At 38.9% G+C, this 72089-nt stretch overlaps 4 protein-coding genes and 2 pseudogenes across 4 annotated transcripts; 5 read left to right on the top strand and 1 right to left on the bottom strand.

Moving 5' to 3' along the window:
* Nucleotides 1–12167: 12167 nt before the first annotated feature.
* Nucleotides 12168–19609, top strand: LOC121986727 (serine/threonine-protein kinase UCN-like). The gene is made up of 3 exons (XM_042540672.1): nucleotides 12168–13515; nucleotides 15039–15097; nucleotides 19493–19609. Exons 1-3 carry the CDS (start codon nucleotides 12312–12314, stop codon nucleotides 19607–19609), a joined length of 1380 nt encoding a protein of 459 aa, XP_042396606.1. The 5' UTR covers nucleotides 12168–12311.
* Nucleotides 19610–37235: 17626 nt separating this feature from the next.
* Nucleotides 37236–41454, top strand: LOC121987488. The gene is made up of 5 exons (XM_042541256.1): nucleotides 37236–37369; nucleotides 38184–38270; nucleotides 40035–40147; nucleotides 40675–40773; nucleotides 41133–41454. Exons 2-4 carry the CDS (start codon nucleotides 38201–38203, stop codon nucleotides 40765–40767), a joined length of 276 nt encoding a protein of 91 aa, XP_042397190.1. The 5' UTR covers nucleotides 37236–37369; nucleotides 38184–38200; the 3' UTR covers nucleotides 40768–40773; nucleotides 41133–41454.
* Nucleotides 41455–42872: 1418 nt separating this feature from the next.
* Nucleotides 42873–49365, top strand: LOC121984531. Its single transcript, XM_042537500.1, has 7 exons — nucleotides 42873–44253; nucleotides 45021–45145; nucleotides 46215–46850; nucleotides 46939–47227; nucleotides 47572–47734; nucleotides 48682–48784; nucleotides 48866–49365. The coding sequence occupies exons 1-7, from the start codon at nucleotides 43147–43149 to the stop codon at nucleotides 48981–48983; spliced, it is 2541 nt and encodes an 846-aa protein (XP_042393434.1). The 5' UTR covers nucleotides 42873–43146; the 3' UTR covers nucleotides 48984–49365.
* Nucleotides 49366–50449: 1084 nt separating this feature from the next.
* Nucleotides 50450–50630, top strand: LOC121988004 (annotated as a pseudogene).
* Nucleotides 50631–52520: 1890 nt separating this feature from the next.
* LOC121986726 lies at nucleotides 52521–56037 on the top strand (annotated as a pseudogene).
* A 942-nt stretch (nucleotides 56038–56979) lies between these two features.
* LOC121984530 (NAC domain-containing protein 78-like) lies at nucleotides 56980–61077 on the bottom strand. Its single transcript, XM_042537499.1, has 5 exons — nucleotides 60496–61077; nucleotides 60185–60412; nucleotides 58096–58839; nucleotides 57844–57973; nucleotides 56980–57667 (listed from the first exon to the last, which is right to left on the bottom strand). The coding sequence occupies exons 1-5, from the start codon at nucleotides 60979–60981 to the stop codon at nucleotides 57255–57257; spliced, it is 2001 nt and encodes a 666-aa protein (XP_042393433.1). The 5' UTR covers nucleotides 60982–61077; the 3' UTR covers nucleotides 56980–57254.
* Nucleotides 61078–72089: the final 11012 nt, after the last annotated feature.

Here is a 72089-nt window from a genome sequence, read left to right as displayed (position 1 = left end):
CTTATGTCAATGCACAGACATAAGTATTCTTCAAGTCCAGGCAGTACCCTGTTAAACGTTGCATCAGTTGCAACGTCGGGAAGATGAAGGGGTGCCCATTCACCTTCATCTTCCTCCATTGAAAGCTAGCCATCAAAGCATCGGTTGGTAACCGATATTTTGCTTGCTATATAAGATGGCGTCCAAGAGCAATCGTGATGAATCAGAGGAGCGCAGCGAAGGTGATCAGAGAGCTTTGTGAGGTGATCAGCAAGCAGAGGAGAACACCCAGTGGTTGGGATTTGGCTCGTGAACTTTGGAGCACTTTCCGATTGCCCCGTGATTGTGCTTCCGACAACGGCTGCCCCTTCGTCGTCCAGCAGTTCTTCGGCGATATCTTCGGGAGATCACTGTGAGTGGTTACCGCATTGTTTTATTATTGTTATGTTACTGTTTCATGCTCTCAAAACTACCTACAATGGTATCATAGCGTAGATTTGAAAGCATGAAATTCGACGCGGAATTACTTTCTTCTTCTGCCGCGAAGAAGAAGATGAATAGTGCATACTGTTCATCAATTGAATCAATTAAACAATCGATTCAATTTAATTGAATCGATTGAATTTCCATTCCAATCGATTCAAAATCGCGACAGACTTCTTCGATCAATTCATGAATCGATTGAAGAGAAAAAAATCACGAATAGTGCACTGAGAGTTCACTGAATCGATTCTTCAATCGATTGAAGAGAAAAAAAAAATGGAATGAACAGTGTCGTTTTTGACGAAGCACAGTGTTGAATCGATTCAACACTATGCATGAATCGATTAAAGGTATGAACAGTAATTTTTTTTCTTCGAAGCACAGTGAATCATACGAAAAAAATGTGAATAGTTGTCCTGTGTTGAATCGATTCTTTAATCTATTGAGAAAAAAAACTGTTCGTTTCATGCATGAAGCACTGTTTAAGATTTAATTAAAATATTATTAATAATCTGATAAATAAATAGTGCATGAGTTAAACTTTAATTAAATATATTTATTTATTAATTAAATGCATATAGAAATATATTATTAATTAATAAATAAATATTTAATTAATTTATGGTTCAATTTACCAAAAACAGAATCAGCCCAACTTGTCCAATCAAACTCAGGTCTGGTTTAAATTATTAATTAATTTAAGTAGACCAAATTGATTCAATGATATCTAGATCTGGTTCAAATTATTTGTTGGTTTAACTAGTTCATTTATTATTGAATTAATTGGGGTGAGTTTGATTACAGAAGTTGGGCTGATCAAATATGAATGGATTAGTTCCATTGTGTCAGATTTGATCAAAAAGATTAGATTTGTTCTAATGGGTCAGACTTAATCCAATGAGCAATTGGATGAATCAAACGAACCTGAGTTTGATCAATAAGTCTGAGATTGACTCAAATGGGCTTAAATAATAATAGAACATAGGTCCAATTAGATTAGTTTTAATGAGGACAATAGACTAAGCTTAAGATTTAGATTCCTGATCGACCGATCCTATGTGTCAGTCACATGAGACTCCCCAAAATAAGGAAATTTATTTTTCTTAATTGTTTGTGTATTCTTTATATTTTGTTCTATATGTGGGAATTGAATTAGACCAGTTTTTGTTACTGGTCTATCGGTTTTGTACTAACATCATGATTTTCAATTCTAGATACAAAGAACGATATACACGATGACTAGTCGCTATGAACGACAACATGAGCTATGGGAGGAGATCAAGAAGCTGGAATATGACTCAGATCACGGAGTCGGTAGGCTTATTGGTCGGCTCGGTTGGTTGTTCTGAAATCTCGAGCAAGAAGGGTTTCCATTTTAGGAAATAAAAAGAATATGGTATCTGGTTTATTCATTATCGGAACATCAAGGCAGATAGCATTCCAACTTTATGATGAGTCTGATGGGCACATCTCATATTCAGAGATGTGCAGACAGTTACTTCATTTGGAATGGGGTCCTGATGAATCTGAAGAGAATCCAGACCTCGAAGATATGGACCTCGAAGAATCTGAGGAGGATCTAGAAATGGATTCTGAAGATTTAGAGGAGGATCCAAATCCCGAAGAATCTAAAGATGATCTGGAAATGAACTTCGAAGAATTTGAAGAGGATCCAGAAATGGATTCTGAAGATTTTGAGGAGGATCCAGAGATGGATCCCGAGGAGGATCTAGAAATGGATTCCGAAGAATCAGAGGAGGATCCTCAAGAGTGTGTAGAAGATCTAGAAATGGATCTGATGGATACATCTGAGGCTGAACCACCCATCATAGAATCTGGGACAAATGGGATGCAATTACCCACTGCTCTAGCATTTATCCTAGTGGAGTAGTGTTAGCTTATCTAGTTTATTAGTGTTCTATTTACTGTCGTTATGTACGAACAGTGTTAGCTCATCTAGTTTTTGAGTCATGTAATAATTTCTGTCGTTATGTACGAACAGAATTATATAATGAAAAGTTATGTTATATGTTAACAAACTTAGAAATGATTAGTTCATTTCATGATATAATTAGTTCATATATCCATATGATTAGTTCATATGAAAAATGATTAGTTCATTTTAATAATGATTCATTCATTAGATGGGATGTGTGTAATATGATTGATCAATATTGATTAGATTAGAACATACAAATGATGAGTGGAAACAATGTTGTCACTTGATTTTGTAAACTAACTCTAATTTACACTGAGTCAATAAATAATTGCACATATATGAATTACACTGAAATAATAAATAATTTATTTATTTATGTAGATCATGGTAACTAAATATATCATAGCTGAACTCAATAAGGGTGAGAAATTATATAGGGATAACTACAAAATCTGGCACCTCAAGATACAATACGTTCTTGAGGAACAAGAAGTTCTAGAGGCTATAAATCAAATCATGGAAGAACAGGTTGATGGTTCAACAGCACAGCACAGACGTGACCTTGATGCCTATAAGGCATGGAAAAGGAAGGACTCCATTGCTAAGGGTATATTGATTAGTTCAATGGTGGATGACCTGATATTTGAGTATGAGCCATTGTCATCTGCTCATGCTGTCTGGGTAGCCCTTAGAGAGAAGTACAGTGGAGTCAGTCTGAGTAAGCTCCGTCAGCTAACTATCAAGTTTGATAGCTGTAAAAAGTGCTCAAATGTTACCATGGCCCAACATCTTAGGGAGATGGGTAACATGATTCGAGAGCTTAAGACTGTTGGTCATGCGTTGACCGATGAACAACAGGTTCAAGCAATTATCCGTTTCCTTCCTGATTCTTGGGAAATGATGAAACAGAATCTGACCCATAGTGAGAGTATTAAGACTTTCACCGATGTCTCACGCCATGTTGAACTTGAGGCGGAGAGGATTGAATCCGCAAGGATTTCTGGTCAAGCTTTTGTAGCTAAAGGTTCTGGTTCCAAGAATAAGAAAAGATGGCTTAAGAAAGGAAAGGGAAAAAGAAAGGAGGCTAATGTTGTTGCTGCGAAAAACCAAATCAAGAAGAAAGGAAAGAAATATGGACAAAAACCTAGGAGCAAGTTGACTTGCTTCAACTGTGGCAAGAAGGGTCATTTTGCACAGGATTGTACTGAGCCTAAAAAGGTAGAGCCATTTTTATCTTCTTTCCATGAGCAATATGTTGCAAGTACAGTGTTGTTAACTGATTCGTATCCTTTGTGGATTATAGATTTAGGAGCAATGAATCACGTAGCTCGTGATCAAGCTACATATGTGGAGTACCGTCGAGTACCAGCTAGCAACAAATGGATATATGTAGGAAACAATGCAAGAATTGAAGTCAAAGAAATTGGCACTTGCAAGCTCAACCTACGTGGTGGAGGCACCTTGTTTCTACATGATGTCCTGTATGCTCCTGAGATTCGACGGAATCTGGTTTCCGTTATTTGTCTTCTTGATTTAGGTTACAATGTAATTTTTTATAGCCGTTGTGTGGAACTTCGAATTAACTCTGTGTTAATTGGGTATGGTTTTGTGACAAATGGTTTTATGGTTCTTGATATAGAACCAAATAATAATGATGGTTGTTTTTCAAACATTGCTCTTACTAGTAATGTTGATGTTAATGATGAAATTTGGCATGCTAGATTGGAGGAACAGTGTTAGCTCATCTAGTTTTTGAGTCATGTAATAATTTCTGTCGTTATGTACGAACAGAATTATATAATGAAAAGTTATGTTATATGTTAACAAACTTAGAAATGATTAGTTCATTTCATGATATAATTAGTTCATATATCCATATGATTAGTTCATATGAAAAATGATTAGTTCATTTTAATAATGATTCATTCATTAGATGGGATGTGTGTAATATGATTGATCAATATTGATTAGATTAGAACATACAAATGATGAGTGGAAACAATGTTGTCACTTGATTTTGTAAACTAACTCTAATTTACACTGAGTCAATAAATAATTGCACATATATGAATTACACTGAAATAATAAATAATTTATTTATTTATGTAGATCATCACTACAAGAAAAAAGCTAAACAACAACGCTTTTTTGGCGTTGTCGTATGTACTTAAAAAGTGATGTTGTAGATGGTGTTGTAGAAAGTCATATCAAAGACAACGCTTTAAAAGCGTTGTGGTTGGTCACAAAGACAACGTTTTTTAAGCGTTGTCTTTTCGTTCTTAAAAAGCGTTGTTATAGATGCTGTTGTAAAAATGCACATATCAAAGACAACGCTTTAAAAGCGTTGTGGTTGGTCACAAAGACAACGCTTTTTAAGCGTTGTCTATTCGTTCTTAAAAAGTGTTGTTAAAGATGCTGTTGTAAAAATGCACATATCAAAGACAACGCTTTAAAAGCGTTGTGGTTGGTCTCAAAGACATTGTTTTTTAAGCGTTGTCTTTTATTACTTAAAAACGTTGTCTTTTTAAATTTATAAAAAATAGTGTTTTTCTTAATTAAATAGCAAAAATTATAAAAAATACTCAAAATTTACATATAATTGAATATCCACAACCACAATCATTTTTATAATAAGACTATTTAACAAATAAATAAAACTTTATATTATACAAACAAAATGTATACATATTGATCCACAAATTAAATTTGTATCATACAAGTTATCCTTAACTTCATGACAATAATTTTTCAAACACACAAGTTTTACAAAACCTCATCATTGACTAACCGCTGTTGTTGGTGTCCATCGCATGGAATTGCTTCTTTAAGTCCAGCAATCTCTTCTTCTGAAAGGCTTTCAGCTATCACTCTTAGAGCCATCTTCTTCAACTTGTCATCAAGACACCTGGGGTTGTAGGCAATCAAGAAATTTTGTATGAAAACTTTCATACATGTAAATCTCGTACTAAATAATATGTCAATGTTATATATACATGTAATTCATACCGTAAGTGTGTTTATATCGTAACTGACAAGTTTTCTTTAGGGCCAACTTCTACTCAAGCTCTTTAAACACTGCATCAAAATAAAAAAATTGGCATTAGTTCTGTGCTAAATGAAAATCATATTTAGAGGAAAAAGCGGGAGTGTTGTAGATGGATATATTAACCAAGCATATTAATGTTTGACCTGTCTTTACAAGTTCTAAGCATATATATTAACCAAGCATATAACCTAAGAGGAATAAGTTACAAAATGCTACTTGATGTTTGACCTGTCTTTATTGGATTTTGCGGCCCCGGTCTTCTTGTAGCCAGGCACAATGTAATACTTGATGTTGACTCTACCTTTGTAGTTGTTTCGGCTTGAGGAGTGGCAAAGAATGGTGGAGTAGAGGATGGATTTCAGGTATTCATCCGTGCCATCGAGGAAATGACTCCAGTAGGTGACTAGCATGTTGACCAGGGCATGCTTGGAGAAGATGACTTGTTTCAGAAGCTTTTTAGATCAAAGATACGAAGTGCATTGTTATAAAACTAGATGCACGAACACTTGCTTATACGGTTCTTGAAATAAAATACATTCGTAACCGTCACTAGCCCAAGCTCAATAAGGAAAATTCACGGTAAATGTGCATAGTATACCTCAGAAACTGCAGATGATAGGGAAGGCCAGAAGACAGTTTGACGCAAATATTGAGATTGCCCAAGCCAATCCATGGTACTAATCCTGACAGCTCCTCCAAATCGCACTGACTTGATTGTGTCCACCCATCCTTGTTCATCAGCTTGGAACCTTTGAAATGAAAGCTGCATTGGGTACATGGAAAAAACAACAAAAAGGGAGGATAAATGATAGCCACCAACCTAATTGTTCACAAATATCTGTATAAGTTATTAAGGGTGTTCATAGAAGTTGATCCTTTAGCCGTGTCTGTTAGATGGTCAAATCTAGGCGCCAACTCAAAAATGTTGGCGTCCAAGTGTTAGTGTTCAACTACTTCTGATTTTCTTCATCTTTGAATTGTTAAATACATAGGGTATTTATAGGGAATACTCAAGATGTATCTAAATAAATACATGAACCAATATTAAATGACATACATTCATCGCCAAATCCCACCAAGACTCATTGTCACCACTCCTATTGAGCCTCGGCCATTGCCAAGTCATACCTCATCTTCTCCAGTTGTGTCTACTCAAACCTTGTCTACCCGACCTCAAAAACCTACACTTAGATGTAGCTTGTCTTGATCGCCTCAGAAGGGGTTTCTTCATCATTTCACCTCCCTCCCCTCTCTCCCTGCACTTGTCTGATCTTGGACAAACATGTTTTGGATGTTTTCAGCTTCCAAAAAGTCAGTTGTGGTGCCCTTCCATTACTAGATTTGCTGGAGTGAACACTAGAAATACTAGCCATGCCACCCCGTGCACATAGTTATTTTCCCTCTAAAGGGAGTACTAAAAGTTGAGATCCTCAAATTCGTCCATTCACAGGAATAATGCATCAAAGGGCAGGATCCACTCTTGAACCTTAGAAGACCATGGCTTCACAATCCGAGTCAAATCATCCTAATCTTTGAATCTACTGCAAGCCAAACTTGGTACATGGACGAACTTGCTACTTAACAAAAATGACTTGGACTTTAAAGCGCATATGCAGTGAAGAAAAGAATCAGCTAAAATCACACCATCAGCAAAAGGAGTATGCCGTGAAGAAGGAGAAGAAATCTAACCAAGACAAATACCAGATCTGAGGCAGCGAGCAATCTGCTTGAACAAGGTAATCATGCAGCGTTGGAACTCTGTCGTGAGCATCAAAGACCAAATATTAAGATCACTGACAAACCAAATAATACCTTATTTTTAACAGCTATCTAGAGGATCTGGCTTTTTGACTTGAAGCTGGTTCAAAGAAGACAAATCAAATATACAAATACTAAGATGAAAGCATAATGAAGTAGTTAACTTTTTCTACTTTACCTGATTATAAGATCTACAGCTTCTTGCTCAGTATTTTGCTGCACGAGTAATTATTAGAAAAACAAACCCAATAGTGGAACAAAAGCTAGATAATGAAACTAGATAATTTACACTGACAGAACTTTACAGAATAACATATAATACAGTGCTTTGTACTTGCATATTAATCCAGAAAACATCCTTTCACCTAAGTGACAATTTTTCCAAAACATCATCATTCACAAAACATCATCATTCACTAAAAATTTTCACAAGTTTTTAAACTTCAGTGACAACTTTTCTTTGGGGTCAATCGCTCAAGGTCGATCTGGTAACTATGCACTGCATCAAAAAATTGGCATTAACTATGATTCCACCAAAAAACCACCATTCCATGAACTTAAATCTAAATAGAATTATGGCAACTATCATTCCATACCTATTCATAAATATGATCTTGTATGCACTCCGCCAACTCGGACCGAACCTCATCAATTTGTTCACGAGAGTACCCTATTTTTGTGAACTGTGAGCATACACAATTTATGTTAATGGAAAAATAATCAACACTGATCACTTTGCAATTTTAAATAGTTTATGTCAAATAATTTGAGATAAGCTAAATAATGTTACTATTGATTGCAGTGAATCTCTCTCAATAGTCTCAACTTCTTCAATAATTTCTCTCATAAATCGCATCACAAAAAAACCACATTGTTTCGCATCCGGTTGTTGAGGAGCCTATATATAGTAATTAGAGTCAAATTGTTAATGAAAATTATACACATTACAATATATGTTAAACAAAAGTACACATACCTTAACTACTTCCCACTTAACATTTTTCCTACCTTTCCTTCCCTTGGTTGAATTAAACAATTTTAAGGCCCTTCATACGTTAAGAATATTTGTTAAATAAGATTTTTATTATAATAAATATTTACTAAAATAAATCTGAACTCACATTTCCATTACGTATTTTGAATCATCATCGCGAATGCGGCAACTTAGGGAATCCAGCAGGTAAATAGCATCCTTGTAAGGTTCAATAACACTAAGATTCCAATGGAAACTAGGCAAATACATAGGATTAGATCATAAAATTGAATAAATTATCGAAAGGAAGCAATTGAAAGTGATGTTTTACTTCTTGCTTACCCGACATTACATGGCACTAACACTAGTTGATCTGTTGATGCACTTGTCAGCTTATCTGCTAAAAGAGTTGCCCTTTGATTCAGGGTTTCAAGCTTAACTGATTTGTCTTGTGCCGTTTTTGCCAGATATGGGAGTTTGTGAGGATTCATAAATCTGAATTTCTTTGTCTTGGTATCTTTCACCATCTTTTTATACAGACACCTATCATTGCAAAGAAAAAAATATTTAGATACTAAATAATAAAATTTAGATACAAAACACTCATAATAAGTTGGAAAAATAATGATCACTCATAACACTAAGTTATGGCTGATGATAGTAACATCCATACATGAGAACTTACTATGAGCAGTCTTGCATATTAAACATACCGAAATGTATACATGCAAATTCTTTTATTTCTTGAGGACAAGCACATTTAAGATACTTAAAAATATACAAGAAAAAGATATGAGCAAAGTACTTCCTGTCTAGAAGAACAAATGGCAGAAGGCAAACATTAAGGGCCGGTTGAAAATGAATGAACTATATTTATGTAAAGTGTACCACATCAATTGATATTAGTAAACCTCTCAATAGAAATGATGAACTATTAACTTAATGAGAATAACATGGTATGAGAAAATTACTAGAAGTTGAATTTTCAAGAGTAAACTTGTTCACACAACAATATTAGTAAACTTCTTGCAGTTCAAATCGAGGATTTTCTGTCTTGCTAGATATTAGAATTTCCCAGCAAACATAAAGCAATGCAATAATTTCCCAGATAAGTAAAGCAATGCAGTTGCAATCGAGAAAATAATATTTAGATACTAAATAATAAAATTTAGATACAAAACAATCATGTGGATTAAAAAATAATGATCACTCATAATAAGTTGGTGAAATTGTAACAATAAACCATAATAAGTTGCTAAAATTGGGAAGCAAACATGTGATGAAAAAGTTGCTGAAATTGCTTAAATAAACTTACTTACCATATGTAGGCAACGATCAAATTTCATGAAATTGACTCCAAATGATACAAAGAATTGATGTCCTCAAGGTCAAGAAAAAGTTCACAATCTTCATCAAACACTTCATTATCTAAGCACATTGATATACATTTTCCTCCATCTAGAGCATGCTTACTGTAACAATATAACATATGTAATGCTCTTGGGACACTTGTTGACAAAGTAGGTTTTGATTTTTTTCGTTCAAACTTCTTCCTTCTAGGCTTCTAATAATTTCAAATATAAACAAGTTAGATAGCTAGGTTGAATAATAATAAAGTGGCAATATAATTAGAAATATAATAATAAAGTGACAATATAATTAGAAATATAATATCTCATATACCTCATCTTGCTTCACAATCTGCTGTTCAGGCCAAGCCACAACAGTTCCTATGGCATCACCAATTACTTCACATTCACTTGGAATTGGATATGGCAAAGGAGCGGATTTGTCCACTGCTTGATCAATGGAGACTCGAATGCAATTCTTGGGAAATGGAATACCATGAAGCATTTTTTCCATGCCATTGAAACAAACAATTGTACCATATGCAGCAATATTTGAGCAAGATTCCAATGTCAATGCAACTGATTGACCCTAAAATATTAAAAAAAGCATGTTGATTATATTTAGTTTATAATGCTATAATAATAATGAATATCACTATAACTTGTATTTTACCTGTAAAACTTCGTCTTTACCCACAATCTGTACGTCATCTTCTTCAATATTCTTCTGATGAAACTTCACCGAGCAACTGCCTTTGTCATCAATTGAATTGTCCCATGCACCCCTTTTATGCATTAATGCTTCAAGTTTTTGGATTCGTACATCTTGTTCTAAAATTTGCATCTTCGCCTCCTTCAGCTCCCTTTTATGCTCAGCGATTATATCTAGGGTAACATCATATTTCTTCCTTGTTCTACCAACATTGAAATAGATTGTTGGGTTGATATGACCTCCGATACCCCGGACACGCCCAGAATATTCCTGAGTTTCAAGTGCCTTGGTAAGAATATCCTCTTTTGCTCCTTCGCATTGCAGCTTACCCTCCCTCTTTTGCTGTATATATTCATCCTGTAATGCAACATTAAAAAGAATTATCAGTACTTTACCAAGGATAATTACCAAGGATATGCAATATTGGTTTAAAAAATACTGATGTCCAGGCCGGTTCTTCCCGTGATAGCTCAAGTCAAGTGCTTAGTAAGTCATATTGAACAAATATGAAGTTGACTTTGAAATATTTTTTCCTTTTTTGGCATTCAATCATATATTTACTTCTGCACAGTTCTAAAAAAGGCACATATTTGATTGAGCAATTGACTACAAGTTTAATAAAATGACAAAATTTAATAAATTTTCACTACACAAACCCATAAAGAGAGGACCACCACATAATTGAAGCTAATTGTCTGGAGTTGCAGGAAAGAATAATCAAAAGTAAAGTTGTTCCCAACCTCTCAAGTTCCGATTCATGAATCTTATGCTTTAATTCAAACTAAAACAGCACAAAGAGAATGCTCAAGGAGACAAGGAGCTTTATTTGTCACCAATCAAGTGGGAAAACATAATAGAAGCTTCAGAGCAGTGGTCTGGGGAACAACTTTACTGGCCCTTGGGTTACTGAAGCTTACAAATTGCTTACTGCCAAGAACGTTTCAAACCTGGTTGATTTATCTGCATCTGTTCTATAGAAACTCTAGCTATCACCTCTAAGTTCTCAATGCATTCACCATTAATTGATTGCACAAAAGGAAACCACTGCATGTAATAGACTTTTCGACTTGATCTCTTCTCCAAGTAAGAACATTTCAAACCTAGATACCTAGTAAATCCACATCTATTCTATATAAACCCGTCACCTCTAAGCTCTCAATGCATTCATTCACCATTTACTTCCTCAATACATGCTCTAGTACTGAGAATTCAAGCTATGCAAGGAATGGTTGTTAAACTCCTCATTGCACTGCTTGCCTTGGCTTCCTCACGCAAAGGGTATGCATGCATGCAACTTTACTCTCGAAAACTAGAAGATATATTGAAGTCATTATCAGAAGAACATGAAAATTTACTTACAATCTTGTGTACTGTGTCCACCAAATCTTCACCTTCAAACTCTCCTCCTTTGTTGGCGCGTCCTTTCTTCCACATAATAGCTCTATTGATGTCATTATCATCACATAATTCAGTCCCCTACAACAAAGAAAAATCAAATAACAAATGTGAAATAATTTAATGTGAATCAATTAGAGGGTTCTTAGAGGAAATATATTTTAAAAATACTTACAATTTCTTCAGCAAAGCGTGCATACCCTTTGCGTGAGAGTCGATGAGGATATCTATTTTTTTTCCTTCGCTCTTTTGTTGATCACTGAGTTTCTAGTTATTTCAAACAGGCGACATATCAAATTTGAATAATACATAATGAATTATGATCGAATAGTTTCAAAAGAAAAAATTTAGAATCTTACAATGAAATCTTCAGAAATGCGACTAATGACAAACGCACGCCAATCTTCTCTTGTAATTTCAAAGCCAACAGGTGGCTCATTCAACTCCTCAGGTTTGTCACGCCTGCTTAAAATAAATTTTTGAGTGAGATGGGTCTTGTATTACCTCCACTTACTGTTTGCAGACCTCAATTTTTGGGTGAGAGGAACACACGGAGCTTGAGCGCTTGAGCTGCTTCAAGAAGAACAAGAATCGAGCGAGATGTGGAAACAGAGACCATTGAGGCAAACACTCAAACACGTTACCTGCATTGTATAGGTTGGTTGATCCAAATTCAAATGGATGAGGAGGTGGTGTTGGATTTGAACCAGATCAGGGCGGTTCGCGTCCTGGGCCGTGGAGCCATGGCCTCGGTCTTCCTCGTCAGCGCCGCACCCGGCAGTCGCCTCCCCACGCTCTTCGCCCTCAAGGTGTTCGACAAGCAGTCCGCCGCCAAAGCCCACGCTCTCCGCCGCGCCCGCTGGGAGCTATCCCTATTGTCCCGCCTCTCAGCCGCTCCCGGTGATCACCACCACCCGTTTCTCCCTTCCCTCCTTGGCTCCGTCGAGACGCCGGACCTCCTCGCTTGGGCGATCCCCTTCTGCCCCGGCGGCGACCTCCACGCCCTCCGCCGCTCCCTTTCTCCTTCCAACGAGGAGGCGTTCTCCGCGGACGCGATCCGCTTCTACCTCTCGGAAATCGTCACCGCTCTCGCCCACCTCCACTCCATGCGTGTCGCCTACCGCGACCTCAAGCCAGAGAACGTCCTCCTCCGTTCATCCGGCCATATTATGCTCGCCGATTTTGATCTCTCCCGCCACCTCCCTGCCAGATCGACCACCCACTCCTCCCTTCCTCCTCCACTTCCCTCCGACAACCACAGCCACGCCTCCCGGAGGAAACTCACACGCGTGTTCTCCTTCGGCGCCGCGGACGACCAGATCAAGAAAGGGAGGTCGGCGAGAGTCTCCCCGGCGAGTCGCCGTAGGACGAGTTCCTCGTCCATCTCAAAATCCAGAGAAGGATCCGGTGGTGACGACGAGCGGTCGTTCTCGTTCGTGGGGACGGAGGAGTACGTGGCGCCGGAAGTGGTGCGCGGCGAAGGGCACGGCTTCGCGGTGGACTGGTGGGCGCTTGGGATCCTGGCGTACGAAATGGCATACGGACAGACGCCCTTCCGGGGGCGGAACAGGAAGGAGACGTTGTGCAACATTCTTACGCTGCCGCCAATGTTCCCAGGCCGGCGGCGCACCGATCTCACTGACATTATCGAGCGGCTCGTGGTCAAGGACCCGGAGAGGAGATTAGGGTTTAGTGGGGGTGCGGAGGAGGTGAAGGCGCACCCTTTCTTCGATGGGGTGAAATGGGAGCTTTTGCCAGAGGTGGCGCGGCCTCCGTTCCTGGCGCCGGTAATTTTACCTTTCTTTCTTCCGTTCCTCCTACTCTCGAATCTGCTCTGCGAGGAAGGAACTAAGATCGAAGGGTTCAGAGGAGTTGAGGAGCCGTGAGAAGATTAGGAAGGGTAAGCTGACTTTGATTGAGGAGATGGGGAAATGCGAGATTAGGGATCTCGACTTGGAGGAGTTGGGCCGGCGTGAGGAGTTTTGCGTGAGGAGTTTGGGTCGAGATTAGGGTTCAGAGGAGATCACGCGGCAAGGAGAGGAGAAGGCGCTCGTGGAGAGGAGAAGGCGCTCGTGGAGAGGAGTGGAGAGGAGAAGGCGCTCGTGGAGAGGAGAAGGAGAGGAGAAGGCACTCGTGGAGAGGAGAAGGAGAGGAGAAGGCACTCGTGGAGAGGAGTGGTGAGGAGAAGGCGCGCGCGCGTTGAGGGTTTAGAGTTTAGCAAAGCGAGGGATGCGAATTTATTTTAAGTGAGTTTAGGGGAAACATACACAACACTTTAAAAAACGTTTTTTTAAAAAAATGTTGTCTTTGACCATAAACAACAACACTAAAGACAACACTTCATTAAAAACCGTTGTCTTTAGTAAAAAGTAAATACCATAGACAACGCTTTTCACTAAAAGCGTTGTAAAACAAAGAACGACAACGTTTTTATTAAAAAGCGTTGTCTATTGGGTGTTGTTGAATGCAAAAATTCTTGTAGTGCATGGTAACTAAAAACATCATAGCTGAACTCAATAAGGGTGAGAAATTATATAGGGATAACTACAAAATCTGGCACCTCAAGATACAATACGTTCTTGAGGAACAAGAAGTTCTAGAGGCTATAAATCAAATCATGGAAGAACAGGTTGATGGTTCAACAGCACAGCACAGACGTGACCTTGATGCCTATAAGGCATGGAAAAGGAAGGACTCCATTGCTAAGGGTATATTGATTAGTTCAATGGTGGATGACCTGATATTTGAGTATGAGCCATTGTCATCTGCTCATGCTGTCTGGGTAGCCCTTAGAGAGAAGTATAGTGGAGTCAGTCTGAGTAAGCTCCGTCAGCTAACTATCAAGTTTGATAGCTGTAAAAAGTGCTCAAATGTTACCATGGCCCAACATCTTAGGGAGATGGGTAACATGATTCGAGAGCTTAAGACTGTTGGTCATGCGTTGACCGATGAACAACAGGTTCAAGCAATTATCCGTTCCCTTCCTGATTCTTGGGAAATGATGAAACAGAATCTGACCCATAGTGAGAGTATTAAGACTTTCACCGATGTCTCACGCCATGTTGAACTTGAGGCGGAGAGGATTGAATCCGCAAGGATTTCTGGTCAAGCTTTTGTAGCTAAAGGTTCTGGTTCCAAGAATAAGAAAAGATGGTTTAAGAAAGGAAAGGGAAAAAGAAAGGAGGCTAATGCTGTTGCTGCGAAAAACCAAATCAAGAAGAAAGGAAAGAAATATGGACAAAAACCTAGGAGCAAGTTGACTTGCTTTAACTGTGGCAAGAAGGGTCATTTTGCTCAGGATTGTACTGAGCCTAAAAAGGTAGATTCATTTTTATCTTCTTTCCACGAGCAATATGTTGCAAGTACAGTGTTGTTAACTGATTCGTATCCTTTGTGGATTGTAGATTTAGGAGCAATGAATCACATAGCTCGTGATCGAGCTACATATGTGGAGTACCGTCGAGTACCAGCTAGCAACAAATGGATATATGTAGGAAACAATGCAAGAATTGAAGTCAAAGAAATTGGCACTTGCAAGCTCAACCTACGTGGTGGAGGCACCTTGTTTCTACATGATGTCCTGTATGCTCCTGAGATTCGACGGAATCTGGTTTCCGTTATTTGTCTTCTTGATTTAGGTTACAATGTAATTTTTTATAGTCGTTGTGTGGAACTTCGAATTAACTCTGTGTTAATTGGGTATGGTTTTGTGACAAATGATTTTATGGTTCTTGATATAGAACCAAATAATAATGATGGTTGTTTTTCAAACATTGCTCTTACTAGTAATGTTGATGTTAATGATGAAATTTGGCATGCTAGATTGGGACATATAGGACAAGAACGAATGAATAGATTAGCTAAGGAGGGCCTCTTAGGTACTCATGCTAAGATTAACTTGTCTATATGTGAGCATTGTCTTGCTGGAAAGACGACTAGGAAGCCATTTGGTAAGGCTATTAGGGCTGAATCACCATTGCAATTAATTCATTCGGATATTTGTGGTCCGATGAATATGAAGGCTAGAAATGGGAGTTCTTATTTCATTACATTTATTGATGACTTCACACATTTTGGTCATGTGTATTTGATTTCTCACAAATCTGAAGCATTGGATTGCTTTATTCATTACTTGAACGAAGTTGAGAATCAATTGGAACGTAAGGTTAAAACCTTGTGCACTGACCATGGAGGAGAATATTTGTCTGATCAGTTCAAGACAATGTGTAATAAGAAAGGGATTATTAGACAACTAACTATCCCTGGAACTCCACAGCAAAATGGGGTTGCTGAAAGAAGAAATAGAACTCTTCTTGAAATGGTTAGGTCTATGATGGCGCAGGCTAATTTGCCAATCTCCTATTGGGGAGATGCATTATTAGTTGTGACCTATATACTTAACAAAGTGCCTTCAAAGTCAGTTCCATCTACCCCACATAAACGTTAGACAGGCAGAAAGTCAAATTTGAGTAATCTGAGACCTTGGGAGTCAGCTGCCTACGTTCATGATAAGACTCACGAACATGGAAAATTATGACCCAGAGGTAAGAAGTGTATCTTTATAAGGTACTCTGAGACTTCTAAGGGTTATGTTTTTATTGGTGAGCAACAAGATGGAACCATCTCTGAAATAGAGTCAAGAGATGCTACTTTTCTTGAGACTGAGTTCCCAACACAAGGTGAAGTTGATAAGACAATTCCTCTATATGAGATAGAGGAGGAGGATAATGTTCCTTTATCAACAGATCAGGAGATGCCTGAATCTAGTCAACCGAGTGGGAGTAATTTGCCACTAAATGAGTCAGTTTCTCAACAGTCTAACCTTCAAAGAAGTAGTCGTCAGATTATTCCTTAGAGAAGGTTTGATATTGAGAATGAGGCATTGATGGTTCTCCCAGTTGATGATGAGGAACCTCGAACAGTTAAGGAAGCTTTGAGAAGCTCAGTTAGAAAAGAATGGAAAGTTGCAATGGATGAAGAAATGGAGTCAATGAGAAAGAATCAAGTTTGGGATTTAGTCAATCTTCCTCCAGGCCGAAGGGCTATTGGGAATAAGTGGATTCTCAAAGTAAAGAGAAAAGCAGATGGATTGATTAATCGATATAATGCTCGATTAGTTGCAAAAGGATATACCCAAATGGAGGGTATTGACTTTAAAGAGACATTCTCCCCAGTTGTGAAGTTTGTATCAATATATGTCATCCTAGCTATAGTAGCACAATATGATATGGAATTACATCAGATGGATGTAAAAACGGCTTTCCTTAATGGTAATCTTGACGAAGAAATATATATGGTACAACCAAAAAGTTATGTTGATGAAGGTCAAGAGAAAAGAGTATGTAGACTTTGGAAGCCTATATATGGGCTAAAGCAAGCATCAAGACAATAGAACATAAGATTTAATGAAGTAATATTGTCTTATGGTTTCGAAATGATCAATGAGGATCATTGTGTTTACCTAAGAAAGGAAAAAGGAAAGCTTGTCATTTTATCATTATATGTTGATGATATGCTAATAGCTGGAAGCGACATAAAGTGTATGATAGACGTCAAAAGTTGGCTTTCATCACAATTTGACATAATAGATATAGGAGAAGCAGAGTACATCTTAGGAGTGAAGATTGTTAGAGACCAATCAAAGCGGCTTTTGGGTTTGTCTCAAGAAGCTTATATCACTAAGATATTGCAACACTTCAATATGTCAGATTGCAACGTTGAACAGACGCTTATAGCGAAAGATACTATCTTGAGCAAAAGTATGTATCCCAAGACTCCTGAGGAAATAGCCGAAATGAAGAAGAAACCATATGTCAGTGTCATTGGTAGTTTGATGTACACTATGTTGTGTACCCATCCCGATATAAGCTATGTTGTTGGCTTAGTTAGTCGTTTCCAGTCAACCCCAGGATCGAGACACTGGAAAGCGGTGAAGAGGATATTTAGATATCTCAAAGGAGCAGCGGATTATTGCCTCTGCTTCCAAGGATCAGAAATGAGCCTAAGTGGCTACACAGATGCAGATTGAGCAGGGGACCTTGATGACAGAAAATCCACATCTGGCTATGTCTTCTTGTTGAATGGTGGTGCCATCTCATGGAACAGCAAGAAGCAGGCTTGTGTAACCTTGTTGACAATGGAAGCTGAGTATGTGGCTTGTGCAGCGGCTGTGCAAGAGGTTGTCTGGCTAAGAAGGTTCTTAAAGCATCTGAAGATTGCTAAGGATAGTGGGAGTCCTGTTACTGTGTACTGTGACAGTTAAGCTGCAATAGCTTTTTTCAAGGATCCCAAATATCACAGCAAATGCAAGCATATAGAAATTAAGTATAATTTTATAAGGGATATTGTTGACAAGAAAAAGATTATTCTTGAGTGCATCCCTACACGGAATATGCTTGCTGATCCTTTTACTAAGCCATTGACTAAAGAGTCATTTCATGGGCATGTGAAGTCTTTGGGACTTCGAAGAATGTAACTAATTGTAAAGACATTTTGATAAATGAAAAAATGTCATGATCTATTCAGTGTATATGTCTTTGTTACATTTGAATAAAAGTCTCGATAAGCATGTTAGCAAATTAGGATTGGTCCACTCACATGGACAATCATCTCTATTTGTTAAGTACAAATAGAGGTAAGACCGTTACTTATGGGACAGCTTATGTAGCTGTGAATAGAGACATACCCATGAGTTAAGGTCGCCTTGATATTTGTGTCAAGATGAGATCATTTGTGTAATGATTGAAGCAAATGCACCCACCATTTACTGAATCTGCTTGAGACCGGATTAAAATTCATATGTTGAATTCAGGATTAGACATTGGGAATGTCTAGATCGAAATCTGTATGATGTTAAATTTTGGGAAAAACATGCGCTCTTTTTAGTAAAGAGAATAACATCGTAGCATGTGATTCGTACCATATGTGTTATAGCGACAAGAAGGGTAGTAGGAGAATGGATCCCTGCTTCTCTACTATGTGAGACCCTTGAGATTATAAATTAATCTCGATTTTACTCTAAGTGACTATTTAGATGTCTACTTGAAATTCTGATCAGTGTCTACTACTTTAGCATGTTTCCTATTGGCTATGGATGATTCAGTCTATGGAGCATAACTAGGAAAGAAATTGATTAGAATGAATAGATTCTAGCTAAAAAGAAAGATTAAGATTGATTTACATCTGTGACATTTATTCACTGGTACCGATTACATTTTTAGTTCGGTGCATAAAATGTAATTGTGAATAATTTGTTTGATTGGAGTGTTGAACATGCTCTTGACATATGGTCAATATGAGGGATTAGAGATGTTCATAATGATGTAAATAATTTAATCTGCGGTAAAAGCAAGTCAGTTATGTCTTTGATTCGCTCTATGGACATTTATGTCTCTGATTCGTTCTATGGAACAGCTAAGTAAGGTGTGACAATCTTCTTAGCAATTGAATGCTCACTGTGCTTGTTGTCGCACAAATCATTTTCCCTAATGTATGGAATGGATGTTCTGATCTGGTCTTCGTGACTTAATCCTCATAAAGTCTATGTGACTTATTTGGTCTTTGTGACTAAATTTTGCTCTAGTCTTCGTGACTTGATCCTCATAAAGTCTATGTGACTTATTTGGTATTTGTGACTAAATTATGCTCTGGTCTTCATGACATGATCACCTTGTAGTCTATGTGACTGACATGGTCTATGTGACTATATGGATTGACTTGGACGAGTGGGAGATGTTAAACGTTGCATCAGTTGCAACGTCAGGAAGATGAAGGGGTGCCCATTCACCTTCATCTTCCTCTATTGAAAGCTAGTCATCAAAGCATCGGTTGGTAACCGATGTTTTGCTTGCTATATAAGATGGCATCCAAGAGCAATCGTGATGAATCAGAGGAGTGCAGCGAAGGTGATCAAAGAGCTTTGCGAGGTGATCAGCGAGCAGAGGAGAACACCCAGTGGTTGGTATTTGGCTCATGAACTTTGGAGCACTTTCCGATTGCCCCGTGATTGAGCTTCCGACAACGGCTGCCCCCTTCGTCGTTCGGCGGTTCTTCGGCGATATCTTGGGGAGATCACTGTGAGTGGTTACCGCATTGTTTTATTATTGTTATGTTACTGTGTCATGCTCTCAAAACTACCTACATACCCTATGCATCTCACACCATTCTAAATATTTATAAACACAAGCAAATTAATCCTAGTGTGCTTGTGAGATGCTCTGGCTGAAACTAGGGGTCCATGATTTCTAGGGGGTAAGTTCCTAGGCTAAGCCAAATTTTTGAAAAACTAATAAAGTTTGGAATTTTGAAAATCATTTTTCCTAGGATTTTTAAAGCCAATTTTAAAAACAAACTGATTTAAAAACATAATAAGTTCTATTCTACTAAGCACATTCCTATTTGTCTTCTAAGTGCACTGAACTCAAGTTCAGGTAAGGGTTTTGTGAATATGTCAGTCAGGTTTGATTTGAACTCAACATAGTTAAGTACAATATCACCCTTAGTTACGTGATCCCTTACAAAATGTTGTTTTACCTCTATGTGTTTAGTCCTTGAGTAATGAATTGGGTTCTTGGTTAGATTAATTGAACTTATATTATCAATTGAAATTTTTATTTTCTGATATTCTAGTTGATAATCTTTAAGGGTATGCATCATCCATAACAACTGAGATACACATTCCCCCAGATCTATATATTCAGCTTCAGTGGTAGATAGAGCAACACGGTGTTGCTTTCTGCTTGGCCAACTTACTAGGCATTGACCTAGAAATTGACAACTACCACTTGTGCTTTTTCTATCTAGTTTGCACATGGCATAGTCTGAGTCAGAGTAACCACTTAGTTCAAGGGTGCAAGACCTAGGGTACCATAGTCCTACATTTAGGGTTCTCTTAATATACCTAAGTATTCTTTTAACATATGTTAAGTGTGACCCTTTTGCACAAGATTAATATCTTGCACACATACCTACTCCAAAAAGAATGTCTGGTTGACTCGCAGTTAGGTACAGCAGACTCCCTATCACACTTCGATAGTACTTCAAGTCTACTGGTTTTTCTTCTAAGTATGAGTCAATTCTAATGTTGGTAGCCATTGGTGTATTAATATTTTTTGAATTATCCATTCCAAATTTTTTTAATTAATTCCTTAGCGTATTTAGTTTGAAAGATATAAATTTCATCTTTGGTTTATTTTATTTGTAGACCTAGAAAGAAATTAAGTTCACCTAGTAGACTCATTCCAAACTCATTTTCCATTAATTTGGTAAATTCTTTTAAAATTTAAAATTAGTTGAGCCAAAAATTATATCATCGACATATATTTGAACTATAAAAATATCATTTTCTAAGGTTTTTACAAACAGAGTTGGGTTTATTTGACCTTGGTTGAATCCTTTAGATATTAGATAATTGGATAGACGTTCATACCAAGCCCTAGGTGCTTGTTTTAGTCCATATATGGTCTTTTTTAGTCTAAAGACATGATTTGGATGTTCTAAGTCCTTAAATCCTGGGGATTGACCTACATATACCTCTTCTTTAATAAATCCATTTAAAAAAGCGGATTTTACATCCATTTGATATAGCTTGAATCCCTTGTGTGCTGCATAGGCTAGCAGCATCCTAATGGATTCAAGTCTGGCTACAGGGGCATAGGTCTCATCATAATCTAACCCTTCTACTTGATTGAACCCTTTAGCTACTAACCTAGCTTTGTTTCTAACTATTTCGCCTTGATCATCTAATTTGTTTCTGAAACCCCATTTAGTATCAATTATGGTCTTGTGAATGAGTTTAGGTACTAATTCCCAAACCTGATTTCTTTGAAATTGGGCTAACTCTTCTTGCATTGCTAAGGTCCAGTCTGGGTCTGGTAGGGCTTCATCTATAGTTTTGGGTTCAATTTTTGAAATAAGGGCTATTTGGCTTAGGTTCTTATAAGATGACCTAGTTCTGACTCCTAGAGTTGGATCACCCAAAATTTGGTCAGATGGGTGATTGGTGCTTGTTCTTGTTGGTCTTATAGTTGGGTTAGGAATTGGTTCTTCAGATTAATTAGGTTTAGGTCAAATTTTGTCATCATCTTCTGTATTTCTTGAGTTAACATTTTCTGTATTGTTATTTTCATTTATTATATTGGGTAGTTTATTTTCTTCATCAAATATTACATTTGTTGTTTCTTCAACTTTTAGAGTATTTTTGTTGTAAACTCTATATGCCCTACTGGTTGTTGAGTATTCTAAAAATATTCCTGGGGTTGTTTTTGACGAAAATTTCCCTAAGTAGTCTTTAGTGTTTAAAATAAATACTTTACACCCAAATACTTTTAAATAGTTTAAGTTAGGAATTTTATTATAGTATATTTCATAGGGTGTTTTATTCTGAAATTTGTTAATTAAAATCCTATTTTGTATATAACAGGTTGTATTAATTGCTTCAGCCCAAAATTGATTAGATAATTTGTATTCGTTTAACATATTCCTAGCGACTTCTTGTAGGGTTCTATTTTTACATTCTACTAGACCATTTTGTTGGGGGGTCCTAGGGCAAGAATATTCATGTTTTTACCCATTAATTTCACAAAATTCAATAAAGTTATGATTTTCAAATTCTCCCCATGGTCACTTCTAATTCTTTTTATCTGAGTGTCTTTTTCATTTTCTATTAATTTACAAAAAACTTTAAACACTTCAAGAGTTTCATCTTTAGTTTTTATAAATTTTACCCAAGTAAATCTTGAGTAGTCATCGATTATTACTAAGTAATATTGGTTTTTGCTTAGTACTTGGCTCCATGTGAATCAAACAAGTCTAGGTGAAGCAGCTCAAGTATTGAAGTTGTTCTGTTTAGGCTGGTTAACTTGTGGTTTGACTTGGTTTGTTTACCTTGTTGGCAGGCATCACAAATTGAATTTTCAATAAATTTTAATTTGGGCAGACCTCTAACTAAACCATTTTGAATCATTTTTGAAATGAGTCTAGTATGAGTATGACTTAATATCCTGTGCCACAACTATGTTTCCTCTTGTTGTGTCAATAGACACTCTAGTGAAGAGGCAGGTAGGTCTATTGTATAAATGTTCTTTTTCCTGATTCCCTTAAGTGTGAATTCAGGATTATTAATGTTCTAAATTTTACATTCAGTTTTTGAAAAAGTGACCAAGTAACCTGAGTCACATAATTGGCTAATACTAAGTAAATTAAAACTAAATTGTTCAACCAATAACACTTTTTGAATATAAAAATTAAAATTTAATTGGATGTTACCTATTCTGATTACCTTAAGGGTTCTGTCGTTGCCGAACGCGACAGACCCTAGGTTCTTGAGTTTCAGCTTAGTGAATTTCAGTCTATTTCCAGTCATGTGTCTGGAGCATCCACTATCTAGCATCCATTGGTCCAAATCTTTATGTTCCTATATAAAGTATTTGATTTGGCTCAATTTGCTAGATTTAGAAAATAGTTTGACTGAAATTATCTTAATGTTCCATCTCATCCAGTCTAGATGATCAACCATGGTATTCCTATGGGTGTTTGTGAGATGGTTTATTAAGTTAATTGAGTCAATTGGGTTAAGTCAATTTAATTAAATTGAATTGGATTTTAGTTAATTATTAAATCGATTGATTAATTAAATTGAATTATTAAATTAGTTAATTAAATTAAATTATTAAATTGATTAATTAAATTAAAGTATTAAATTGATTAATTAAATTGAATTGTTAAATTGACTTGTTAAATTAAATTATTAAATTGATTAGTTAAATTAAATTATTAAATAGATTAAATTGGACTAAGTTCAACCTAGATCCATCTCATCCGATTCTAAGTTATCAATCAGGGAACCTTAAGTAGTTTTGTGAGATGGTTATCTTTGATTTAGATTAAGGATTAATTTATATTTGAGTTAAACTTAGGTTTTTCAATTGGTTAATTAAATATACATTTCGAAGATCGGCTCCCAGGCTGTGGCGAGGCACTAGGCCTTCTTGGGTATGGGATCATCCACCACTTCTAGAGAGAGCCTTTCAAAGAAAATATATATTTAATTTTCCTTTTGAAACCCCTAGGTTTAACTAAACAAGTGTAAATTATGCCTAGGTCATTAAACTATCCTAGTCTAAACATGCATAATACAAGGAAAATAAATAAGCAATCATCAATCAATTTTATCTATTTATTAAGATAGTTTTTCTATTGGCTCCCCCTGGATCATAGCCTCGATATGGTCTATCAAGATAATGGACTTGATCCTTGGGAATCTAATATTGATCAAGTCCAACTTGATTGATCAAGTTGGACTTAGGTACCCATGCTTGGACTATCTTTCTATTTGGTCGATTAATAAGCGATAAATAAGACCGGTATTTCTTTTTAGCTTTAAATCCTAGTCCAGATCGATTGTATACGGCTTTCTGATTTCCAATAATCAAGTCGAGATTCTTGGAACCTAGTGTAAACCGTTCTAATGTTAACTTCAAATTCTTGACTTGACTTTTTAGGTTGGAATTCTCTTCCTCAAGCTTTTGGACTTGAGTTGAGGTTCCAGTCTGAACTGATTCAGTCAAGGATTTGAAACTAGTCACTTCTTTAAGGGAGGTTACCTCCTTTAGAAGCGACTTGATCCGAATGTTGGACTTAGCTAATTTATGCATTAAATAATTAATTAAATTGTATAAACGATGTGTACTTATAGAGGGGTTTGGCCCTTCGGAAATAGATACGGATCTGTGGCTTCTCTCGGACTCAGCTTCTGATTCGTCCTCGCTTCCGGATTCTCTAATTTGATCCCGGGTCGTCATTGCGAGAAACTCGTCTATTCGAGTTCTTCGTCGTCGAACTCTTCAGAGGATGACTCGTCCCATGTTGCCTTCAAGGCCTCCTTCCTTCTTGGCTTTTTTGTATCTTTCTGGTTCGGACAGTTGACCTTGATGTGCCCCTTCAGGTTGCACCTGTAGCACATCATCTCGAACTTTACCTTTGAGTTTGGTTGGGCCTCCTTGGACTGGATGACCTTTCTGACATCCTTCTTGTTGAAGCCCTTCTTCTTTCTGTAGAGCTTCCTCACCAGGTTGACGAGTTCCGCCATGAGCTCGTCGTTGTTGTCGTCCGAATCTGGTTCTTCTTCTGACTCCGGTTCGGTTCTGCGCTTTGTTTTAACTTCCCGGGTTCTTCCTGTACCTGCAACAAAGCTACACCTTTCTCGGCCGGACGTGAGTTAACCTATTCATGTAATTCGAATTCCGCAAATAACTCATCTAATTTTATTGAAGAAAGGTCCTTAGAAATCTTGTAAGCATCTACCATGGATGCCCACAAGGTATTCCTCGGAAAAGCATTTAGAGAATACCTGATTACATCTCTGCTTTCTACCTTCTGTCCGATTGCATGTAGATCGTTGAGTAGGTTTTGTATCTGAGCGTGGAGTTGGCTAGCCATCTCATTTTCCTGCATTTTAATATTATATAGTTTATTAAGTATTAAATCTCTCTTGCTTACCTTGGTGTCAGGCGTTCCTTCATGAAGATCGATCAGCTTCTCCCAGAGTTCCTTGGCACTCGAGAATGAGCCGACACAGTTCAACTCCTCCTTCGATAGGTCGCACTGGAGGGTCTAGTTCATCTTGGCATTCGCTTCTACCTTTTTTATAAGAGTCGCATCCCAGTTCTTGTATGATATTGGCTTGCCGACGCCGTCAGTTGGTAGTTGAAATTTGATTTTGACGATTATCCAGACTTCAAAGTGAGTCTGGAGATGCCTCCATCCGGCCCTTCCAGTAACCGAAGTCGTCTCCGGTGAAGAGCAGTGATCGAGCGGTGCTATAACCTTCTTGGAGAGCCATTTGAGGATCTAGCATAAAAAAACAAAAAAAAACATATCCCAGGACTTGATCTTGGATTAGCAGTGCGGGTTTAAGATAAAGAGTAAAAGATGATCTCGAGTGGTGTTGCACCGACTTCGAGACAAGAATCCGATTACGAAAAAAATAAGATCAGAAGACGGCAAGAATATTGATTCTGATCGACTCCGAAAAACTAAAAAAACACCACGTAAAAAGTACTTGATTGGTGGTTGCACCAAATCGAAACTGCCCCACTCTGATACCAATTATTGGATCGAGAAGTGCTAGAGGGGGGAGGGGGTGAATAACGCTCATGACTTTCACGTGTTTCGGATTCAAAAAAACTCGACGAGTAATAAGCAGCGGAATTAAAAGAAAAACAATCGCGAACACAAGTTATTTACTTGGTTCGGACCCTAGGGCGACTCCTACTCCAAGACCCACGCTCATTGAGCGTTTACGTTCGGCAACAACTATAATGGCGTTAAAGATTACAACTTTAGATTACAATATGCTGAATAAATAAATATAATACCGACAACAGAATTACGAAATTGAAGTTCCGGGTCGTCGGGGACTTGTAACAACACTTCTGGGTCGTCTTGTTAGCAGCTGGTTGAAGGAAGATCGCTTGGAATGTTGTGTTCTAAACTGCTACTCGAATACTCCTTAAATAGCCTGCTGAAGGTGCCTCCAAACCTGTCCCAAGCGCCCTCAGGTTGCTGAGTCAGTCGCGCAGATCAGAACTGAAATGGTCGCAGCTTATCTGGTTGAAGGCGCCTCCATCACCCTTGAAGGCGCCTCCAATCCTAGTCTGATGCGCCTCTAACTCCGTCCAAGGCACCTCTAGCCCTGCTACATGTGTTGCATCAGCCTTGCACCCGAGGCACCTCAAGATCCATGAGGGTGCCTCGGGTATTATTCATCCAAGGCTAATCTTGCTCCTTTTGTCCCTACAAAACATGTTAGTTCACAAACCAACAACATATCATGCAAAACAAAGTTAGCACACACAATAAACATAATAATATAAAAGTTTGACAGCCACGGACTGTCTGGTTCTGACTTCAGATTTCCGACCGGAAACCCTAGGTCGAACCGACGCCTATTGTTCCCTACGCGAGGAACGCATCCTCACCTACTCCACTCTGGAGAGCATACCTGATGTCAGTCTGGTCCTCCAAACTGACTGGACTTTTCGCCTAGGGTTACCACCCCCTAGGACCTAAGGTTACCCCCCCCCCCTTGGGATTTCCACCACCTAGGGTTACCACCACCTATGACCTAAGGTTGCCGCCCCTTAGGGTTTTCCTCCACCTAGGGTTACCATCCCCTAGGACCTAAGATTACCCCCCCTTAGGATTTTCTACATGCTTAACCGCAGTTAGAACTTTCCTGCAAACTCATTCAGTATATCAGATAACAAATAACCTTAACTTTGAATCTCTTTGCCATTATCAAAACTAGAGTTCGATCGTAAGATGTTTCCCACACCAACACATTGAACTATGATATTGGTCAAGAATTCTACCACCAAGGCTAAAAGTTGATTCAGATGCAACTGTTGAAACTGGAACAGCAAGAACATCCCTAGCTAATTTAGCTAACTCTGTTGGTGTGAGAAGCATCCGACGATCGAACCTAAGTTTTAATAATGGCAAGGGGTTCAAAGTTAAGGTAATTTGTTATCTAACGTGTTTGAATGAGTTTGCAGGAAACTCATAAGTGTACTTAAGCAAAAGTTCTAGCTACGATTAGGTAGGTGGAAAACCCTAGGGGGTGGTAACCCTAGGTCCTAGGGGGTGATAACCCTAGGAGAAAAGTCTTGGCGAGTCGAGGGCTTTGGGAAAAAGTCCTAGAGTCAGGGACTCTAGGTGGAAAGTCCTGGTGTCGCAAACCAGGTGGAAGACTGGACGGGTCATGAAGCGAACGTCCAGCAGAAAGTCCTGGAACCTCAGGCACTAAGCAAAAGTCTAGTTGGTATGGAGGACCGGTCTGTCAACAGGTATATTCTCCTGAGTGGAGTAGGTGAGGACGCGTTCCCCAGTGAGGGAACAGTAGGCGTCAGTTCGACCTAGTGTTTCCGAATGGAAATTCGAAGTCAGAATCGGACAGTCCGATGACTGTCAAATATTTATCGTAACCATATTTTATTATGCTTAACTCTGTTTTGCAGGATATATTTTATATTTTGGACTAACACATCTTGTAAGGAGCAAAAAAGATGTAAAGCCTGGGATGAACAGTACCCGAGGCGCCCTCCATGGAGCTTGGAGCCGCCTCGGGTACACTAGCTGAACACCTCCGCATAGCTGGGTAGAGGGCGCCCTCCATGGAGCTGAGGGCGCCCTGGACGCAAGGCGCGAGGGTGCCTCCATGGAGCTTGGAGGCGCCATAGACGCTGGTGGAGGGCGCCCTCCATGTGGTTGGAGGCGCCCTCAAGCAAATAAGCGGTGAAGGAGTCAAAGCTTATCAACGCTGCCTTTTTGGCGGGGTTGAGGGCTCCCTTCATGTGGTTGGAGGTGCCCTCCACAGGTTTTATAAGGCAGGTTCGAGTAGTAGCAAGAAGATAACAAGAACTCGCAACCATTCTTCCGTGTGCTGCTCAAAGGACGATCCGATAAAGTTGTTGTTGGTTGCTACTCGGAAAGCCTATAGGTTCCACTGTACAAAAATTTTGTACAAAGGTCTGAACCTTTTCCTAGCTACCATGTGTTCTTTTAAATTAAATTTTGGATCTCCTGCGGAACTTAACACGTTTGATCCAAAACTTAATCTATTTGTTCTTTTAGGTTTTGACTTGGATCTCCTGCGGAACTTAACACGTTCGACCCAAGTCTCCTTAAGTTATTAATTCCATTAAATATCAATTTCCATAAAAGGTTCCCAGTACTGACGTGGCGAGGCACATGGCCTTCTTGGATATGGGAGCAACCACCACCGACTAGACAAAACCTTTAATAGAAAGCTAATATTTAATTTCCTAAAATAACTTTAGGTTAACCAAAGAGAACAATCAAATCACAAGGAAAAGAAAGAAATAAAAGAACACAACTTCGAAAAACCATATTCGAAATACTAGAACGTAAGCCTCTTGTATTTGGTATTATTTCCATAAATAACTAGCATGATGCGGAAATAGAAATTACTAGTTATACCTTGTAGAAAAACCTCTTGATCTTCTACCGTATTCCTCTTCTAACCTCGGACGTTGTGTGGGCAACGATCTTCCAAGATGAGAAACCACCAACCACCTTCTTCTCCTCCAAGCAAGGTTCGGCCACAAAGGGAAACTTCACCAAGGAGGAAAAACAAAATACTAACCAAGCTCCAAGAGATGCTAGCTTTCTCTCCTTCTTCTTCTTCTTCTCCGAGTAGTATCCGGCCACCACAAGAACTCCAAGGGAGAGGGAGAGGTTCGGCCACCACAAGAGGAAGAGAAGAAGATGATGGCCGGCCACACCAAGGAGCAAAAGAGGGAGAGGAATAATAGATGTTGTGTCTTGTGAAGGCACCCTCACCCCTTCTTTTATTTTCCTTTGCCTAGGTAAATTAGGATATTTAATTACAACAAATTTTCCTTAATTTCCTTGACATGATTTAATTGAGAAAAATAAAATAATATTTCCCAATTAAACAATGATGGCCGGCCACATCAAGAGGAAACAAATTGGACAAGTTTTAATCAACAATTAAAACTTTCCTTATTTGTTTCCAGAAATTTTAAAAAATAAAATTTCTCTTTAAAAATCTCTTCATGGTTAATAAAAGGAAATATCTATAATTTTAATTTTATTAACATGTGAATAATTTTAAAGAGAAAATAAAAAACTCTCCAATCTACAAATAAGGAAAGAGATCTAATCTCTTTCTTTAATCTTTTGTAAAACTTTTACAAGAGAGATATTTTAATTTTAATTCTCTTTAAAATATATCTTCCACATAATAATAAAATCTAAAATTAAATTTCTTTTTTTATTTAATTATGGCCGGCCCTACTAGCTTGGGTTCAAGCTAGGGCCGGCCACCTTAAACCCAAGCTTAGGCCGGCCCTAGCTTGGTTCCCAAGCTAGCTTGGCCGGCCCCCTTTAGGTGGGTATAGAAGGTGGGTATATGTGGGTATAGTACTCTATAAATAAGAGGCTACGATAGGGACCGAGAGGAGGAATTGGTTTTGGTCTCCCGATAAAATTAAGCATCCCGTGTTCGCCCCGAACACACAACTTAATTTTATCAATGATAATTCATTCCACTAGAGAACTATCATTGAACTACCGCACCAATCCCAAATTACATTTTTGGGCTCCTTCTTATTATGAGTGTGTTAGTCTCCCTGTGTTTAAGATATCGAATGTCCACTAATTAAGTGAGTTACTGACAACTCATTTAATTAATATCTAAGTCCAAGAGTAGTACCACTCAACCTTATTATCATGTCGGACTAAGTCCACCTGCAGGGTTTAACATGACAATCTTTATGAGCTCCTCTTGAGGACATTATCAACCTAGCATCACTAGGACACAGTTTCCTTCTATAATCAACAACACACACTATGAGTGATACCATTTCCCAACTTATCGGGTTTATTGATTCATCGAACTAAATCTCATCCATTGATAAATTAAAGAAATAAATATCAAACATATGTGCTTGTTATTATATTAGGATTAAGAGCACACACTTCCATAATAACTGAGGTCTTTGTTCCTTTACAAAGTCAGTATAAAAGAAACGACCTCAAATGGTCCTACTCAATACACTCTGAGTGTACTAGTGTAATTATATAGTCAAGATAAACTAATACCTAATTACACTACGACCTTCTAATGGTTTGTTCCTTTCCATTCTAGTCGTGAGCTACTGTTTATAATTTATAAGGTACTGATAACATCATCTTCTGTATGTGACACCACATACTATGTTATCTACAATATAAATTAAATGAACAACTACAAACAAATGTAGATAATTAGACCAAATGTGATTCTTTATTCATAATGAATGTTTACAAAGCTTAGGCTCTCAGTATACACTCCAACAGTTGTAACAAGACATCGATGACCCGAAGCTTTAAAATTATGTGTTTTCTGTTGTCGGTATAATTTCATTTACTGCTTTACTTGTATTTCAAATTGTAAATTTTTGAGCTTATAGTGATTGCCCAAAGTAAACGCTCAACGAGCATGGGCCTTGGAGTAGGAGTCGCCCCAGGCTCCGAACCAAGTAAAACCCTTGGTGTTTGTGTATTTGCAATTGTTTCATTTATTTCCGCTATGTATTACTCAAAGTTTTTTTAAACGAATGTGAAAGCCACGGGCGTTTTTCCCCCCCCCCCCCCCCCCCCTCGAGCGCTTTCAATCCAACAAACTCTAGATATCTAAATTGTTGAGATCTCCAAAGCTCAAGTACATTAATTGAAGATGGTTTTTTACTTCTTGGTTCATCTAAATACATCTCCAATTGACTTTTTTGAGCACTGGCAGCAAACTCAAAATCCTCAAATTCATTAAATTCCTAGCATATCAAGGCAATAAAATATTATATTTGATAAAAATAATTCAAAATGATCAAAATATTTGTCATTCTAAAATTACTATTAACATTCAAAACTTAATATCTACTTTGAAAACATTTGAAGATTCTTTACTAATATCATCCTGAAATGTAAGAGCATTGACCTCTTTGCTTCCTTGAGAATGCGAAGACGATGCTGAACTAGTATTTGAATCTTTCATATACTCACCAAAAATACCAAAAAATGTTTCTCTAACTTTCATTTATTCCCAAGACTTAGAACCATAAAGCTTTCCATAACTAAATTCAACAAACTAAAACTTGTACCGAAGATCAAATATCACAACAATGGCAAATAAAATATTGAATTCACACTAATATTTGTTGAATTTGACAAACATTTGATTAGCTATCTTCTTCATATACAAATCCTGACTAGATGACTCTTCATGTAACTTCAACTAGATTACAAAACATGAGGAAAGTACAAGTTTGATGTTGGATAACGAGATCTAAAAAAGTCCACCGTCGCATTATGAAAAACTTCAAGAAATCCACATATTTTTTTAACTCTTTCCCACTCTTCTGCAATTGGACAACTTTGAAAATTAGAATCACTCAATTGAAAATAGCAAAAAGCAAGACGATAGTAAAGAGCACTAGAAAGCATCCATATGTATAATTCCATCTAGTCGGAACATCTTGCATTAATGCTCTTTTAGAATCTAGAGAAGTTTGGGAAACACAATTCTTGAACTTTTCCTTTCTTCCTTGAGAACCCTTAATATATTTCATAGATTCTCTAATCTTATCCATGGCAATGTCAATCACTTTCAAACCATCTTGTATAATCAAATTGAGAATATGTGCACAACATCAACATGAAACAAATGCCATCAAAGATCAAAGCATTCTTTAACCTAAGCTGAGTTTTAAGTATTTCAACACAAACATCATTCGCACTAGCATTATCCAAAGTGATAGAAAATAACTTCTTTTCAATACCTCAATCACAAGCCAAACTATAAATCTTTTAAGCAAAAGCAACCCCTGCATGTGGAGGAGGAATATAGGAAAAATTCAAAATTCATTTTTGCAACACCCAATTCTTGTTTACATAATGTGCAGTCAAACTCAAGTACCCATCAGTCGCAATAGAAGTTCATGCATCAGAGGTTAAACATATTCTACCAGGACATGCAAGTAATGTTGGTGCAATAGACCTAGGTTTTGATCGGTACGATCATAGTTTTGATGTGTGTGTCAAAGAGTTTAAGTTAGGTTCACCCTTGTATTTGATATGTGTATTTGAGTTGTGTAGGATACATATGCGACTCAGGTTGATAGCTTCGGGTCCGGTGAAGGATGAAGCATCCGAGGGACCGTGGACAAGGCAGCGAGGATAAGGGCCGAGGGAAGCGACTTCGAGGCATACGCGAAGGATGGCATTGGGGATGAGCCGCGGGCTTGAATGCATCCGAGGGACGAGAGCCAAAGGAAGTAGGCTTGAAGGCAAGAGGTTAAAGCTGCAAAGGAAGCGTCAAATGAGTCGTAAGGGTGAGGGGTACGAGTGTATGAGAAATTGTACTCGGAGTAAAATCCTAGTTTTAGGGTTTACTATAGCAGTACTGTAGCGTTACTATAGCAGTACTGTAGCAGTTGACTGCATGTTTTAGCAGTCGACTGGGTGCGAACAGAATGGTTCTGTTCGTTCGGTCAGTGTGGATCAGTCGACTGCATGTTTTAGCAGTCTACTGGTAAATGACCATTGGCATACTGTTGGTGCTGCAAAGTAGTCGTTGGCTACCTCCAACGGTAACACCAGTCGACTGATGGTTTTGCCAGTCGACTGATGGTTTTGCCAGTCGACTGGTGCCGAGATGAGTTGATATGATGATCAACTCTCTCCTCTTATTTAAAGAAAGCTTTGGGGTTTGAAGGAGGTTACTCATGCTTGTTGAATAACTCCTTGTCATTGCCCAAAGCTTCCAAGCCTACTCTCTTCCTCCTAAACCTAAATTCATCATTGTAAAGAGGAAGAGATCCTTTATGAGAGGTTTGCTCCACCGAGAAGGAGAAAGCTCTAGCCGGAGATTGTCGGGGATTGATCCACCGAAGGATCAAGGGCTCATCCACCTCAAGGACATGCCGTGGAGTAGGAGCAAGCAATCTCCGAACCACGTTACATTAAGCTTGGTAGCGATTTGGTATTCTTTCTTTATTATTTTCATTAGTTAGTTGTATTTCCGCGTGTGCACTAATCTTTTGTAGAGAAGAAAAGAAGTTGGGTGACCTAGCTATCCAACCCCCCTTCTAGTCGGCCACCGATCCCTCACAAGTAACTCAATACGCAGTCTATCAAATTCAGCACCATAAATCTTCTTAATGTCAAACTTTACAGTGTTTCTGGAGAAATGACAAACTCTCAGTTCCAAGTACTTAGAGATATTCCACATTCCTTCATATTCAACAAAAGAAAACGACAAATCATGTCTCAAAATTGCATGCACCACCAACTCCCTAAATTTATCTTGACTAAAGATTATTCTTGTGGTTAAGCACGAACCTTCATCAGTAGCAATTATGTACTGTCCAATGTCTTTTGTAGTCATTCTCACACATTTTTTAACATGACGATGTAAATTACCTGTACCACTCTTACTATTAGCTGCATACTTAGCCCCACACTTTTTGCATTTGCATTCAAGTTTCCCATCTGAATTTTGAGGTAGCATACTAAAGTGAGATCAAACTCTAGATGAAAGTCTTCTCTTTTTGTTGACAGTTGAACTTTTTTCGCTTTATCTTTATGGCAAGTAGATTGCGAGCCTTCTGGTAGTTCTTGAATTGAATTCTCACTGCCATCTTCGATATCCATTTAAATTTTATCTTCTTCTTTCCTTTCCATAATTTACCTACAAAATAATTTTCAATAAAAAATATATTAGAAATAAAAACAAACCGTCTAATAGAGAAGACACAGAAGACATTCAAGTCAAAAGAGAAAATGGAGGTGAATCGTGATGATACCTTTCTCGTTCGGTGGCCACGACAATATCTAGGGCTTATCTTGGATGTCGCCACGTCGTGGCTTCGACATTGAAGGTCAGCGCATCATGTCGTCAACGTTGAGGGTGTCAACGCATCTAGGGTCAATGTCTAGGGTTGTCGCATTGGGGACTTGGGGCTAGGTCGTTGCGGCGTTGGAGCATCGGCCATCAGTGCAATTCTCCGAAGAAGGGTGAAGAACTGAAGAAGAATCAAAGATTGGAAGATAAAAAGGAGTTCGATTTTCAAAATAGGAATTCAACCACTGTGTCGGTCGTCGATTGGAAGATGATTAGTAAAATATATGTATATATGGGGATAGGGATTTTAACTTTTTTAAATTTGTAATTTTTAGTTTAAATTTATAATTATTTATAAACGGGTTCGCGGGTTGTAATTGGGTCACTTCAGGTTGAGTCGAACACCTGTTTATTAATCAGGTCAATTGGGTTGACCCGATTTTGACCCAAACTTGAAACTACCCGACCCTAACCTGATTTTTTTTTTTCATGTTCGATTTGGGTCATATTTTCATGTCGAGTCAAAAATTGCCACTCTTAAATTGTAGCAAGTGTCGACCTTATACATTGTAGTATAAATCCTTCTAATATATATTAGGATCATGGTTGGGAATTATAACTTAAAATGAAATGAATTACCATTGGTTATGAAATATGAGAATTGATGTTTGGTGAGTTCCCTGCAAATTATATAAGTAAAAACTGGTAAGAAAATAGCTAGGGCTTGTGCGTTGTAGGATATATCAGAGCTAGAAAATATTGTGCATAGCTGAAAAGCAGACAGTAGAGTGGAAAGACTTACGATCAAGAATGGAGAGGGTGCCTTCAAAACTAGTGTCGGCTATGTGTTCGACACATAGTTTGGGGAACTTTAGCTAGCTTGAGAACAAACTTCAACGATCGGCTATGTGCCCGAAAGGAGCAAGCTGCAATGGAAGATGGTGATGAAGGAAGAGGCAAGAGTGAGAGAGAGAGGGAGGAATTTATATTTGGGAAAATTCCTTCGCCGTCATTTTGAAAAACAAGCGAATTAAAGGGGGAGAGAAAATAAAAGGAATATTTTTTTACAAAGAAATCGAGCTGATAACGACATGTATGCATGTCGCTCACGATCGCACAGAAGCGTCAGGCAGCAGATACTGACTGTGTTGGGCGACTATTCGTCCACATCTATGCGCGGTAGGTGTTCCGGTGCCTCGAACTTTAGTTTAGCATAACCTTTTTTTTGAATCCTAAATTTTTTAAATTCTACCGTCCTAAATATTATTCCCTAAATTTTAAATTCTAAATCCTAAAAAAAAATTAAAAATTATACACCTTAAATACTATATTCTAACCAATAAACAGTAGACCCTAAATCTTAAATCTTAAACCCAAAGATTAAAAAGAAATTTACAAAAATTACGCATCTTAAATACTATATACTATACCTCGTAAGAACATACTTTTTTCCATTTTAATTTTTTTTAGCTTGAATACTATAACTCAATTCTTAGACCCTAAAGACAAATTATAAATGCCTTAACTCCGGAGCTAAAAAAATAAAAAAAAAATTGTACATATACTGGGTGCCAGGATCAATTCCAAGCGCCTCAGTAAAAATAAAAAAGAAACAAAAAAAATTAATTTTACAATTGAGACACTTGTGTATATTCTATGGGCCTCAGTCGTGCACAGATGCGTAGAGGCATGTAGTATATTAAAATCACTCCTGTGTATAAATATATATAACTAAAAATATATATATTTATTTACTTTCTGAAAATATTAAATTATTGATGAAAAAATATTAGGTGGCATTTGGTTTAGAAGTTTGAAAATGAGGGAATGGATTCATTCCCAAACTTTATGTTTGGTTAATGGGATCAATTAAAATTTTGGAATGAAATCCAAAAAGTTAGGTATTGATGAAACTCACCCTCTCCCTTTGGTTTTGATGGGAATGAGAATGAGAATTAGGTTTTGGACAAAAATACTCATATATTTGTTTAATTTTTTTATATCACTTTTTCTCTCCTTGTTCTCTATTATCATATCTTCTCTCTCCTCATTCTATTATCACACTTTCTCTCTCATCATATTTTTCTCTCCACAATCTCCCATCATATACTCTCTCTCCTCATTTTCTCTCATCACACTTTATCTCTATTCATTTTCTCTCATCATATTTTCAATCTCCTCATCCTCTCTCATCATACTTTCTCTTTTATTACACTATCTTTTCTTATTTTTTGTATCACACTTTCTCTCTCATCATACTTTCTCTCTCCTCAATCTATTTCATTACATACTCTCTCTCCTATTTTTCGTATCGTACTTTCTCTTACTCTCCTCATTCTCTCTCATCATGCTCTCTCTTATCATACTTTCTTTGCTTATTTTCTCTTATCACACTTTCCCTCTCTTTATTCTTTCCTATTACATTTCCTTTCTATCACACTTTCTCTCTCATCATTTATTTCTTTCATATTGATTTTCTCCCATATATATATTTTTTCTCTTATTTCTCTCTAAGGGTAAAAAAAATTAGTCTATTTCGATAAAAAATATTCAACTAATAAAATATTATTTTTAAGAGTGATATTTATGTACCTATTTCCGTTCCATAATATTATAATTCTAATTCTCATTTTGATTTTTAGGAAAGAATAAAACACCACTTGACAAAAAAAAACAAGACAAAAAGGAGCATATGCCAACTTTGTAGCAAACAAGGTTTCCTGTTTAGGAATTAGAGTGTGTTTGAGGTGAAATTGAGGTGTTCTTGTTCTTCGGAAGAAAATACGGAATTTTCTTTTCTTATTAATCATTTTAAATATATATATATATAAGTATTTAAAATTACGAGGATAAATAATAATATTCGATCGCTAGAAATTTACACAATAAAATTAATAAATTAAAGAGAGAGTTTTATTTATTTTTGACTATCCTAGTTAAAACCTTTTCAGAATGGTCCTTGCCTTGAATGGGGCGCATGCAAGGAAAAAGATTATAAATTTAAAGGGGTAAAACTAAATTTTTCGTAACTGGGAACGTCCATACGCGATACGCCTCCCGTTGCCACCGTCTTCGCGTTCGTCGGCTTATTCCACTGGAACCCTAGCCGACGCCGACGCCGACACCTCCTTTTCGATCCGCTGCTTCCGCCCGTCCGTACCGGAGCTCCCTTCTCTCTATTCCCTTTCTCTGCATGTTCGGTCCCCCGTTCCCGTATCGGGTCTTCACGGCTGACGTTCCCCTCCCTCCCTTCGTCCGTGCTCTACTGTGCCAGCAAACCCAGGCAGCAAAGTTCCACATTGATCTATAAAGGTATTTGCCAAAACTTTGCTGCAATTGCTGCATTAGTTACACATGTAGAGCATTTTGAAGAGAAGATTGAGTATGGAGTCAAGAATTAGTCAGAAATATGACATAGTTTATGCTTACATGGACTAATGGTTTTCACCATGCAAACTTGTATTTTTCGTTTTTCATGAACCATGCAACACACCTTTTAGAATGATTATCAGCAATCTATAACATAGTTCAAAGAAGTATAAAATTTGATTAAAAATTTAACATTTAAATGAGGTATTGAAAAAGCATATAACGTTACATATGTATCCAATTGAAAGCTGAAATATACTAGTCTAAGAACTTAAAAATTATCTAATTTTTTGTTTCATACAACTAAAGTTCCTTTGAAGGGTTGCTTTTGTCCTGTTTTTAAAAATCTCCCAAATCCCTACTCAGCTCTGGTACAATACTTATAATTTCATTTCTTCCCCCATTTTTATCTTAGTTTCTTGACATCATAGAACCTGTTGTCAGACCTCACCTTTGGTTTCCATTCTTAGATATTTTTTCTATTTTTTAATCTTTATATTATTCTCATTATTTCTTTTGTAGTGCTTTTAAACATATAGTGCCTTTATATATATATATATATGAAAATTTGTGAATTATGATAGTTTCTCAATCAATATTCTCTAATGTAAAAAAAAAAAAAAAACATTTTTAAAGTATCTATGCTATTTTTTGGTAGACAATAGAAATTAGGTTTATAAATTAATAAACAATTTCCATAAGTCTACCTATTTAAATTGCAACATGTGCATCCTTAAAGTTCTGTTGTCGCATGCAGTCTTGACGCCATTGCTAATGGACGCAACAGACGCTCCTGAGCAGCCTTCCAAATCCAAAGATGGGCCTGAATTTGACCCAAGCAGAAGTAAGTTAGTTTTGCATCCATCAGTTATGTATCAAAACTGTACTAATTTCATGCTTACTCTATATGGTGTTTGTAACTTCAGGTTTATTCCTTAAGCGCATGAGAATAGTGAGGATCTCTAATTATTATAGACACATCTTTCGTAGACTTGTCCATTTGGAAGTCAAGTTAGTTGCCACTAGTTTATATTGATCAACAACTTATTTGGAAAGGATGAAAAAATATCTATACAAGAACCAACTTGAATTTTCTTTCTATAATAGCTATGATGTATCAGTTATATGCATTAGTTTACTGTCATCATTGAAAAGTTTGTGTTGGGAGGTTTTATGATCTAGCAGTTCTTGTTCTTTGTGTCACTTTATTGTGATTTTGTTTCTTATGTAGGATTAGTAGACTTGTGTCTTCCACGAAAATACGAGTTCATCTCCAAGCTTCAAGGTCTTATCATGTTTTTGTATCTTTAAGCAACAGGAAGTTTTTGTCTAGTATTCCTGCATGGACTACTACTAGAATGACAATTTATCTTTGTAATTCTTTTCAAAAAAACACAAATTGTGCTGCCAATGCCTAATTGCCCAATCCCTAGCTACCCTACACACCTTTTCTCCTGTACACTTTTGCTGGGGAAAGAGGGATGCCATCTGACTAGAATGTTATTAAATTTCCTGTGCTTGTGAATTGATATGTGACCTTAGATAATTAATTGATGTTGTGTATTGTATACATGGTTTAAAATTTTTACCTGTATTAGAGTTTTGGTTTATGACTATATTGTTCAGTACTGTATCATGTTGTGCCGATATGATTTCGGTATTTTTTTTAATATAAAATATAGTAACTACATATAAAAAATTAATTTAAATATTAAAAATACAAAGAATAAAATAATGAAATATTTTTTTAAAAAAATATTTTATCGTGGCATCCTCATATGGTAAATATATAAATAAATAAAATTATATATATATATATATATATATATATTAGCATTTGACTAAGTCTGTTTAGATTATAGAAGTTGATTAAAATTATTTACCTAAGTTTAAGTTTAATTAGAAAACCCAAGTTTTTGTTGCAGCCATGCACCCGCGCGTCCCCGCAGTGTGTCCCATTGCCAACGTTGCCCTTTCGTCCACGTAAGCAACAGAGATGTCAACGTCGCCCTTCCTTTTCTATGCCGCTAGTGACTGCGTTCGTGACCCGTCGAAGGTCACTACAGGATCTCGGCAGCCTCCGTGACGTCACCTCTAGATAGCGACAGTCTCCACGACTCCTCGGAGGTTGCCGCGAGATAGTGGTAGCCTTTGCTACCCCACGAAGGTTGCCGTGGTATCACGGCGCCTCCCAACCCATCGCGTTGCCTCCATGAACTCGCAGCAGCGGCCCACAATGTCGGCAGGCGGGTGGATGGTAAATTTCTTTCGTTTCGCCGAGTATGGTACAAAAATATAAACCATGATTATGCAATTAATTATATGTCAGGTTTGAATTTTTTGCTTTTTAATTATTTTGAAATTCCAATCACTTTCAATAGAATGATTAGGCGTGTGGTTACAACATAAACAAAATGACTCAAAGTATCTTTTTACTCTTGTGAATATCATAATATTGATAGCATTAATTAAATAAGTCTCAAAACCATACCATAATACTAAAATTGTACCATACCATTTCGGTCAAATATCAAAATTTCTGCATAACTTTAGATTTTAAACTTTGATATCAAACTTTATGATGTTCTTTTTTATTATTATTTTGCAGTGATTGGCATCATCAAAAGAAAGGCCTTGATAAAAGAACTAGCTGCTGCTTACCATGCTGAGTGTCTGGCCTACTGTCAGAAACTTCAACAACTTCAAAGAAAATGGGAAGAGGTCTTTATTTTTACTTGAATTCTCTACTCTGTATCATCTTGCCTTCTTCCATATATACCTTTGAGAAAAAATGGATATGTTAACTATCATCTTTCCTGAAGCATTCTATGCCTACACTTGCTGATCCTTCAGTTTCTGTTGAATTATTGTTTATTTGGCACATTTCATTATTCCAATTCCTGACAAATTTATTGCATAGTTGTGAATCACACTTTTAAATAGATGGGTCTCTTGTGACTAGCTTATTGTTTCTTCTTAGCCTACTGTAGTTAAGGTTTCTTACACAATCTTAGATTTCTTACACAATCTAGTGCTTTGTGAGTTTGGTTATCATGTTTTTCTTTCCACAGTTCTCATTGGATATTATTTTTTTTCAGTCTCTTTCAAATCACATGTTAAAGAGGCAACTTGAAGATCAATATTGCAATAGTAAATACTTGTTAGCACATCAAAAAGTATTTGAGAAAAAAGAAAAGCTAAGGTGATTAGTCCCGAACAATTTATGTGCATTTCATTTCTTTCTTCAGGAGCAGCAGTACATCAAAAGGAAAACTCCGCAGGAGGTCGGCCTTGGCAAATCGAAGGCAAAGCCCTCTAAGCGTCAAAAGAAAAGGCCATAACATAAGGTTGTCTCAAAACAAGTCTATATGATGCCTTGTGTTCTTTTTAATTTCTAAAACATTATGAACATGCAAAAGATGCAGAATCTATGATGGAAAACAAATGATCTAATGCTCAAACAAACAGTTATCTGAAAATGTTATCTGTTTATTGCTCTAAATTTATGCTTGCTACTATCGACTGGACATCTGTAAAAAAAAAAAAAACTTGTGCTAAAAAGACAGTCTTAAAATAATAAATCCACAAAGATTATGAGCATATGACATCTACCCAACATATATTAATAATATCTTCTTTTAATTTGAAAATGAAAGCTTCAATGATTTGATTTATTTTAGATAAATTGTGTTAATATTTATCACAGGTTGGAAAGGACAGGTATTGTGAGAGTTCCTTGAGCCCTAAAAGGAGATCAAGAAAGTGCATCAGATAGAAGAGTTGTGTTGATCTAATCTACAATGACTAGATAGTACAGGGACAGGAGTGCCAATCAGGTGTGACCAAATTTTATTTTTGTTTTTTTTTGTTGGGAAGGAAACTTCTTCTGATTGTCTATCTAAATCATAATTGTAGACCATACGTTAATCAATAGATGGAACTAAAGGAAAGATGGCAAGGAAAGAAAAAGGAGGATGATGGAATTGAGAGAGAAACTTGTCACCATCTAAAATACAATATCATAATGTTTTTAAGGGCAAAAAGAAGAATTCCCTTTTTAATTTTTTATTAAATCATAAAAAAAGACATTACCTCTTATGTTCAAATATATTAACATTATTCACTTTTATTAATTTAATACTAGGTTAGTTTTGACTAGGGTCACATGGTGAGTTGTGCAAAAAAATTAAAGGTTGGGCAAAAAGGTTATTTTCATTATGCTCAAAGGAATATTTTAATATTTTAAAATATATTAAAATAATATTTTCCTTATAGTAGTTTTGGTTATATTATTTTTACTTGATTAAAATGACAATATTTAAGCATATATTATTCAACTTGATTGAAATGATTTTAATTTAATAAAATTATTCAAACTTAATCAAATTCACTTTAATATTGTTCTACAATATGTATTAATTTTGAGCTATAAAGTTAATAATTTTTTAATGAAATTATTATATATATTATAACAGTTTGGAAAAGAAAAAAAAAAGTAGTTGGAATGAAAAATGAGATAACCATTATTTTGATTTTTTTTAAAAAAAAACAGGTAATTCTTTTTAACAATACTAAAAATAAAGCGTGCCTTTAATTTTTGCCCAAAAAAAGGTTTGAAATTTCTTTGGAAGCTTTTTAAAAGGGGGCTTTTGTGTCAGTGTAATGATCTCTTTTATAAAATGGAAAAATAATATTGAAAGAGGATAGGCTGCTTTAATGGAAATTAGATCCTCCATTTTTAAAAAAAAGTAAATATTAAATTAAAGCAATAACTTCTAATGAAAAATAACTTATTATGGATGAAAATAAAATAAGTATCCCTAATTTGGAATTCTATTACAACTCCAACTTGAGTACCACTTGCTACCTAAAATTAATTACAAATTTAATTTCAATACAATAAATTACAATTTAAACTAACATGAATTCAATATGAATTTAGTTGACTATTTGGATAAAGGGCATTCTAGCAACCCTCTAGAATTTTGTTAACATTAAAAATTCTATTCTACCCTTAAATGCTCTTACCTAATATTCTTACGCTTATTGTTTTTTAATTATGATTTTAAATCATTCATTTATTACATGGACATGTTTATTAAAAAGAAATTTTCTATTTTTATTAAGAGAATAAAATTTAAAGATAAAAAAATGTTATTTAGGGAGACCACAATTATTAGTTGTAATATTGGGATTAAAATATATGTATACCCAGAGAGACAAGACAAATACACGTGTCGCTCATCCCGCGGCTTACGGATCGAGGGCGGGGAACGGCGAGATGACTGTGCTGCCAATCGTACGACAACGATAAAGTTACCCCTATAAAATCAAAGTCTACCCCATTTCCCCACACCAAGTCTCGGAATAATGTAAGTGCAGTTGATTACATGAATGGGTGACGATATCACCTTAATCCTCCACTAATTTCTCCAATTTTCTTCTGTCTGTTTCTTTAATCGCCTTCTTCCTCCAAATTCCTTCTCCTTTCTCCTTCCCTTTTTCGGGTCGATTTGATTCTTCAAAATAGCGTGTTTTAGGGTTTGTTCTGCTTGTTCGATCGCTTCCATCTCGATTGCTCTCTCGCCGTGGCTGGCAATTGACGAGATTGAAGTCCTCGCCGGGAGTGGCTTCTCCGATTTCACGGGCTTTCCTCCGTTTTTTTGTGTTTTTTCTTGAACGGAAACTGAGATCTGTTGCTTCAAGAGATAGTGCGTTAGATGGCTGATTTCCGGCAGAGGGAAGCCGATCTCGAGTTTCGGCGAGGACTCGAGGAGCTCGTCCGCGGCCACTTAGACGGCTGCATGGGCGCCGCGCTCTCCTCCTCCTCCTCCTCCCCCTCCTGCGTCGCCTTCGCCGGCGAGGACGATGAGGAAGGGAATGCTGCGCGCAGGCGCCGCCGGTCCGACCTCGAGGGCGACGACCTCGCTGAGTCGTCGGCCGCCGCGCGGCGGCAATCGCGGGTGTTCAGCCGGTGGGTCGCTCGCCAGGCGGAGGAGATGATTACCACCATGGAGCGGCGGAACCGCGAGTCCGAGCTGATGGCGCTTGCCGGTCTGCACACGGTGTCCATGCTCGATCCTTCGTTCCTCAGGGAGTCACGCAGGTCGCCGCCCGCGGACGCCGTGGTGGAACGGCCGGTTGCTGCTCGCGCGTCGTCGGTGCTGCAGATGTGGCGGGAGCTCGAGGACATGACCTCTTCTGCAAGGACAGAGCGCAGGGGCACAGTGACAGCGTCTGCGCTAGGCGGTCAGATTCGCTCTCAGGAAAGGGATGAGCTTGGTGGCGAGTCGGTTAATGCAAGAGAGACCGAGTATAATAGCTATGCACAGTGGATTCGTGGAAATATAGATTCCTCTCCTATGCGGAATGCAGCCGATGAGGATCACCGGGAATCCAATCAGGAACAATTTCGTGACCATGGTGATGATGCAAGGGAGGGAGTTCGGCAAATAGTTCGTGGGTGGATGACAGAGAGTGAGATCCCAGAATCTGAATCTAGGATCTCACCTAGCAATGAGACTCAGAGGGCGCAGTGGCTAGGGGAAATTGAAAGGGAGAGAGTGAGGTTGGTGAGGGAGTGGGTACAGATGACGAGCCAACAGCAGAGAGATGCCCGTGCTAGCAGGAGGGAGGACAGACAGAGGGAACGGAATGGGTCTGCAGATGTCCAATCAGATCGCTTTAGAAGGGAATCTCTGAGACTGAGAGGCAGGCAGGCTCGGCTTGAGCTAATCACAAGGATGGCATCAGAAAGACAGAGGGAACTTCTGGCATTGTCGGAGCATCGTGCAGTCTCACAGTTTGAGCACCGCCATCGCATCCAGGTAGTTTAATCATGCCTTGTATCTTTTTTAACAAGCAAACCACGTAACATCACTTGGATGTATAAGAAGCTTACAAATTTATGAATGTAGCAAAATTATCTGGCTCTATGGACGTATGATAGACTGCCATTGTTTTATTAAAAGTAGACTGCATGTTACACGCATGTTGATTGTTTATTTAGTTTCAGAAAGCTTTCAGAAAGCTAAGATCAGTTATTCACAATCAGAATAGCAATTTATGTTAGAGAAACAAAATTTTGTACTTGGTTAGTGATATCACTATTGTATTTTGTTTAGTTTGAGCTGTTATGAGTATGCAGCTTTAGTTTGAGCTCATCGTATTCAATTGAGTTCTTATTCGTATTCAATTGAATGTTTCTTCATAAAGAAGTTGAAGGCTCTTGACGTGGTAGTTCAGTTATTTGTTCATCTTCTATGGTTTCAATATTAATTCAGAGGTTCAGCTTGCTTTCTTCAACAATCACCATATTGGTCTTTCAAGTATATGATATATGCTCATGAGCTGCTTTTTGTGCCTATTAAGTATTAACCCACTTGAACTAATTAAAATTGCTTTCTTGCTTTAGTACCTTGATCATAAGTTATCCTCTTAGCATTTCTTTCTTTCTTTCTCATTGTGTTCATTGATTTTCTGCTTCAAATTAGTTGCTCATGAAGAAGGTATAGTTACACTTTTTTCTTCTATCCAATGACTTAGAAGGAATAATGGGAGTACCATCTGAGATCTCACTTCTCTAATGTCACAGTCAATGTTGAGGGGGCGTTTCTTAAGAAATGGTGTAGTTGCACAGGATGATCAAGCAAGGCCACCTTCAATTGCAGAAAGTGAATTAGGTCAGTTGAGGGAACACCAACAGGTCTCCGGTCTGAGGTAATTTGATCTAGTTGTTGCATAATACCTATCATCAATAAGTTGACCACCTTTGATGATTTTATTTTTTTACAGATGTAGTTCTTACTTTCCTGGTTGCAGTTTACTTAGAAACTTGACCGGGCTGTTTTACTTGGTCATAACTTGATTTGTCCCTCGCGGTTCTGGTGGTACATGGTTGCTACAATAATTCAGAATCCTTTTTCTAATGAATTTTGATATGAATTTGGAATCATCAACCATCCATGTTGAAGACAGCAGGGCCTTTCAATATACCAAATGATTTGGTGTGATGGTCTTTAGCGGCATGGCTAATAGCTATCACTTAACTCTGCAAGATAGCACAAATGCCTTGCTATGTGTAAGCTAGTTAGTACTTGTTATAATTTTCTTAGTAACCAACATATGAGTATCAGAATGGAAGAGTGAATTTTCTTGACAAGTAGCAGAACCTAAGATGGACTTCTACTGTCCTTGAGGAACATAATCAAATGACCCAAACCACTACAGTATCCTGATTGTAATTCTTTTGACGTTGGTTGGTATTAATTGTTTTTTTAGCACAGTAACGATGGTCATGACTGGCTCAATGAAGCTTTACCGTTACTTGAATCAGTGGCTTCTTTAATGTGATTTCTTGTCTAAACTCTACAGGCTGCTCATGCTATTTACTGGGCTTCTTTCTTATTGTTAAAGCTTCAAGTATATAGCAACAAACTTGAAGTCTTGGAATTTGGCTATATTGGTACATTTAGTCCCAAATGGATAATTATAGGCTAATTGTGCATATTCACATATCCTCAAATGTGAGCTACTAGCAACTTGAGTATAAACTCTTCAGCTGATGTGGTTTAGACTTTAGACATGTTGACATGTTGAATTAATGAAGTCAATTTTCTCATTAGGTCAAATAAGGACAAATTACAACATTAGGTCAAATTTTATACTCTACTATTTCTAAATATTTTTTGTAGTGTTGATACTTTGTTGATAATTACTCACACAAGGTTATATTGCATACTCTCTCATGCCATCAAATTTTTTTAAAGATATTTTCTCATTTAAACAGAGTGGGCTTTCACTTCCAATCAGAGAATATTGTTCACGATGAAGCATCAAACCAGCCTGATCCTTCGGCTAATCAAATTGTTTCTGTTACTGATGAATTTCAAGATAGTAATGTAACAGATCTACCTAACGTCCACCTTGAGGAGGCACAACCTAGGAGTGAGGCTAATAGCATTCAGCAAATAGCAGAGAGAGAAGGGATGCTTGACTTGGAGAGTGTCGATCATTATAGTACTCACAACATGCAGGAATCTCCCACTGATGTAGCAGAACTGGAAGAAGAAGATGCTGCACGTGATAGAGTAGACTGGGAACCAAATATTGATTTTGGTATAGTTGGACTGCCTGAAGAAACCAGGGAGCCCATGGAGGAAATCAATTCAAATTGGCAGGAAAACATGGATCAGGACTGGCCTCAGGAGACCACTAGTTATGATGTTGGAGAAGATACTCATCTACTTGAAGTTCATGGAGAATGGCACGAAGATGAACCTCCTGATACTGTAGAAGTCTGGCAGGGTGAACAGGAAGATCCAGCAACAGATCGAGGGCCCAATACAATTAGAAGAGTTGACAGATTTATCCCTCCTGATGACGAAAACATTTACAGTATGGAACTGAGGGAACTCCTTGGCAGGTATTATTACTTCTTACCAATCACCACTATTAGTTTGTCACAATTATTGATTTCCTTATGTTTTACTGAATTGTTTTGTCATTTGCAGGAGGAGTGTTTCTAACCTTCTTCGCAGTGGGTTTCGTGAAAGTTTGGACCGGCTGGTACAGTCCTATGTTCAAAGACAAGGCACAACTGAGTTTGATTGGGATCTAGGCAGACCACTGCCTACCCCTGCTCCAGAGGAAGATGAGGACCAGACAAGGGATGATCAAAATCAGGCTACTAGGAGATCTAATGTGTTTCCTGCGCCACCATTGCCACTAAGGCCACCCCTATGGAACTCTGGCTTGCATCATAACAATTGGACCAGACAAAACATGCATCGTTCAGAAATTGTGCGCCATCTTCCTGCTATAGTTACACACTAAATTATTCTTTTTTTTTCTGCAATCATTATAGGCAAACTTGAAACAAATGCTTTACAGTGGTGCTCAATTTCCAAAATCCATGTATTGTCATTTGCTCTCATTTTTTTGGGTTCAAACTCTGGCTTTTATTGGGTTCATCATCATACCCTGGCATTGGCATCTCTTTATTTATACTGTTTATGACTTCATTTATATTGGTATTCACAGCATTTTTCCATGGCGTTCCAAATTACGCCATTGGGAATGTTATTTTAACTGCACAGTCAAGTTTACAAATGCTGTTGAAGTTAAAAGCTATTGTTTCATTGCAGGAATGGGATGCCATTAATGACTTGAAGGCAGACATGGCTAGACTGCAACAGGGAATGAGTAATATGCAGAAAATGCTGGAAGCTTGCATCGATATGCAAGTGGAATTACAACGTGCAGTTAGGCAGGAAGTTTCTGCAGCTTTGAATCAATCTCCCGGAGGAGGTCAGAATTCTCTCTCCTTTGAATGTTATCATTGACTTATGTAGGAAAAATAGCATTCCTTTGACTCCCCCGTCAAATTGATGTGTTGAAGCCTAAAGTTATATTAACTCAGCATGCTTTGATACTCCTGTGGTGGAATATCTGCACATTCACTTCTCTCTTTATGATTTTTTGTCCTTACAATGGATTGATAACCTAGAAACTCCTCTGCTGGAATATCTGCATATTCACTTCCCTCTTTATGATCCTTTGTTCTTACAGTGGATTAGATAACCTTGAAACTCCTGTACTGAAATATCTGCATATTCAGTTGCCTCTTTATGATCCTTTGTTCTTACAATGGATTGATAACCTTTCAGTTCCTAAAGTTAGTGTTCCACTTCCTCGCTTAGGTCTGTGATTTGGTTAAGTGGGAGGGAAGCAGTCTGCAGCCCCATTTGCTGTGGCCAAATCGTCCGCCCAAAACTGAATTAAATCAGAGGAGAGATGAGCGAAGAGAAAAGTGATCGTAATATCCTTGGCAGCATCAGTTAAATTTTACCTAATAATACTCATGCCTAAGGATATTCTATTCAAATTAATGTCTTTCCACCCACCTCTCCACACTCTGCGCAGAAGAAAGTTTGGAGGGCACCAAACCCCTTTCCTCTCCTTTCCCCCTTAACGTCTCCTCTCGTTTTCCTCCAGGTGAACAGAGCCTTAAGGTGTGTTCTTACTGATTAGTTCATGCAGATGGTATGGCCATCATTAGGGCATTATTGGTGATCATTTGAATGTTTGGTTGAACTACTAAGAGTTAGAAGTTTGAAATGAAGAAGAAAGGAAAACATAAATTCTCTCAATCCGTCTTACTAAAATTCACCTGTTACTTTGAGTAGCTTTGTTCAAATTGGGAGCATGCTAATTTGCCTCTCTTAAAATCTATCATCATCTGTGGCACGTTGCAGTCTGCGGCGAGGAACCATCAGTGGACGGGTTCAAGTGGAATCAAGTCAGAAAAGGGATCTGCTGTGTATGTTGCCATAACCATATCGATTCTCTTCTCTACAGGTCTATCTCTCTTCCTCTCCCAACCCAGAAATCTCACACTTTGCCATCATTATGCTCACAATCCCTTTTTCTTCACCTTAGATGTGGCCATATGTGCACTTGCTCAATGTGTGCACATGAGTTAGAACGAAGTGGAGGTAAGTGCCCGTTGTGTCGCGCGCCCATAGTCGAGGTGGTCAGAGCCTACTCTATCGTCTAGTGCAAGCGCTACTACTCCATGATGGAAAACAAGGGAGGAATAAGTTTCTGCTGCCAGGTTTTGTACATGGTAAATGCTCAAGTTTTGTGGTGTTTTATCAGCTCATTGTTCTTTGGTTTTTTTCCTTCTTATTCCCCGCGGTTTTCGATTCTTCCTATAATTTGTTTTCGTTGATGTCCTTAGAGCAGCAACATATTTCTGGTGGTTTCACAAGTTTTATCCCCATTGTTTTTGTGATTGGTAAGTGTTGTCGATCCAAAGCACATTAAGAGAGAAAATCACTGTCTTTCTGTTTCTCTTAAGATTAATTATTAAATTGTTGGGAAAAATATTCTAAGCCTCTGCCTTATCAATTATATTGGGAAAATTGATTTAGAGGCAATTAGTAAATAATGCTTAAAGCTAGTTGTTTGATGTGATGCGTGGCCGTCGAAGTTTCAACAAATCACTATTAAAAATATTCACACATCTTAAATTAATTTTAAGATGATTAATGCTATATAAAGTTTAAGATATTAAAAGATAAATAGTAATTCGATATTGACAAACACTTTTAATAATTATTATTGTATGTTTTTATCCAAGTATATTAATCATTGTATATTTGGTTATTTAAAAATTCAATTGTCGGAACTTATTTCTTAAATTTAGTTAACATAATTAACCTATTATTCTAACACCAAAATTGTTTCTAGTGTTATAGTAATTGAAATATTAATTCTTAGAATACCTAAGTTAATTAACAAAATTTAATCTATAAATTTTAAAGTTGTACACAATTAAGGTGTGAGAGATATTTGCCTATCCTTAGGATACTTTGTATATTTATTCTCATATTCATACCTATTAGAGGATTTATGCTAATAATTTTTTTCATTACATCTAATTATCATCGTTCAAATAAAATATATTAAAATTAATATCAGATCTAAAAAATATATAATTTTAAAAAATAAATTAAATATTTATAACATACTTCTAGTTTAATCATATATTTAATAAAAATTAATTAAACATATATATAAATATATAATTTAATCAGATATTTGGGTTGGATATAAATATGATTCAACTGTATTATCTAATTGTTTAATCAGATTAAAGAAAAAATTTATACCCTCTTTTATTCATAATATCTAATTCAAGTTTGGAAAAAATAAACATTCCTATCTATCCTAAATTGATTGAATGGGACTCAATTTTGTTTCCCTTAAAAATTATACTAGAAACTAATTTGTAAATTAATTAACAAATCGTTCTATGCAATTTTAGCATTGTAAAATATTTATGAAATTAAAATGTGAAAGGCCATGTTATCTTTTTCAATTTTATTATATATATATATATAATTTTTTATATAAAAATTATGTGCTGTTATAGATTTATTTAGTCTCACATCTTAAAATTAATAACACCACGAACGAAGAAACTTCTATAAATATCTTAGGTCGGTGACATTAGAAAGCGTATCTTTCTCGATCTTTTGGCTAAGATCAGGTGTAGTATCTGTTCTTAGCAGTTTAATATCTAATATAAAAAAATTAAATTAATTTTTTATGAGAGCCTGTTATAGTAACTTGCTGCTAGAATTCTCGAAAAAAAAAATATGAAACCGCCACATCAACGGCCCCCTAGAGTCGATCCCATGGATATGGAGGGAGGTAAATGTAGGTACACAGCTGAAAGCGCATAGTCGAGACGCTAACCCCAGGCAATGACACTCCGAGGATCGAACCCTGGACCTTTCGGCCACGAAACCATGCACCCCCAGCTGTGCTACGCCCTGGGGACTGCTGCTAGAATTCTCGAGCGTTGCCTTTGTGTTGCACTACTATCTGCGCGACTCCAATTACCACTATTTAGAATGGTCGGGCGGGCATGACAGGACACATGAGCAATGTTTTTATGTGGTCTTCTACCTATTGTCTAGATGTACCAAGAGAGATGTATGATCTAATGAGACTACTACGAAATATTTACTCATGTGTGGGACAAGTTCTTCTATTTTGGTTTATGTTTTCTCTTGGCTATGGTTTATATATTTTATATGTAGATGTAGCGAAAAAAATATTGATTTATTCTCATGGAGTATCCAACCAGAAGAAGAAGATTGATGAAATTGGAAATATCGATAAATTCTTGCCTTGCGTGGGATAAGGAAATAAAAAACCTACTTGTATAATTTAATCTATATCGAATTAAAATATCAGAATAGATGATATAGTTAAAATTGCAATCCCCACCACGTAAAACAATTACTACCTTTTATTAGATACCCCAGTAGTCCCAGTCGTAAATGATGGATACTAGGTGATGTGTGTATCGACCCGTGCAGTGTTGTAGCTAATGTGTTAAGTATCCTGCGAGGGGAGTATGTTTGTAAGAGTGAAACTCAAAGGAATTAACGGGGGTCGGACAGGCAGTCTGGCATGTGGTTTAATTTGATGTAAAGCGAAGAACCGTACCAGGGCTTGACATGCCGTGAATCCTCTTGAAAGAGAGGGGTGACTTCGGGAACGAGAACGCACGTGGTGCATGGCTATCGTTAGCTCGTGCCATAGGGTGTTGAGTTAAGTCTCACAACGAGCGCAAACCTTCATGTTTAGTTGCCACCATTAAGTTTGGAACCTTGAACAGATTGCCGATGATAAGCTAGAGGAAGGTGAGGATGACGTCAAGTCATCATTCTCCTTATGCCTTGGGCAACGCACATGCTACAATGGCCGAGACAAAGAGTCACGATCCCGCGAGGGTGAGCTAACCCCAAAAATTCGTCTTTAGTTCGGATTGCAGGCTGCAATTCGCCTGCATGAAGTCGGAATCGCTAGTAATCGTCGATCAACCATACGACAGTGAATTCATTCCCAGGCCTTGTACACTGTACACACCGCCCGTCACACTATGGGAGCTGGTCATACCCAAAGTCGTTACCTTAACCGCAAGGAGGGAGATGTCGATGGCGGGGCTAGTGACTGGAGTAAAGTCGTAATAAGGTAGCAGTACTAGAAGGTTAAGCTGGATCACCTCCTTTTCAAGGAGAGCTAATGCTTATGCTTGTTGAGTATTTTGGTTTGACACTGCTTCACACCCCAAAAGAAGCAAGTTACGTCTGACCTAAGCTTGGATATGGAAGTCTTTTTTCGTTTCTTAACAGTGAAATAAGACCAAGCTCATGACCTTATTATCCTAGGTCAAAACAAGTTAGTTGATAGGATCTCCTTTTTTATGTCCCCATGTCCCTCCTGTGTGGCAACATGGGGACGTAAAAAGGAAAGAGAGGGATGGATTGTTCTCCCTTTTGGCATAGCATGCCTCCTAGTGGGAGGCCTACACGACAGACTATTGGCTCAGCGGTAGAGTGAACCCCTGATAATTTTATCATTGTGCTTGGGTTATGAGTACTCTCAGCCACATGGATAGTTCAATGTGCTCATCAATGCCTGACTTGGAGATGTGGATCATCCAAAGTATATTAGCATGGCGTATTGCTCCGGTTTGAATCGGAGTTTGAAACCAAACTTCTCCTCAGGAGGATAGATGGAGCGATTCAGGTGAGATCCAATATAGAACTAACTTTCTATCATCATTCAAGTAAGATCCAAAGTAGATCTTACCGAGGAACATCTTTATCAGAATATTTTTGCTTCTCACTTTGGTCAGTTAGCAATAATTTTTCTGTGGGCGTCTGAAAATCTCTTTCATGTAGCTTGGCAAGGAAATTTTGAATTATGGATACAAGACCCTTTACATGTAAGACTCATCGCTCATGCAATTTGGGATCCTCATTTTGGTCAACCTGCTGTGGAAGCTTTTACTCGAGGAGGTGCTACTAGTCCAGTGAATATCGCTTATTCCAGTGTTTATCAGTAGTGGTATACAATCGGATTACGCACTAATGAAGATCTTTATACTGGAGCTCTTTTTATATTATTTCTTTCTATTATATCCTTAATAGCGGTTTAATTACACCTACAACCGAAATGGAAACCAAGTGTTTCGTGGTTCAAAAATGTAGAATCTCATCTAAATCATCATTTGTCAGGACTTTTTGGATCTAGTTCTTTGGCTTGGACAGGACATTTAGTTCATGTAGCTATTCCCGGATCCAGGGGACAGTACGTCAGATGCGTTGGTATAGTTTACACTAATGATCTAACTCAGATTTTGATCAATAACAAGTGAATTAAGTTAGGTGTTTTGTGATCTGATTACTTTACCAAGTATGTAGGAATTGATGGTCTGAATGACCGGGCACTAAGCAGAAATTTAGCTAGGTTCGCAGGATCGGATAGTTGGTGCAAAGTCCAGATAGATCAACGGGCCGACCAGATATCTGGCAGGAAGACCAGTTGAATCCGCGGGACTGAACAACTGGCAGAAGTCTAGTTGGGTCTGCAGACCAAACAACTAGTATGAAGACCTGGTGGGTCAAGAGGCTAGTCAGCCAACAGTAAATTAGTAAGTAAAGGTAAGTCACTGTAGGAGAGTGACTAAGTGAGGGTGTGTCCCGGTTGAGAGACAATAGGCGTTAGTCCAGGTTAAGTCCATTTTGGACCCCTAATTTGATACCTTGACTAATTTCTGGTCATGTGAGGACAGAAGCTAATTACTACTTCTTATTATTACTATGTTAACTTTGTTTTGTAAGTTAGATGTTTTAGATTTGGACTAAGACAACTTGCAGGGCAAAAGGAGCAAAAAGTCTTTGGATGAACAGTACCTGAAGGCACCTTCAAGCATTGGAAGGCGCCTTCTCATTGTTCATGGAAGGCGCCTTCAATGGTTTGAAAGCGCCTTCCAAGGGATAAATTTTGAACCCCGTCGCAAATAAGACACAGCAAATTCGGGATCAGATTTACCACGTTGAAAGCGCTTTCAATGTCTATGGAAGGAATCTTCCATGCCCTTGATAAAGCAGTCTTGACCAAGCATCAACCAACAACTACTATACGAGCTACTACGCGTCTATTTGAGGTTTCGACTACTCCGACTTCTTGTTGTGACTCTGCTACGAAGTTGCTGCACCGGACAACTACTCCGAGGACTTCCAATTGTAGCCGGCAGATCGACACCGACACACAAGCATTTTTCACTTCGATCCCTACGTGTCGATAACAAAGTCATTTTTTCTGTACTTAATTTATGCAAACAGAAAGTGTAGTCTATTACACTTTTCCGATCTTTTTGTACTCGATCTCCTCTTTCGGAGGTACCGGAAGAAGTTTTTAGCGGATTATCCATCGATATGTCCGCGGGACCCGAGTCTTGGAGTAGGAGTCGTTGAAGACTCCGAACCAAGTAAACCGCTTGTGTTCATATTGTTTTTCATTTGTCTATTCTCTTATTCCGCTGCGTTTGTACTTTGATTTGAAAATCGAATAGAACAAGATTTTTAAAACCACGTGATTCACGCCCCCCTTTCATATGTGACTCAATCCAACAAGAATAAATTTTTAAACGTATCACCCATCCTCAAGGGTTGGGACCACTTTTTACAGGTCAGTGGAATCTTTATATCCAAAATCCTGATTCGAGTAGTTATTTATTTAGTACTTTCCAAGGATCGAGAACTGTCATTCTAACCCTTCTCAGTGGATTCCATCCACAAATACAAAGTTTATGGCTAACCAATATTGTTCATCATCATTTAGCTATCGCAATTCTTTTCCTGATTACAGGTCATATGCATAGAACCAACTTCGGAATTGGGCACAGTATCCAAGATCTTTTAGAAGCACATATTCCTCCAAGGGGTCGATTAAGGCGTAGACATAAAGGTTTTTATGACACAATCAATAATTCACTTCATTTTCAATTAGGTCTTGCTTTAGCCTTCTTAAGGGTTATTACTTCCTTAGTAGCTCAACACATGTACTCTTTACCTGCTTATGCATTCATAGCACAAGACTTTACTACTCAAGTTACGTTATATACTCATCACCAATACATTATAGGGTTTATCATGACAGGAGCTTTTGCTCATGTATTCTTCATTAGATATTTCAATCTGGAACAAATGAGGATAATGTATTGGCAAAAATGTTAGATCATAAAGAAGCTATCATATCTCATTTAAGTTGAGTCAGTCTCTTTCTTGGGTTCCATATCTTGGGCCTTTATGTTCATAATGATGTCATGCTCGCTTTTGGTACTCCAGAAAAATAAATCTTGATCAAACTCATATTTGCCCAATGGATACAATCCACTCATGGTAAGACTTTATATGGATTTAATGTACTCTTATCTTCAACAAATGACCCAGCATTCAACACAGGCTGAAGCATATGGTTATCGGGCAGGTTGAATGCAGTTAATGAGAATAGTAATTCACTCTCCTTAATAATAGGTCTTGGAGACTTCTTGGTTCATCATGCTATTACTCTAGGTTTGCATACAACTACATTTATTTTAATAAAAGGTGCTTTAGATGCACGTGGTTCGAAATTAATGCTAGATAAAAAAAGATTTTGGTTATAGTTTTTTTTGTGATGGGCCAGGGCATGGCGATACTTGTGATATTTCTACTTAGGACACATTTTATTTGGCAGTTTTTTGGATGTTAAATACCATTGGATGGGTTATTTTTTTTATTGGCATTGGAAACACATCACATTATGACAGGGTAACATTTCACAATTTAATGAATCTTTTATCTATTTGATGAGGTGGTTAAGAGATTATTTATGGTTAAATTCTTCACAACTTATCAAGGGATATAACCCTTTTGGTATGAATAATTTGTCCATATGAGCTTAGATGCTCTTATTTGGACATCTTATTTTGGGCTACTGGATTTATATTCTTAATTTTTTAGTGTGGATATTGGCAAAAATTAATTGAAACTTTAGCATGAGTTCATGAACGCACACCTTTAGCTAATTTGATTTGATGAAAGGGTAAGTCAGTGGCTCTTTTCATTGTGCAAGCAAGATTGGTCAGATTAATTATTTTTTTTAGGTTATATATTTACTTATGCAACTTTTTTTTTAGATTATATATTTACTTATGCAACTTTTTTTTATAGATTATATATTTACTTATATAGCTTTGTTGATTACCTCTACATCAGACAAATTTAGTTCTACAAGAAAATTTAGTTAATTTAATTATTTATTATTTTTTTATGTATTGTATCAGTAACGATCTCATTTCAATAGATAAGGAGGATGAGAATCCATCTTCTTATAGTTTTTACATCTAGATCCGAATTCTATAATAATAATAATAATTATTATTATTATTATTGAATATTATATTATGACAAGAAAAAGTTTAATTCAGATGGAGAAAAAAAAGATAGAAATTAAAACAAAAATACCACTCCATTCCATCCCAAAAAATAATAATAATAAATAACATTTCATCATTGACTGAAAAATAAAATTTTTATCCACGTAAAACAGTGGATGGCTAGTATAAAATAAAAATGTGAAAGATCTCAATTTGACAATTCTAGCTTACCTCAAATTATTATTAAGAAATTACATTTCAGATATATTTTGATATCAGCTAAATATAAAAACAACTATTCTTGTGGCAAAAATAGATTACTATATACCTGGATTATTTTTTTAAAAAAAATAATATAAAATTAAACGGCAATATAAGATTATTAACAGTTTCAATAAAAATTGAAGCCCATGAGAATTATTCAACAATGCAAACCCAAAAGTTAGCTATCATGCATCCTGAGTTCATTCACTACTATGCTACAAAAGTAAATTAATTTTAAATTTAGTCTCTCAAAGTTTCATTTGAATCAATGAAACCTTTGGTATTTTGTTAAGTACTCGATCACTATGGTCCTTCTCCAAACCGAACCTGGTTCCGAAAGCTTGACCCATTATTTCATTGAACTACACGAGTTAAAAAACCAAAAAACACTACAGAAGCTAAAATGAGACAACTAAACTTAGTTAAATCAAAAGCTACAATGCAAACTTCAGAGGTCAAATTGGAAAGAACTTTAACTAGAAATCACACTGAAATATAGTCATGAGATAACTAAACAAAGATCAAATGAGATGAATGAAACTTCGAGTGTCACACTAAAAGCCCCATGCAAACACGAGGGGCCAATTGGGACCAGAATTTTTCCCAACAAATTACAACGAAATGTTGTATTACAGTTGCCATGTGTTGTTGAATAACTTAGTATATAAAATGTCGAACTAGCTACTGTTTATCTATTGGGACACTAAATAATCCTAGTACCTGAGTTTCTGCAATTGCACTGGATGTGGAAATATAAATGTTCAGGTCAGTCAAATCTTACTTGATTTGTAGAACCTTCTTTCTTGCCATGTATCCAGTCACCACTTTGTAGATAATTGTAAGAATTAGCCATGAGACTAAGAATAAGTACATGCCTCCTCGGATCACCATCGACACAGGATTAACCTGACGCTTTCTTGTAGATTCATCAGGCAGGCTGTAGGAAAGCATGCAATGTGCATGTCCATTCTTCTGGGAGGGCCCGTGCACGACATTTTCTGATATGGTTGAACTGTAGATGCGAATAAACCCAGAGGTTACATGGATTGGATTGGCTGAGTGGGCAGCAGCAACCTTTCCAGACATAGGAGGAAACTCAGCAAATGCTGCGGGTGCCGAGATTGCACCCAACATGTTTAATAGATGCTTCTTTGCAGCATTTTCCTTGTTAGAATCTTTCATGGTGTCATCTGTAGCAAAATAGTGCAAGAAAACTGAGAACCTGAAATTGTCAAATCATCTAATATTCACAGATAGTGGTTTGAAGTTTATCTGACCCAACCAACCATTTGCAAAGTTTTTTAGGCATAATTAGTATACTCTTTTTGCAAATCATTACCACTGATAAAAACCATGACCACCATACCTGGTTTATCACCAACATCCTTACATTTGTCTTCGGACTGATCACAAGGAACACACGAACCTGAGGATGAAGCTCCACTTATAAAAGTATTTGGCACCTGGGCTGTTGACTTAATTGTGCAGCCACAATCCTACATTATAAAAGTTTTAAAGGGAAAGTTTTAGTTACAGACACTTTCCAAAATTCCGACAAATGCCACAGAGGTTGACGACTACAAATTTGACAGAACAATTGGTTCTTAGTTCTTATTACCTCTTGAGCAAAATCAAATGCAGCGGGCGGACTGCTCCGTGAAAAGCCAATATTGCCATAATGCAAATCGCCATCAGTTGCATCAAAGTACACTAATAATTCATCAACCTTCTCAAAACCAGATGGTTCAACTGTAGGCAAGTATTCATTCATTACAACATTTTCTTGCCAGAATGCTACATTCTCATTAGGCACATCACAGACTGCTATCTTTCCCTGATTGGAGGTGAAAGTACCAGCTGAGGAATTGGAGCCGTTTGATTGGGTAAAGATATTATCTTCCAACAGGGAGTTTCGATCTGATTCTGGCTGGTCATCACTTTCACTTATGGAGTCGAAGAATTCCTCGACTTCAAACATTTGCACTTGGTGGATATTTTCACCAACCCCATTTGTGTTTTCCACATGACAATTCCTTATAGGATAACCAACAGATTCCTCAACAAAAGAATATGCCACATTCACAGTATCTGCAATATCCTTCAACTCCACATATTCTTCCTTTGCATTTACACAAGTTTGAGTATGACTGCAATCTTCCACTGGAGGATGTTTCTCCATTTCATCAATAGAAGCTGGCACACTCTTCTGAGAAGGTGTATCACCCAAGTTGGTGAAACTAATATCTTTGGAAGCCTCATCCAGTAAATTGCTTGCATCTTCTGGATGGCCACCATTATCTGTTCCACCAATATATGGTGCAAAATTGAAAACATTTGTCTGTTCTTTATTCAAGTCTTCATTCTGAAAATGATTGAAAGCGCAAATGATTAATCTAAGAATATATCTTTTTATGTTTGGAAAAAGGAGATCTTAGCAACAAATGAATTAATCAGTTTATGGAAATTCTGCAAATTTCCACAAGCCACTGCCAGTCAATCAACTATTGTCAGAATAATAATTGTGGCAATTCCTATCCATCAATACATCATAAGAATTCAAACCAGCAGATGTACACTCGAGTCTACATATCCATTAGTTTGCCTAATTTACCTCTTCAATGCTTATGTTTCAAATGATAAGAAATTGGATCAGACAAACAAATACAATATAGAAAGTCTAGCCAAATGTGACAATATGATTAAATAGATATTAAATATTTTAATATTGGCCACAGATACCCTCACATATGGCATATGCACTATATAGCGGATTGATTGTGCATCCCTTGCATATGCTTTTGGAAACCTTGCTATGTCAGTCACCACTATAAAAACAAACAATAATCATGAGAGCAAACAAAATTGCAAATACTAATAAGACAAGAGCATACTATTGTGTATAAGTCAAAGTAGTGCGCTTGATTCTAAGGTTGGTTCCTTGGCTAATTGGGATTAGCCTTGAAGTTCATTTATTAGGCAAAGCTATACACCATTTATTTATTTATTTTTGGAAGAGCCCAGTGGTTAATTACCCCAACTTGGCATTGCTTGAATCCTTCCCTGACTTCTATAACTTTGAATTAGAATCCTAGACTACGCATGCTGCTTACTTTATTTGTCCATCAGATACTTGCTTTTGAGTTAAACTCTATTGACAAAGTGTTGATTTCATGAGTTGTTTGTATTTTATATACAGGTCTGCACAACCATGCTCTTTTTTCTAGGTCCAATTGCCTAAAACTTGTCTCTTTGTTTTTCAAAATATCTCAAATTTCCTTGTAATCCTAGTTACCACTGCAAATCATTGGTCTATGTCATAAACAGTATGTCAATGGAACAAATTATTAGTTCCAAGACTACAAAATATGGGCAACTTGGCTATTCTAAGCTGTCAGTTTACTAGTTTTGCTGATCCATAAGTCATGGTAGATATCTTCAGGAAGAATATCATCCATGCATTCATGTGCTGGCTAGGATTTTGTCAATGGAGAACTAGTCACTGCTACAAGGTTTCAGTCAGGACAATGTATCAGTGTTTCTGTTGCGCAATTAAATTGAGAAAAAAAATGCTCAAGTTCTTCAATGATTTTGAGATTTTAAAATAAAGCAATATCTGGTATCGTTGGGGAATACATTGCTTATTTCTTCCTTTTTATGCAGATAGTTCAAAAGTAAAGATCAATAAAGAGGAAAGTCTGTATCTGCACCTGTACAAGATCACTAAATTCAAAATATCCTCGTTCAGTGGCGTGATAATCCCCTCCATCGAGCATTGAAACCACTTCAGTAGCGTGATAATCCCCTCCGTCGAGCATTGAAACCGCACCATCTTCCTCCACCTCCCATTCTTTTTCGAGAAACGGTGCTCCATATTGAGCGCCATTCTGAGGCCCAGAGCCATTCTTTAGAAAGATCCTGCAAACAACATGCGCATCCTTCCCCGCCGATGCTTCACGATTCAAACTCAATTCCTAGTAAAGAAACAAGACATAAATAAAATTCGATTAGGGCGATGTACCTGGAAAATCCCGGACTTGGTCAGCTCCTCATCCTCGAGGCGGTACTCGTGCATAACCCAATTTGTCCTGTTGCCACGAGGCGCCCTGCCGGAATGGTACACCAGCGTTTTCTTCATGCCGACAGCGCGGGGGCCGCGTCCCACTGAGCGGTCCTTGCCGGTGGTCTTCCAGTAGCCCTGAGGCGTGGCGCGGTTGGTCCGCGACCGGGTGGAATACTTGCGGTCCAGGGAGGTAAAGAAGTACCACTCCTGGTCGCGGTTTCGGATCCGGGACAGGTCCGGCAGCTCCCACGGCTCGAACATGTACAGCTCTACCTCCGCGATGGCATCCACGCGGAGCGGCCGGCCGCAGACCTTGCGCTTGAGGTAGTAGGAGACGAGCTCCTCGTCAGTAGGGTGGAATCGGAATCCGGGGGCCAGGCGGGACGCCGCCGCGGGCGGCGGCGGCAGATTAGAAGCCGAGGCTTCGGCGGCGGCGGAATTCATTGATCGGAGCGGATCGGATCGATCGGCTGAGGAATCGGGGACGAGGGTTTCCGAATCGATCAAGAGTTAGTTATTAAGGATTTCGCTAGAAGGTAAATTAAGATGCATCTAACAAGGATGAATCCATTTAACCAACTTTTTTAGAAGATTTAAAAATATAAAATATGTTACCTTTTTTAAATATAAAAAACATTTCTTTTTTATTTATTACCAAAAGCATAAACTATCTCATTTTTTTCCATCAAATTTATTTTGACCTTTAAATCCGCCTTACCTGATCGATCTAACCTTTTTAAAAACAAGACAAAAAAAAAAAAAAATCTTTCTATTTATTATCATAATAGCGTCCTATCCCGCATTATAATTTTTTTCCAAATTTACTTTTACATTTTTTTTTCCAGTTAATGTATGAAATTCAACTTATATCAACTAATTTTGAGTTGATTAATTTAATTTTATAGACGTTTTCTATCCATCATCAAATTAAATCAAAAGTACTTGCATGGACTAACATCCTTAGATAAATTATAATCTATCAAGTAAATAAATTTTTTAAAAAAGATAAAAAAAAAACAAATGTTATCATGAAATTTGATTTAAAATTTAAGATTTATCATATATATAGTTACATATAAAAAATTAAAATAACCCTGAGTTAAAGCTTAGGTAGGTTATTAATTACAACTATCATAATTAATTGTATAATAGTTAAGAAATCATAATTATTATAATTGTATACTAATTAGAACGTCTTCAGTAGGAGCTCCCATTGGTAGTGTGTTGGTCCTTTTAGAGGCCGATAAGAGGGGAGTGGGGAATTACCCTGCAAAATAAAATTCGACCTTTCTCGGATTTTCGATTAAATTAATAGCACTTGTAATTAAAACAGAAAGAGACTAAAAGAAACAGACACAAAAGAATTGCTTGGTTTGTAATCAGAGGATTGCTAATCTAAGGAAAGTAAGCCGCGCTATCTGATGATCTCCTTCGGGCGGAGTAGCCTCTTTACAACGTTGACAGCACAAAAGAAAATGTAGAACTTGAAGACTGGATTACAAGTGAGTTGTTTTGATTGTTCAAAAGCTTCTGTACCAAGTATATATTTATAGCCTCGGTCGGGGCGCCCCGAAGGGGTTCCGGATGCTCTGGGGGATAAAATTTTATCCCCAATGCAACGGATCGCGCTTGACGTGATCTAGTCAAAAACCCAACTCTGGGCGCCCGGAATGGATCCGGGCGACCGGACCACTAAATCAACCAAGTTAACTTTCTGGTTCGGGCCTTCTGCTCCGGTGTTGTTTGCCTTGATCCGGGTCTTCCACTTTCGGCTCCACTTGCTTAGGTGATCTTGGCCATCCGGAATAGGACTCACCCGAACCCAAGTTCCGACCTTCTCCTCGAGCAACCTTCTTTCCCGGTTTCTCGTCTCTCGAACGTCGCGTACATTCTTCTCGTCCACCGGTGTACTCTTCCGCGGTCACCTCGTCCCTTGTACACACCAAGTCCGTCGGCTCTCTACCCGTGTCGTTCTTCTCGCTAGCCGCGTCTTCCGCTCGACTTCCTGTATTCCTAAGCTCCTGCACACTTAGACACAAGGGTTAAACCACACAGGACCTAACTTAACTTGTTTGATCACATCAAAACACTTTGGGGTTCCAACAATCTCCCCCTTTTTTATGTGAACAACACAGGTTAAGCTAGGGTAAAACAGACATAAAATTAAAACAAATAATGTTTAAAATAAGTGTAAGTAAGATTTTTCAATGAAAGAAATTTTAAATACACCTCCCCCTAGACTTAACATTCTTCTCCCCCTTTGATCACATAAAAAATTAGGGTTCTTTTATCAAGTCTAAGGTAATTTAAAATTCTAAGGAAATAGGAAAAAAATTTATTTTCAAAAAAAAATTGTGCAACGGAATAAAAAAAAAATTCATAAGTGTTGAAGTAAAAAAAAAATTCTAAGTAGAAAAAAATTTGTAAGGCAAAAATAAATATATATTTTAAATTTGTGACGGATAGAAAAAATTTCTAAGTTTTCGTAAGCATGAATATTTTTGAAAAATATTTTCTAAAACAAATTGAGTAACCCTTTACAGCATTAAGTAATTTTGATTTTAATGCTTTTTCAGTTAGTCAATTAAACTGTTTATTTCAATATTTGACTTCCAGACAATGGCGAGGCATTAGACCTTCTTGGTTATTGGAGCAACAACCACTTTCTTAGACAAAGCCTTATAAAGAAATTTATTGTTTAATTTTTTCGCTGAAAGCGCTAAATTTAATTAACAGTTCAAGCTAAACACGACTTTGGAACCCAGTATAGATTCCATCCTACCGGGAATCAGGTATTTTCTAGGTACATAAGTTTTTAATATTTTTCTAATTTGATTTTTATGAAACCTATAGTATCAATTTAATCCTTTATAATTTCTGAAAATAGAAGTATTTGAACAGTTAGAGTTTTTCAATTTTTCTATTTCTTTTTTTAATTTTTTATTTTCAAATTTTATTTTATTAAAATCCTCAGACAAGATTTTGCTAAAGTTATTTTTATTTCTAAGTTTTCATTTTTTTAATTTAGTATTTTCATCTTTTAATTTATACATAGATTTTGTCATAGCATTAATACCGAAATAAAGCTGATCAGAAGGTAAGAGACATACCTCACTTACCATATTAGACTTGAAGCCTGACTCTCCCCCTGTTTCGCTGCATTCATCTGAAGACTCTCCCCCTTCATCGATCCTGGGTTCCGATGTACTTTGCCCTTCATAGCTTGCCATCAGTGCTAGTCCGGCATATTCTTGTATTTTGGATTCAGATGATGAAGTGTCGTCCTAAATAGCTTTTAGATTCTTATGCTTCTTGGGTATCTTGACTTTATCTTTCTTAAGTTCTGGGCAATCTTCTTTTAAGTGTCCTTCCTTTTGACACTTGTAGCAACGAACTCTTCTTCTATTTCTTGGATTCTTCTTATTCTGTATTTTTTTTAAAATTTATTAGATCGAAAGAATTTTTTAAAATTCCTTACCATATACATTTCTTGATATTCTTCTGAGTCTGACTTGGGTTCATCCTTCTTGGTTGCGTTTAGCGCCATTATCTGACTTGATTCCTTTGTTGTCCCTGCACATCTGGTTTCATGTAATTCAAGAGTAGAAAATAACTCCTCTAGGGTACTTACCTCTAGATCCTTTGAAATGTAGAAGGCGTCGATGATTGACTTCTATTCCGGGGTTTTAGGAAAAGCGTTGAGTGCGTAGCATATGGTGTCCCAGTTGGTTACCATTTCATCAAGATTCTCGAGTCCGGTAATTAACTCTTTTACCTTTGCATGTAGATCGACTACTTTCTCACCTCTTTCCAGAGGGATGTTTGTCAATTCGTTCTGAAGTATATCTCTCCTTGCGAGTTTGGCTTCGGATGTCCCTTCGTGGAGTTCCAAGAATTTTTCCTAGAGTTCTTTGGCCGACGAGTAGCTTCCAATGCGATTGAAATCTTGAGGCAGCAGCACACTCAGCAAGTGATATTCCGCCCGGTTGTTTGCAACTGAATCATTTTGTTCCTTCTTTGTCCAAAGGCTCTCTTCTTTTTCTTCTCCATTTTGATTCGTAGGAGCTACAAAACCATATTTTATAATTAGACGAATTTCAAAGTTAGTTTTCAGGAATACGTCCATGCGACGCTTCCAGTGTGCGAAGTTCCCCTCGAATTTTGGTCGAACGATGCTTGGTCCGGCCATTGGTTGGTTGCTTCAGTCGGCGGTTAGTCCTTCGGAAGCGTCCTCGCTCTGATACCACTTGTTGGTCCCTCTGGAGGTCGGCAAGAGAGGAGGGGTGAATTGTCCTGCAAAATAAAAATTCGATCTTTCTCAGATTTTCAACTAAATTAATAGCACTTGTAATTAAAACAGAAAGAGACTAAAAGAAATAGTCACAAAAGAATTACTTGGTTTGCAATCAGAGGATTGCTAATCCAAGGAAAGTAAGGCGCACTATCTGATGATCTCCTTCGGGCGGAGTAGCCTCTTTACAACGTTGACAGCATAAAAGAAAATGTAGAACTTGAAGAACTGGATTACAAGTGAGTTGTTTTGATTGATCAAAAGCTTTTGGACCAAGGCTATATTTACAGCCTTGGTCGGAGCGCTCCGAAGGGGTTTCGGGCGCCCTAAGGGGGATAAAACTTTATCCCCAACGTAATGGATCATGCTTGACGTGATCTTGTCAAAAACCCAACTCCAAGCGCTCAGAATGGTTCCGAGCGCCCGGACGGTCCGGGCGCCCAAACCACTAAGTCAACCAAGTCGATTTTCTGGTCCGGGTCTTCTGCTCCGGTGTTGTTCGCTTTGATCCGAGTCTTCCACTTTCAGCTCCGTTTGCTTGGGTGATCTTGGCCATCCGGAATAGGGTTCACCCGAACCCAAGTTCCGGCCTTCTCCTCGAGCAGTTGATAACTGTGATTTTGGCTATATTATTGTGAATCATAATTGATCCGGTGGTAAAAGCCCAGGACCTCCTGACGAGGGGTCAACGCCACGTGGAGGTCAAAAGGCCAGGTGGTCCATCGAAGAAGGGTGAGCCGACCGGACTCACAAGCAAAAGGCAAGCCGATCGGTCTGCTAGTGAACATCTGATAGTGAAAGGCGCCCCGACAGGGATCGGGGTTTCGACGCTCAATGAAATAGTAAATAATGGCCGAGCGGAAGGCCTAAGAGAAGGCAGGACGTGATGGATTCGCCGACGAGCCGGCGCAGGTGATTAGGGCCGTCCGGACGGCGCTCTTCGTCTAGCCGGCCGGATGTACGTCCTGGCTGGCGCGGGTAAATAGGAACAGGAACATCTCCTGACAGTCGTCAAGTCGTATAGCTAAGCCATACTCCTAGTCTGACAACGGATGTCCTGTTGTCCCATCGAAGGCACGATGGGACTGTTGCATTATGGCGTCAGGTAAGCCTTCTGACAGGCCCATACCGAGGCAGGGACAGAGGACACGCATGCACCTCGATATGCGTGCCCTAGCCCCTTCACAGCTCTATATAAAGAGCCTCAGACTTCGCCGGAGGTACGCATTCTACAAGCTTCGGAGCTACTTTTTCCACCACTTGCTTACCTGACTTGAGCGTCGGAGGGTCGTCGCCGGGAACCCCTTCCCGGCTCGACTTCTGTGCAGGTTCGCCGGAGCATCGTCCGACCGGCAGAGGATCTACGTCAGCTAGTAGGAGTGCGCCACGTGCCCAGCGTCCGTTGGTTCAGCGATTCGGACAGGATCAATTTGGCGCCGTCTGTGGGAACGCTCCTGCATCCGACCGGAAACAATGGATGAGGCTGGACGACAACACATGGTGACGCTTTCGACGGAGGAACTCGACGCATTGATTGAGATAAGGGCCGCCAAGCTTGTGGAGCAAAAGCAGAAAACCACAGCCGAGCGGCCGGAGCAGCAAGCCACATCAGCGTCCGGTGGTCGAGCGGAAGCACCACCGGCCACCGTTGCGTTTCATAGAGCCCTATTCCGCACCCCTGAAGCCGTGCCAGCTCGTAGAGATAGGGGATCTTCTTCGGACGAAATGCCTAGGCGAGATGACAGGAAGGGGAAAGCCCCCCGAGCGGACGCATCGCCCGAGAGGATTAATCGCCAATTTTCAGAGGCTATTCTACGAGATCCTCTGCCGAAGCACTACGTGCCTCCGACGATCGGCGAGTATAATGGGACAACCGACCCAGATGATCATCTGGGTAAGTTCGATAATACAGCTACGCTCCATCAATACATAGATGGAGTAAAGTGCCGCGTTTTTCTCACCACTCTCTCGGGATCGGCTCAACGGTGGTTTCGGAGGCTGCCGGACGGATCCATCACAAGCTTCAAAGACTTCCGAACGACCTTCCTCCACCATTTTCCGAGCAATCGACGGTACCAGAAAACGAGCGTAAGCCTGTTCGCCATCAAGCAAGAAGCCTGCGAATTGCTTCGAGCTTATATCCAGCGGTTCAACAAAGTGGCAATGGATATTCCAACGGCCACTTCAGAAACCATGATGAATGCCTTCACACAAGGCCTAGTGGATGGGGATTTTTTTCGATCACTCATCCGAAAGCCGCCCCGAGATTATGATCACATGCTACACCGGGCTAACGAATACATCAACGTGGAAGAAGCGCAAGCGGCCAGGAAAAAAGAAACTCCAACTGAGCGGGCTCCCCCTGCCGAGCGGAAGCAGCACGCCGCCCATCAGCCGCCTAGAGGACCGAGGGCCGAAGCAATCCGCTCCCCTCGGGTGAGGTCCCAAGTGCAAGAAGTAGCTGCCGCTCGGCCCAAGTCAAAGAAGAAATGGACCCCGATGTTCTGCTCCTTCCACCGGACGGATACACACAACACAAGGGATTGTCGAAGTCTTCCCTTCGTGACTAATCCCGTTCCCAGGAATACCGGACGACGGTCTCCCTCCGTCGATAGGAGACATAGAACTCATGAAGCCGATCGGACGCGAGCTGATAGATCACAGCGGCAACAGACTCCCGATCGGCATCGTTCTCCAAGGCAGGAAATTCGCCGAGCGTCCAGAGAACGGTCTCGACCGTCCGCTCGGGAAAAAGAAAATAGAAACAATACTTCCCGAGGCGAGATTAACGTTATTGCTGGCGGACCGACCGGAGGAGATTCCAACCGAGCTAGAAAGGCGAGCGTCCGGCATCTCCATATTCACACAGTCGGTTGTAGCCAAGAGCGGGCGAGCGGACCGGAAATCATTTTCGGGCCCGGGGACTTGGAAGGAGTTGAAGTGCCCCACGACGACGCTTTGCTCATTAAAGCGGTAATAGCCAATTACACTATTCACCGCATATTTGTTGACATAGGGAGCTCCGTTAACATCATCTTCAAAAAGGCGTTCGATCAGCTACAAATTGATCGAGCCGAGCTGCTACCCATGACAACTCCGCTCTACGGATTCACGGGTAACGAAGTTCAGCCGGTCGGACAGATCCGGCTGGCTACCTCGCTGGGAGAAGAGCCGTTCAGGAGGACAAGGACAATAAACTTCGTGGTGGTCGATTCTCCCTCATCCTACAACATCATTTTGGGACGACCGGCGCTCAGCGAATTCCGAGCGGTCGTCTCAACCTTCCACCAGAAGATCAAGTTCCCTGTCGAAGACAAGGTGGGAGAAGTACGGGGAGATCAGCTAGCAGCTCGGCGATGCTACATCGAGATGGTCCGAGCAGAAGCCAATTCCGCTCGGAAGGCGCCCCGGATCGAGGTAAATGCCATCACTGAAAAGTCACCCTCTTTAATCTATGAAGAAAAAGAGGAAGTGCAGATACACCCAACCCGATCGGAAGCCACGACCTTCATCGCGTCCGATTTGGAGGCAAATCAGAAAGAGGAGGTGATCCAATGTCTCCGAAGAAACCATGATGTCTTCGTCTGGTCGACACATGAGCTGCCCGGAATTTCACCAAGTATAGCACAGCATGAGCTACATGTCCGACCGGACGCTCGGCCGGTAAAGCAGAGAAAAAGAGATTTCAGCGCCGAGCAGAATGCCATCATCCGAGCGGAAGTTGAGAAGCTTCTGGAGGCCGGCCATATACGAGAAGTGCAGTTCCCAAGCTGGCTGGCTAACGTAGTGTTAGTCTCCAAGCCGAGCAACAAGTGGAGAGTATGCATAGATTTTCGGGATCTCAACAAAGCTTGCCCAAAAGATTTTTATCCTCTGCCCCGAATAGATCAGCTAGTGGATTCTACGGCCGGCTGTGAGTTAATTTGTATGCTCGACGCTTACCAGGGCTATCACCAAGTGCCGCTCGCCCGTGAAGATCAAGAAAAAGTCAGTTTCGTGACGGCCGACGGCACTTATTGCTATAATGTGATGCCGTTTGGATTGAAGAATGCGGGGGCCACATATCAACGCTTGATGAATAAAGTATTCAGAGAGCAGATCGGGCGGAATCTAGAAGTTTATGTGGACGACATTCTCATTAAGTCCGTCCGAGCGGCTGATCTCTTCAAAGACATGGAGGAAACCTTCAGAACGCTGCGAGCTAAATCCCCAGAAGTGCCTGTTCGGAGCAAAAGGAGGGCGTTTTCTGGGATACATAGTGACCGAGCGGGGAATCGAAGCAAATCCCAGCAAGGTGAAAGCTCTACAAGACATGCCGCCTCCAAGAAATACAAGGGAAGTGCAACGTTTGACCGGTCGGATAACCGCCCTGTCCCGTTTCATCTCCAAAACTACCGACCGGAGCCTCCCTTTCTTCAAAATCTTGCGCAAGGCCACTAAATTTCACTGGGACGAAGAATGCGACCGGGCGTTTGAAGATTTGAAGGCATATCTGAACTCCCTCCCAGTATTAGCCAAGCCGGCTGCGGGTGAGCCACTATGTATTTATTTGTCTTCCACCGAACAAGCGATTGGCTCAGCGCTAGTAAGGGCGAGCGGAGAGGAGCCGGTGTATTTCCTCAGTCATATTTTAAAAGATGCTGAATCTAGCTACACTGGGCTCAAAAAGTTGGCTTTTGCTCTGGTCCTCGCCGCTCGGCGCCTTCGCCCATACTTTCTGGCGCATACCATTATTGTCAAAACCAATAGCCCGCTCGGGCGTGTGCTATTGAATCCAGAAGCATCCGGGCGGCTCATCAAGTGGACGACGGAGTTAAATAAATTTGACATCCAATACCAGCCCCGCTCGGCGATCAAAGCGCAATCCTTGGCCGATTTTGTGACCGAAGTATAAAGGCCGGAGCCGGAAGCTATGTGGACGGGTCATCCACTCGGCTCGGAAGAGGGATTGGAGTATTGCTGCTCTCACCTCAAGAAGAAAAGATGCACTTATCCGTCCGGCTGGATTATAAAGCTACCAACAACGAAGCAGAATATAAGGCCCTTATAGCCGGCTTACAAGCAGCTCGGCATGTGGGCGCCAGTCGGGTAATACTTCATTCGGATTCGCAGTAGGCCGCGCAGCAGCTCTCTGGCACTTTTGAAATTAACAGCGCCCGGCTCAAGCTCTATGCTGAAGCGTTTGAGAAACTTAAAGCCAATTTTAGAGAAGTTATCGTCCAGAAGATACCCAGAGCAGAAAATCAAGCAGCCGATGAGTTAGCCAGACTCGCGAGCTCAATAACGCCGGTCACCATTCATCAGCCAATTGAAAAAGTACTGTTGGTGGCGCACGTCGACCGGATGGAAGGCCTCACGTTTCCAAGCGACTGGCGGACACCCATCATAGAATTCCTCCGCTCGGGCGGCACCCCATCCAATGAGAATGAAGCCCAGCTGCTAAGGAGGAGAGCCGGTCGGTTCACACTCATCGGCGATCAGCTTTACAAAAAGACTTTCTCACGCCCGCTATTGAAATGCGTGAGCTCGGAGGACTCGGCTTACATCCTCCAAGAAGTGCATCAAGGATCGTGCGGAGGGCACCCGGGCGGACGATCACTAGCTAAGAAGATCCTGCTAGTCGGATACTTTTGGCCAACCTTACAAGCGGACGCCGCTCGGACCGTGGCGACGTGCCTTTTGTGCCAGAAGTACCATAATTTCTACCACCGTCCGGCAGAGGAAATGAAGGCATCAACAGTTTCATGTCCGTTCGATCAATGGGGAATGGATATCGTCGGTCCATTTCTGATGGCCACCGGCCAGCGGAAATTTTTGCTAGTGGCGGTTGATTATTTTTCCAAGTGGGTGGAAGCCGAGCCGCTAGCCAAGATCACCAAACAGATGGTCAAAAAATTCATATGGCAGCACATCATATGTCGGTTCGGCATCCCTCGTCGACTGATTTCCGACAACGGACGGCAATTCACAGGCAAAATTCTCGAAGATTGGTGCCAAAGTTTCGGCATTGAACAGCACTTCACATCTGTAGCCTATCCCCAAAGCAGCGGTCAAGCCGAAGTAGCCAATCGGGAAATTCTTCGCATTCTGCGCGCTCGGCTCGATCACATGGGAGGAAGTTGGGTTGATGAAGTGTCGGGCGTCTTATGGGCCATCCGAACGGCTCTAAAGGAAGGGATGGGCGTCACGCCTTTCCACCTGGTGTATGGCGGCGAAGCGGTCATTCCTGTGGAAGTTGGAGTGGAATCCGCTCGGATCCAAAGCTATGATGAGGACAACGCCGAGCGGAGGAACCTGGAGCTGGATTTGGTCGATGAAGAAAGAGCCAAGGCATCCGTCCGGCTGATGGCGTACCGGCAGCGGATGAAGCAAAACTACAACCGCCGAGTAATTCCCAGATCATTCCAGGTCGGCGATCTTGTGTGGAAGAAAGTCAAGCCGGTCGGCGACGTCGGCAAGCTGGAAGCTCCCTGGGCAGGCCCCTTCAAGGTTATTGAAAAGCTCCGCTTGGACGCTTATTATTTGGAGGATGAGGACGGACGGCAGTTGGATCGGCCATGGAGCACAAACCATCTCCAGCCTTATCGAGCTGGATGAGAGGTGCACCAATGTAACTCATTTTTGTATATGCTAGTCTTTATGTCCTTATAATGCAGGAAGCAAAAAGATAAAAACGCCCTGAGCATTATCCGCCGAACGGCCTATTGCGTGAAGACCCCGTGTCGTTCGGCCGGGCATATAAATTTTATGAGGCGAAAGCTTGATGATAAAAACCCCGTACCGATCGGGCGGAGTGCGTATTATTCGAAGCGAGATCGAGGTCAAAGACCTCGCGTCGTTCGGCCGGGAGTTTGTTAGCCGAGGCGGAGGCTTAACGACGAAGACCCCATGCCGTTCGGGAGCATATTATAAAAATTAGCCTTAATAGGTCGTCGAGCTCCGACGTTAAATATCGAGAGACGAGCCGGCGTCTAAAAACGTCCGAGCGGAAGACCGTCGAGCTCCGACGTTAAATATCGAGAGACGAGCCAGCGTCTATAAACGTCCGAGCGGAAGACCGTCGAGCTCCGACGTTAAATATCGAGAGACGAGCCGACGTCTATAAACGTCCGAGCGGAAGACCGTCGAGCTCCGACGTTAAATATCGAGAGACGAGCCGGCGTCTATAAACGTCCGAGCGGAAGACCGTTGAGCTCCGACGTTAAATATCGAGAGACGAGCCGGCGTCTATAAACTTCCGAGCAGAAGACCGTCGAACTCC

Source organism: Zingiber officinale, chromosome 5B (assembly GCF_018446385.1).
Source record: "Zingiber officinale cultivar Zhangliang chromosome 5B, Zo_v1.1, whole genome shotgun sequence".
Classification (NCBI taxonomy): Eukaryota; Viridiplantae; Streptophyta; class Magnoliopsida; order Zingiberales; family Zingiberaceae; genus Zingiber; species Zingiber officinale.
This window is presented reverse-complemented; position numbering and strand designations above follow the sequence as displayed.

Excerpts from the sequence above, each read along its gene's own strand:
- LOC121987488 (XM_042541256.1), top strand. The coding sequence starts at position 38,201 with ATGGACGCAACAGACGCTCCTGAGCAGCCTTCCAAATCCAAAGATGGG. Across the intron at positions 38,271-40,034 it reads TGAATTTGACCCAAGCAGAA|TGATTGGCATCATCAAAAGA; the intron begins GTAAGTTAGTTT and ends ATTATTTTGCAG. Across the intron at positions 40,148-40,674 it reads TTCAAAGAAAATGGGAAGAG|GAGCAGCAGTACATCAAAAG; the intron begins GTCTTTATTTTT and ends TTCTTTCTTCAG.
- LOC121984531 (XM_042537500.1), top strand. The coding sequence starts at position 43,147 with ATGGCTGATTTCCGGCAGAGGGAAGCCGATCTCGAGTTTCGGCGAGGA. Across the intron at positions 47,735-48,681 it reads GAATCAATCTCCCGGAGGAG|TCTGCGGCGAGGAACCATCA; the intron begins GTCAGAATTCTC and ends GGCACGTTGCAG. Across the intron at positions 48,785-48,865 it reads ATCGATTCTCTTCTCTACAG|ATGTGGCCATATGTGCACTT; the intron begins GTCTATCTCTCT and ends TCTTCACCTTAG.
- LOC121986727 (XM_042540672.1), top strand. The coding sequence starts at position 12,312 with ATGGATGAGGAGGTGGTGTTGGATTTGAACCAGATCAGGGCGGTTCGC. Across the intron at positions 13,516-15,038 it reads GTTCAGAGGAGTTGAGGAGC|ATTTAGGAGCAATGAATCAC; the intron begins CGTGAGAAGATT and ends TGTGGATTGTAG. Across the intron at positions 15,098-19,492 it reads CATATGTGGAGTACCGTCGA|ATGGCATCCAAGAGCAATCG; the intron begins GTACCAGCTAGC and ends TTGCTATATAAG.
- LOC121984530 (XM_042537499.1), bottom strand. The coding sequence starts at position 60,981 with ATGAATTCCGCCGCCGCCGAAGCCTCGGCTTCTAATCTGCCGCCGCCG. Across the intron at positions 58,840-60,184 it reads AATTTAGTGATCTTGTACAG|AATGAAGACTTGAATAAAGA; the intron begins GTGCAGATACAG and ends AATCATTTTCAG. Across the intron at positions 57,974-58,095 it reads CATTTGATTTTGCTCAAGAG|GATTGTGGCTGCACAATTAA; the intron begins GTAATAAGAACT and ends TTTATAATGTAG.